We start from the raw sequence: 72089 nt of genomic DNA on the forward strand, positions 1-72089 counted from the left end.
TTAAAAAAATTTGTTTTAGGATTTGACATTGTATGTTCAAACAAATATTATCAACAAATTTGAAATTTGTCAGAGGAAGATTCCATAGTCAACAAAATATTAGGAGGATTATTCTCAGAATTGTCGTTAGAATAGCCAACACACATCAAATACCGAATTGACATTACGATAGCCAACAAATAACAAATAACATAGAGGGGTGCTAGCTGCACTCAGAAAATCCACTCTCTTGTGCACTCTCCGTTATATATGTGAATTACACGTGTTATTTAACTTTTTCAAAAATCAGGTGCTCATTACACAAATAAATATCCATTACTTTTATTTTTATTTACTAAATTGCCATTTTTGTTGATTTTTGCACTAAAAGTAATTTCCACGCACGTGTTTATTGATTTTTATTGCTTCTTTCGTGTTATTCTTTTTTTCCATAGTTCTTAATCTGTGTAATATTTAAGATTTAAAATATCTGATATTTTTTTAATATTTTTATTTTTTAAAAAGGTTAAAATAAAATTTAGATTCGAAATAGAAATGGATAAAACTTTCATAATATTTATCAAAATTTTTATAGAAATTTTGGTAAAATATTCTCATCAAATCTTTAACGATTTAGTTAAAAAATTTATAATTTCTATTGAAATTTTCAAAATATCCATGAAATTTTTTAATTTTTTTTAAAAATTCATAAATATTATTGATATTTAGTAAAAAAAAATTTATTAAATTAACTTCATTAATAATTTTTTTACCTTTTAATTGCTTTTTAGAAATTTAGTGGTATAAGCAAAACTAAACTTTTATTATTATAACATGAAACTCAAGTTGAGAGATATGGAAGCTGAAAAAGAAAATCATCACGACTTAGATCCAATAATAATATTTGAAACTATAATAGAAGATGATGATGAAGAGGGCAATCAAATGTATCATGGATTAGAGATGTTCATTTAGATGATCATGAAGGAAATTATGATCCAAAGATTGCTCAACAAGCTGAAAAATAAAGAATAAATGTTTAAAAAGTGATTGCTAAAGAAGTAAATTCTAGTAGTAGTGATTCATTTCAAAGGCTTATAAGAGAGCCAACTAGAACTACTAGTCCTTCAACTCCATCAGGTGGTACACATTTACGATTTGAGACTTTTAGTAGTCACTCCAGCTTCAGTGGTGATGAAGATAACTTTAATAAATTATCTGAATTAGAAGTTAAAAAAGGTAGTGGCCAAAGGAAATTACCAAGTCTAGAAGTTAGATTAAGTTCATTTATTTATGAACAATATTACACACATGCAATGCAAGATGAAGATCATGAGAGTAGAGATGCAGGTTAAGGGATTCGGTGCCTTTGAAAAAGACTATATACGTAAAGAGAAATCGATAATTGAGATGTCACACCAAGAAGAATATTCAATTTCTATGAATTTTGGATCTACGAGTGTTGGAAGTCATTTTCATAACCCTTATTCAATGGATATTTATGAAATATCATCAAGTAGCAACTCATGGGTACCATATCAAACTTAACCATCAGAGAATAATAGTTATGCACATAGTCAACTAATAATGCAAGATCTATATGGTCGGTATATTAATAATTATATGCAAAATTATCAGAAAAATACATTTTTTCATAACTACTTTTTACATTTCACATCTCAAAATCAAAATGAGTAAAAAATCGATGATTTTCAATCACCCAGAAATTTTATGTGATATTAAGATGACATTTATGAATTACAACGTAATTGTAATAATCGTTTTATATATTTTAATTAATAAATAATTTTATCATGTATGTATTTTTTGATATATTTTTATCAATAATAATTCATCTGTGGCCATTAATGTTTATTATAAATCAATTCAGTAAGAAAAATATAACATTCATTCAATATTTTAGCAAATTTTATAATCAATTTGATAAATGATGAATTAAATAAGATAATTCTAAAGTTTCAATAAAAATTTTCATTTTTTAAAACAAATTTCCATTATTTTTTATAATTTTTTTATCGATATTTGATATTTTCATGTAAATTTTTGTATTTTAAACTCTCGATATTTTCATCGATATCGATTTTTTGAACCTTGGTGATATTTACCATCAATTATTTTTTTTCCCATTAAGTTATTTATTTATTTATTTGCTAAACGAACATTTGCATAATATACCATACACAACTTAATATATTTATTAATATTTGTTTATTTAACTCTAATTAAAAATATATTGAAAAAAAACAAACTTTTAACGATCAATTAAACAGGGTACAATTAAATAAGCACAAAATAGCTATATTACATTTAAGTTGCTGGAATTAAGAATATATGCGATAGCATAAGCTGAAATTGATCAAGGGTAGTAGCCCTTTTTTTTTTTTTCTTTTTTTTTTTAACAACTCAAGCTCTAAACTATTTTTGTCTCTCTTTTTTTTTTTGGGGGGGGGGGGGGGGGCAAGCAATCTCTTCATTACATCAAAAGGTAAGGAGAAAATCATCGGTGCTCCATCTAATTAAAACGAAACTCAACAGTATGTAATTACTAAATTCCATTTGTTCCAAAACTTCCGTTTCAACCATGTAAATGATATATTGAATATTTATGTTATTTTAACAAGACTAGTGTTTTGAGTAGGAATTTCTAAGGAAAACTCACTAATCAAGTTAAAAAGAAAAATAACATCTAATATTATGGTAGACCAGTAGTGAAACTATAATAAAGAAAGTGAAATCGAATAATAACTCAAAATAAAAAAATTGCTATCTGAATATCCACTTAAGTGTCTTTGTTCAATACACAAATAAAACCCTAAGCCTATGAAAGGAGAATAGACCTATTAACTTCTAATAACATGATGAAAACTAAACCTTAACATATATAGTGTGCACAATGAAAATAGAAATGGCACAAAAGATATAAGGTAAACAGGGTATAATCAAATTAGCCAACAAAACAGGATATAACCAATAAGTCAAATCTAAAAAATATGGTAATGTTTCACAGAGGAGGAAGTTCATCCACATGTTGCAGCCCATATGCTTTCCTCCACACATTGTTCCCGAAAAGTTCATTCATGTAAGCAATTTTTTTAAAGTAGAGGCAAAACATTACATTGGCAAAAATAAAATTGATCAATACTTTCATAAGAATTAGAAAGCAAGTATGTCATATTGAATATATATCAAAGCAACTATAAACTTGTAGGTATAAAGAAGTTAAGTCCCCCAATTAAACAGTAAAACCTACGTTTGCAAAGTCATATTTGTGTTTGTATTGAACTAAGGATTGAATCTTCCATATCCAACAAATGGTTCTTTAGAACTGAGATCCATAGCAGCAATATATTAAAAGATAACAAAATATTGTAAATTAGTAATCAAATTTTGAAATTGCAATACATATGTTAAATAAATTAAATTTAGTCTAACCTTTTTTGATTTGTTACCATGTCCTCTTTTTCTCTTTTTTTTGATTCTAGGCTTCATCTTTTCAGGAGCTCCTTTTATTTTTTATACTTGTGGATCTAGTAATGCAATATCATAAGACATATAATCATTATGGTTCTCTTTGTCAACATCATTAATATCATTAAATCCAAATTCAAGTTCCATGGTTTCCTTGAAAGAATAATTTTCCATTGTGCACCTTTCTAAAGCCTCCTTCAATGCATGATATGCAATACTAAAACTTTTTTCAGATAATGATCCTTCCTCACTCAATTTGATTGCTTGACAATACAATTCATCAAAATGTTCTTTTTAAGATTCTAATCCTTAGTCATATGTTTCAATATGTAGTGAGGTGGAATGTTAAAAATTCCAAAAGATTGAAGAACACATATTGTATGCCTGCAAACAAATTCGTAGTATTCAAACATACGACATAAGCACGTGATATCTTGATTTTCAGCATCCTAAATGACAACAAAATCTTCATTTTTTTCAAAAGCTTGAACTCAAAGTTTTATTACCATTGTCTTCTTTGTCATGTATAGAAAAATATGCTGATGCTCCTAATACCTCAACTTGAAATTTCTTGAAAACTTCATGTGTATAAATTGTTGACATTTGTTTTTCGAAAGGTGATGGAGACTTCAATGTTGGTTTCTTATGCCATGTACAAAAATCAGCATAAACTTCTTTTCTTGCTTATCTTGGAAAGCCACCTTATATTGCTCAACAAATTCTTTCAATAAAGTTTTCGTGCTAACGTACTTATCAAAGAAGGAATTTATACTTTTTGATCTTTGGGTTGTGGACATGCCTGCAAACAATGTATCTTTCATGTAAACAGGCACGCAACACTTGCGGTCTTCAAACAAAGATTCAAGTCATTCATTTCCTTCAAGTTTACAAGTCTTAATCATATTCCACCATTTGTTCTCTAAATCCTCAGTAGTCCTTGAATTATAGATACAATTGTTGAATGATCTCATAAAGCTCTCATTTGCCTTTATCATATGTGCAAGCTTTTTAGGAACTTTAGTCAATATGTCCCATAAACAAAAGTGATGCCTTGTATTTGGAAAGACAATTGCAATGGCTGCTTTTATACCTTTATCTTGGTCATTTAAAATAGCAGATGGAGGCTTTCCGCCCATTGCTCTAATCTATGTCTTCATTAGCCTAACAAATGTTGATGTAGTTTCATCTTTAAGCAATGCACGTCCAAATAAAATAGATATTTACTCAAATAAATGGAGCAAGTGGCATTTTATACTTGTTTGTAATATATGTTATGTCAAAAGAAACAACATCTCCAAAAAATTTGTAATCTTCTTTACTTTTTGCATCAACCCAAAAAATATTTTTGAGATGTTGTTCTTCATCCAAGTTAATTGCATAAAAAGAAGTTGGGATTTTCTGCTTGCATATGCACAAAATGCTCAAGCATTGCTTTAGCATCCCCCATTCTAAGTGCTAAGTGCCTTTCTTTGTCCAAATGATTTCTAATGTCTTTTTCCAGAAAGCCAACATTTTCATCCTCCATATTGTTTTGCTATTGCAGCAAAAATTTTACTTGTGCTAACACCAACCGCATGCAAATTGTTAATACTATTCTTGTTGGAAAAGGTAATCTTTCTATGACATGGAAAGTAATGAGCATGGGCAAGATAAAGCTCATGGTTATGTGTTTTGATGAAACTGTGAATATACCATTTTCCTCCTAACTTTTTCTTCACATGCAACATTGATTTACAATCTATCTTTAAGCAAGGGCATTGATTGGCAGCATTTGATTCTCGTTTAAGCCAATATCTTGTACAAATAAATTTTACATCAATGAACTCTCCAAAAGTTTTTGATTGATGACTAGATCTTGTGGCAATACCAAATCCAGTCAATTTAGTGTATTTTAAATAACATGAATATGCCTTTTAATATCAATCAAAGTCTATTCCATCATAAAGTTCTAAAATTTTTCTATCTTCCCCATCTTTAATATTTTCAATCTCTCTCTCATTGCCTTCTTTATTGCATTCATCCAAATTTAGATTTAAATCAATTTCTAAGTCCATGATCACTACCTATAAAACAAGGATGCAATATAAATAAATACAATACAATGTTATTGATAGTACCCTATGTTTTTGTCTTATATTCTTATAATCTAAAAGGCTAAATTTCTAACTATAACATAGAAAGTTTTTCAACATTTTGAAACAATTATATCATAATTCTCAATAATCATTTTGTTATTTATTTAAAATTATGATTGTCACTCTTATTAGACTAAAACATATATATAAAAAGCCCCAATTTTACCATTGCCTATAGATATATCCTTATATGTATATATATTTTTGTTTATAAACACTTTTATAAATATGTTTCTAACAATGATTTCTTATATGATTCGATTAAAGAATAATCCACATATGACATATGTAATAACATAAAAATATATGGATCAACCAACTAAGAAAGTAATTGAAAAAAAACTCATAAAATATGGAAACTTACATGTAAAGACTTTTGAAAAGTTTAACCATTAGAGTTCCATCATAATTCGAAACCCACTGTTGTCTGAGCTTTTTTTAACAGAGAAAGCCGAAGATCTACGTTTTTTTTTTTCTTTTACAGAGAAAGTGAAAAAGTGGAGCTCAATTTTTTAAAATGAAAATTATAAAACCCTAAAATTGTTTCTCGCCAAACAAAAAATATTAAAGAAGGAGAGAGTGACACTTTAGTAATTATTGGTAAAAAAAGGGCAATAGTAATACTTTGATTTTACCAAAAAGTAACGGACATGTGTCACTTATTTGATGAAGAAAGTGAAGTAGAAAGTGCATTTTCGAGTGTAGTTAGCACTCCTCAATAACATATTTTCATTAGTATAGCCAGCCAACAACAAATAACAAATAACTTTTTGTTTTTGGTATTGCCAGCCAACAAATAAGATTGTCAATGAAAGGGAGTGACAGGAAGGAATGTGTTATGATTATTAAACATAATATATATATATATATATAGAAAGAGAGGGTCTACAATAAGGACTGACCGCATGGTTACAGTCTGGACAAAAAATATACTGAAAATGGGAGCCGTTGGATTTTCATATATGGCATGAACGGCCCAGATTCAAGCTTGTTCACGTGTGAAATTTTGCCCAACTTTTCCCTTCCCATTTGCACATTTATCTTCTCTTTTCCTCTTCTCCTCTGCTTCCATACTTCCATCCACCGTTCCAGCGACGTTGAGCCACCACCATCTCCAGCTCGCATGCAAGCCATTCCAGCCCCACTGTTCCAGCCATTCTCCATTGGTTCCACCGGCCAACCCTGCCTTAGATTCCTTGCTGCTTCCACCATTTAGGAATTGGATTAAATCTGAAACTTCTCCCCACCATTCCAACCATTCTCTACTGATTAGTGCATATCCATTTAAGTACAGTAGATTTACATGATATTTATAACTTTTATGTTGATTTTAAATGGTTTGATGGAAGTTTGGTTTTCAATTTGTAGGATGCAAGGAATTATGGGTGGGAAGTGAATGACAAAGTTGACTTCAATTGGAAGAAACTTTTGCAGAAAAAGGTTGGGAAATTTTCTTTGATTAGTTGCTTTTGGTTTAATTTATGTTAAGATATTTAATTTATCTTAAGATATTTAGTAAAATGCACTTCATGGTCTGTATTTTGTTTATAAATTTTATGTCTCTTTGTTAACTACAGACAGATGAAATAGTCTGGTTGAATGGAATATACAAGCGATTATTGGCAAATGCTAGGGTTAAATTATTTTAAGGAGAGGGAAGGACAGTTGGTCCTAATGAAGTTAAGGTCATACAACTAGATGGCACTAAATTGAGCTATTCAGCTAAACACATACTAATTGCAACTGGCAGTAGAGCTCATCGTGTTTCAATTCCTGGCCAGGTAGATTTATAGTATGCTGGAAAATGAATTATTTTAGTTACCATTACAGGTGCTTTTTGTTACAGTTTCATGGATATTGGTTACTTGTGTATTCTTGTTTTGTTAATATTCTTCTGTATTGTAGATAATTTTGAATAATTAGTAATTGACGGTGATTTGCTTTTCTTCATGGTAAATCCATCTTAATATGAATATTTTATTAATATTTTATCACTGAAGCATCTTTCTAATGGTTATTGTCCTAAATTAGATACATCCAATATGACACTTGTGATAGTATTGTCATTCACCTCATTTCTCTTTCTCTTTTCATAGGAATTGGCTATAAACTTTGATGAGGCATTGAGTTTATAGGAATTTCAGTAATACGCTGTGGTGCGTATTGGTGGAAGGTGCCTGGTGGAGTAAAAATCAACAAAGAAATGGCATAGACCATTTTGAAGTGCGAATTGATTGATCCGGAGAAAATCTGCCATGACTGCTACCCAACTTATAGAATTTATTTCAATGAACCATCTGATGCTTAAGCTCATTGTAGCTATTAGCCTTCATACTAGTGATTCCATCAGCAGGGCACAGCAAATAGCTATAACAATCACACATTCCCTTCCTGCTAAATGGAGTTCAGGGATTCCAAGGTACTCGAGTATATCTCCCTGCAGGGGGTAAGCTAGAGGCTACACCTTTTACCATATTGTCAGCCATTGGAATACAATCATAAAATGAATATCATCTGGAGCAGCTTTACATGAAATATAAAAGTATATTTGAGAATATTTCTAGGATCCAATGCAATCAAGTGGTTGAAACTTCTCAGCCAAAACTTATGCTGAGTGAAGCTATCATTTCCCATCTTTCAAATACTTTAATTTTGTCATGAAAGGTATAGAGAGGTCAATCATAATATTACGGGGAGACTCAATACTATTATATACAGTATAGATTTATTATTTTGGAATTATGACATAGTCCTGGTCACAGTAGAAGATGCAATTGACCATTCCTCTACAATCTTCCTAGTTAAATATTTAATTATGACCAAATTCAGCATATCGTATTCATCTTCTAAGAATATATTGTATAGAATCCCAAACCAGACATATAATCAGATTTGGGATGAGAAAAAAGGCATAAAATATGGTACTGATTTCTTTAAGTAGTTCTCTACTTCATAGTTGACATGATAACAATAAAGCTAGCACAACTCTATTAACAATAAAGCCAGCAAACAGATGCCATACCCTTTCAAAAATATTGTTTTCTGCCTAATGAAAAAAAAAATATATACAAAACATAAAACCACCAACAGAGGATAGAGGTAAAATCAAAATGAAACAATCAAAATGAAGAAGTGGAAGGAAGCAATGGCAATTAACTCACACTCCATCAGCTACTCTCTGAAATGGCTCGAAAGGTGGCTGGATCCCGAACGGTGGTTGGAACGATGGGCTGGGAAGGGTGAAAGCAAGCCGGAAGAGGAATGTAGGTTGGGAGGAGAAAAGGAATGTAGGTTGGGAATTTTGGAAATGGTGGTGCGAGTGGTGCGATTTGGAATTTTGGCAAAACGGGTGCGAGCAAGAATGCAACGTAATGCGAGCGAGAAGAGGAGCTTTGGGCAAAATTTCACATATGAGCAAGATTGAATCTGGGTTATTCATGCCAAATGTGAAAATCCAATGGCTCCCATTTTCAACATATTTTTGGTCCAGACTGTAACCATGCGGTCGGTCTTGATTTTAGACTATCCCTATATATAAATATATATTGTTAAACATAATATTTTTATTTTAATATATATATATATATATTCCATAAAAATATTTTTTTAGAGAGATAAAATGAAAATAATTTATAAAAAAAATTTGATAATAAAATATATTACCACTCTTAATTAAAAAAAATAAAAAAATAAATATTTAGATCTATAATATTAAATATAGGATAAGCTTTATTTTATCCTAATATATGGCAACTTTTGGATAAGCTTTATTTTATCCTAATATATGGCAACTATTGGTTAAGGTTTATTTTATTCTATATTATACATTATAATATTATTAAAAAATGGTTTAATTAATTTTTTAATTATTTTTTATAGTTAACTTGTGTCTTTATTTGAATATAACGTTTCCATTATTTTGTATGTTTAATATTATACAAATTTACCTCAAACCTAATAAGTACTAAAATCATTATTATTATTATTATTATTATTATTTTCACGTTCTGAAAGTAATTATTCCAAACACCTAACTTGAAACCATGAATAATATATACATATATATTTAGAATAATTATCAGGTAAAAGTATACAAAAAAATTATATATTGTTCTTTATTAATAACTCTTAAACAAAATTCTACCAGAAAAAGAAACTCTAAACAAAATAAATAAATAAAAAAAGAAAGAAAAGAAAGGAAGAGGTGTAAAATGGTAATTTGGCTTTTAAAAGTCAACAAATGTGAACGAATTTGGGATAAACCTTGAGTTTCTATTGGCCGACGAACTTGATAATTACTCAAAGCCCTCTATTTAATATATATATATATATGTATATATATTTAAAAAAATAATTTTAAAATATAAATAAAAAATATGAAAACAAAATTAACATTTAAAAAAGAAAAATGAAAAATGAAAAATTTCTTGCTCGGACAAGCAACCATCAACGCCCAGGTAGCTTAGCTCTCCCGTTCCGCCAGGTGAGAGAGACCTATAAAAGGGCCCCTTCTCCCCTAACTCCCACCAATACCAACTACTCTCTCTCTCTCTCTCTCTCTCTCTCTCTCTCTATTTTTTCTCTGTCTTCGATTTCATGCAAGGCAGTGCTAGGGTTTAGTGGTTTTTCATCACCATGGCTTTCCAGGCCAAGAAGCTTATCAACGACCCCAACGGTAACCACATTTCTCTCCTCCCTTCCTCTGCTTATTTATTTGTTTATTTTATAATAGAACTCTCGTTGGAGCGCATTTGCCTTCTGAGTGCTCGAGCCCACTTGTTTGGTCGCCGAGAAAACCAAAGTAATTCGAAAATGAAACTTTTGTGAAGAAATTCGATTAAAGAATTTGCATTTTCCGAATTTTTTTTTTCCAATTGTTTGGATTGCTGGTGCTCCATTGAATGCCTCTTGTTTCCCTAATTTTTGTTTAAAATTTTGTTCATTTTTGTGGAAGAAAATTTGGTTTTTCATCGAAAATTTATTTACACTAAGCTGCGCGACTTTATTATTCTGGATATGCCTATTGATTTTTGGCAAATTTTTTTTGACTTTATTATTCTGGATATGCCTATTGGTAGGAAAATGTGGCAATCTTTTGTTGTAGCTCCCATGGATATTTGTTATTCCTAATTAGTGAATAGAAGTTTTTGATGCTCATGCTTTTTATTTCTTCGTTTCCCACATTTTCCTGACACATGTTTATGCTATCATTTTTGCAGATGTGGTGACTGAGTTCATTGAGGGTCTTGTAGAAACATACCCTGGCCTGCAATACTTGGATGGTTTCCCTGAGGTCTTTTTCTTTGTTCGCATACTTTGTGTAAAGCCGTATGTAAGGAATGATATTTACTTGCTGTATTTTCACTTTTGTGGGGCAACAGGTGAAGGTTGTTTTACGTGCTGATGTCACACCTGCAACATACAACAAAGTTGCTATTATATCAGGTTTGGGGCTAGCTATGCTTTGGATTTTCTTTCATTACCTGAATTCCCCAAACTCTGATTCACGAATTTTTAGGTTCGTTACGTGCATAGTTTGAGGTGTTTATCAACATATAGATTATTATATTGACAGACCATCATGTGAGATTGTGAAGTTGTATTCTTGGAAGTAGAGTAATCATGAATATTTCAATATTTCCCTGTTATCTGGATAATGAGTATGCATCTTCATTAGGGTTCTTTACTTTAGTGACTATCTTTTAGAAATAGAGATCCAATAGTTTCTTCAATGAGGCTCTTAATTTTATAGAACATATTTCTAAAGTAGGGATCATATCAAATAAAATTTTAAAGCAAAAAGTAACTGGACTTGCCTTTTAATAATTGATTGTTCATTTTTGTGTTATTAAATTAAAGACAGTTGTGAATGTTTGGTAGAACTAAAATATTCATTATCAAAATATTCAAGGAGAGAGCCAAAAATAGTCTCCATTTGGATGTTTCAAATAGTATGCTAGAGTTTGTTCTTCAATAATCAATTCTCAAAACAAAAGAGTTTCAAGTATACAGTCTACACTCTAGAGAAAGTGTTGGAGATGCTCTAACATAGTTGCTTCTTGTCATGTTGACAATATAATGAAACAGGAGGTGGAAGCGGGCATGAGCCTGCAAATTCTGGATTCGTTGGGGAAGGGATGTTGACAGCAGCTATCTGTGGAGATATTTTTTCTTCCCCACCTGTTGATTCCATTTTAGCTGTATGGTTTTTTGCAGTTTTATTTTTCGTAATAATTAATTAAAAGTGTGATTTATTCTTTATGATTCTGATATAAAGTAATTGGATTTCAGGGTATTCGAGCTGTTACTGGTCCAATGGGATGTCTTCTTATTGTGACGGTATAAATTTTCTTATAGTATTTTTTTTCTCTGTTAAGCTCTGTGTCAGGTTGTATAAATGGCTTAAGTAACTTATATTTTGGAACAAGTACTGCAATCTCTATAAATACAAGAAAGAAAAGATGGGTAAAGAAGAATGGAATATGAATCTTCTTGGAATTCCTTGAGAATGTGATTTGTCTTGGTTTTATGTAAATTTTTTAATAGTGATAAGTCTACTGTGAATTAGTATACAGTTACGAGCTTTAACTTTGTCTCTGGATATTTGGTTTTGCAATCCGGGTGTTGACAGAATTATACTGGAGACTGCTTAAATTTTGGTTTGAGTAAAGAAGAATGGACAATGAAACCTTCTTCGATAATTCCTTGAGAATGTAATTTGTCTTGGTTTTATATAAATTTTTTAACAGTGATAAGTGTACTGTGAATTAGTATTGTCAGCTACGAGCTACAAGCTTTGTCTCTTGATATTTGGTTTTGCAATCTGGGTGTTGACAGAATTATACTGGAGACCGCTTAAATTTTGGTTTGGCTGCTGAGCAAGCAAAATCTGAAGGTTATAAAATTGAGGTATATTTTGTTTGAAGTTATCCTCTGCATTTTGAACTTCTAATTCACAGTTAGATAATAAGTGTTTTGACTTTGCAGACTGTTATTGTTGGAGATGACTGTGCATTGCCACCACGAGGCATAGCTGGTCGCAGGGGTTTGGCAGGGACTATTCTTGTTCATAAGGTTCTCTCTCTCTCTCTCTCTCTCTCACGTACACATGAAAGAGAGTTTAGTGGTTGTATTTGTATCCATGTGACCTCTTCCCCGCCAAAATAAATAAATAAGTTTAAAAGGAAAGAGAAGAAAAGAGAGAGATAAGGAAGTAGTAAGTTGTCTTGTCTCCATTTTCTCTCCTATAGACTTCATGTAGTTTAGTAAATTAGCCTCTTCATCGAGGATTCTTCAGTGAAGTGAAATGAATTGCATCAAGAAAAAAAAAAAAAAAAGGGGAAGGATTTAAGCTATTCATTCAGATCCTAAGTACAATACTTGCTTGAAGTTTCAATAGTAATACGTAGATAGATCCAACAAATTCATTATAATTATTTTTTCCCACTTGTGAAAAAAATAAAATAAAATAGGTTGCTGGAGCTGCTGCTGCTGCTGGCCTCTCTCTTGCTGATGTTGCTGCAGAAGCAAAACAAGCATCTGAAATGGTTGGCACAATGGGTGTTGCATTATCAGTTTGTACACTGCCTGGTCGAGTTACATCAGACCGGTTAGGCCCAGGAAAGATGGAACTTGGTCTTGGAATTGTAAGTTATTTTCAACCGCCTTATCCTTGAAAAAATATAGTCTGTTATATTAGTTTAGTAGTTTTAAACATTTCCACTTTTCAACGACAATAGTTTAAAATTTTCTTTTTTCTTTTTCGAATTCCTGCTTAGATCTCTGTGTAGGTTTAGAATCCTAGAGTAGGATTTTGCTTTCTTACTTTGGATCTATACTTGGAAGGAGTAAGAATACCACCTCGTGGTAGGGTGATCCACTTGTCTACGTCATTAATATTCTTGCTTTCCTAGGATTTTTTTTACCAGATGAGATGATTAGGATGCCTAAAATTGTTCCTTTGTGATTGAATTAAAAATTTTGGTGATACTATTCCATTTTCAATTTATATTCCTGCCTCCTAGGTAGCTCTTATTGTCTAATGCTACAAATAGCATTCTGCAATAATGCTAACTTGCAGCAATTTCAATTTCACTCCACATTGACATACTCAGCTGATTAAAGGTGCAATCTTTTACAGCATGGTGAACCTGGTGCTGCTGTGGCTGACCTTCAACCGGTGGATGTTATAGTTTCTCATGTCTTAAAGCAGATATTGTCCACGGTAAGCCTGAGTGTTGTAAGACCTGCCCCTCATATGAATGGTTGACTTATGGAATATGAAGTTAGTGGTCAATAAAATTTTGTTCCACTGCGGAAGGTGTAGTATTCATATAGTTTTAATCAACAACAATTTCACAGCCAAGTCTCAACTAAGTCTAGTCCACTGGCATGGCTGTTCATAAAAGAGTTCATAAAAGATTTTATATAAGTTTAGTTCACTATGCTTAATGTATTGAATAGTTGATTTATAATTTCTTTCTCATGCACAGATATAATGTATATTTCATTAAATCATTTTACAACCTACTTAAGGTTTCACTGTTCTAATTTTTTATCTGTGCAGGAGACTAACTACGTTCCTATTACACGGGGTAGCAGAGTGGTTCTTATGATCAATGGGTAGGTTTACGAATTTTCTTTCATAGGTTTGATATATCAGTTAGTGTAAGCATTTGAATGCTGTTGGACAACCACATTCTTTAGTTTCCTACATTATCCTGCATTGCTTTTGCAGTTGATGTAAGCAAATGATAATATTGAGATGGTTATATAATGTGAAGACAGACACATTTCAGACCATTGTATTGTCTTGTTGTCTTTTCTCCTTGTCTTAATTTTATACTTTGTGGTTAATAATATTAGTCACTTTTGTAGGTTCAGCCAAATGTTAAAAAGAATTGTGTTTCAATTTTCCTATTTGAAGGCCTTGATTCTATGAACACAAATAAAAGGGCTAAAATGTTGGTAATGTGAATGTTTTCATTTCTTTAACCATGAAAAGTAGCCTTCCCACATCCACACATGAAATCCACTTTGAATTCCAGCTCTCTCTTCATATGTAAAAAAGTTGGTTTTCTGGCTGTCCAAGTTATGCCCAATTTCTAAAGACTGATATTATGAGTTTCTTCACCCTGAAAATTTTGAACTATTGAATGTTTTTCTGATCAATAAAATCATCGTTTTATCTTGTTCATGTGATGTTGTTTTTATGGCGCAGTTGTTAATAGTTAAGAATGTTTCTTTCATGGTTGCAATACTTAAACTTTGTTGGCTTTATTAGCTGACACAGAAGATAGGATTCTTTTTCAATTGTTAAAAAGTCCTTTCTTTATGGAAATATGAACTAAAGATGGTCAGCCTAGGCCCTAAGTTTAACTCCTTTTCCTAGGGCTGTGATTGTTTCTTGTGTCTTCTAACCCTTTCTTTCCCTTTTTGATGGCAGGTTAGGTGGCACTCCTCTGTCAGAATTGATGATTGCATCTGGGAAAGCAGTACCTAAGTTGCAATTGGAACATGGACTTGCTGTTGATAGAGTGTATACAGGATCATTTATGACTTCTCTTGATATGGCAGGTAGGTTTTTTTGCTGACCAGGTTTTAGTTAAGTGAAAAATATAGATGTTCTCAGCATTTTTTCTTGTTCAGGCTTTTCAATTTCGATCATGAAAGCAGATCAAACTGTTCTGCAACGTTTGGATGCTCCAACTAAGGCTCCATATTGGCCTGTTGGTGTTGATGGTTTGTACTACTTTTTGAATATTGCTTCTACCATTTATATTATGTTTACTAATTCCTTCTTTTAATATAATGGGTATTTGAATCATTAAATTTTAATCTATACTGTTTTAGCACAAAACTGTATACCACATCTTCCAGTAATAGCCTACATACTTTATAATTCCAGAGAAAAAAAGTCACTGATCCTATACTGGATCCTTTTTGTTGAGCTCAGTAGCTGCCTTGCAGGTAATCATCCACCTGCCAAAATTCCCGTTCCTGTGCCTCCATCTCGCTCATTGAAGAGTGAAGAGGTATGTTCATCCCTGCAGATGACTGTTATGGATATCAAATGTTAATGATTAGATCATATTCTTATTGGATGTTTGACATGCCTTCATAAAGATCTCAGTGATGAAGTGCATAATATAATGTGAACAAGAGATTTTAATCTGTCTGAGAATGAAGGTTATTAAGGTAAAATTGATACTACATGATATGTTTAATGCTGTTATGTTGTATACCAAATTCTGCATCTCAATGCTGAAGCTTCATAGGTTACAATTGCAATTAATATATGCATGGATTTTTTGTAGTTGGTACCACTTTATAAACAGAACGAAAGAAAAAAGGTAAGACTAAAATTGTATCAAGTACCGAGGGCTATTAAATTACTTGAAGAGATCTCGAAGCACTATGATGTTTTGAAAATAGTGTTCAGGTTGGACATAGGCTTCTACATAGTGGCTTAACATAGTAGCATTGTCCTTGTCCGCATAGTTTGGGTTAGATGAGGAAGACCTTAGTTTCATTAAAAAGTAATACTTTCAAATGTAGGCAGAAGAAGATTTATCAGTATTAACCCCAGAAACAATGCATTCTGTACATTGATTTTACTTTTTAAGTTTATACATCATTAATACTTTTAAATGTAGGCACATTGATTTTACTTTTTAAGTTTATACATGTAAATAAATACTTTTAAATGTAGGCACAAGAAGATTAATCAGTATTAACCCTAGAAACAATGCATTTGGTACATTGATTTTACTTTTTTAAGTTTATACATGTAGTAAATATATAACAAGGGGATTGTAGAAAAGTATGTTACCTTAATAGCAGTTGTTAAATGCCAGGTATTATTGTATATGATTCTGACCTATACAAGCCCTGTGCTAGTTGATCTTTCTTGCATCAAAATTTTTGAGCAGATTTTTATGAATGGTTTTTTATCTCTGGATATTACTTTTGGCCATGCTTCATTGAGCTTGCTAGCTGATTTGCTATACCTTCTTTTGATTAGCCATTAGGTCGGCCACTGCAATTGAATCCACAAGGTCAGATGCTTGAGGTGGCTATTGAAGCAGCTGCAAAGGCAGTTATTGAGATTAAGGATAGTTTGGATGAATGGGATAGCAAAGTAGGTGATGGCGACTGTGGGTCAACGGTGAGTCCTTTGCTGCTGCTTGTAATTTACTGCTGGTTCCCTGTTATATTTTGGCCAGTTTATGTTATTTTTGCTCTGCCACAGATGTATAGAGGTGCAAAAGCAATACTAGATGACATTAAAAAGTAAGTATTCTATTTTAGATTATTTTTGTGCAACAGGGAAACTTCTCTGATGGCATGTCCTGAAACACATTATCTTTTTGCTAGGAAAGGAGGTCGCCATCCTCATGGTTCACCTATTACATTGCAGTTTTTAATTAGTACATTAGCGTTCTATCCTAGTTTTATATATATAATCGGATCATACTTCCTATTAAATACAGTGGATAAGTAGACACTTACAAAAGACAGTTAATGTACTTTTCTGTTTTTAATTTACTTTTCTGTTTTCTTATATTGTGGTCGAACTTTATTCAACATGCCTCTTGGGGTGGGACAGTAATGCTTAAGTTTTAATGCTTTGCAGTGCTCATGATTCCAAATTAAGCTTTTATTCATGGTTTTACCTGAATTACCATGTTCTGTACCCAGTTATCCTCTGAATGATGCTGCTGAAACTGTGAATGAAATTGGATCAAGTATCAAAAGAGTAATGGGAGGAACGAGCGGAATCTTGTATTTTACTTCCCTTCTGTTTTTTGAATAAGCTGTGACCTTAATTTTTTTGATGATTTGTGCTATTCAAATTACTTGAGACATCATTCTTTTTATCTTTTCCTGTAACAGATATAATATATTTTGTAAGGCAGCATATACTCAATTAAAAGCAAGCACCCAGTCAGCTGCCATGTCAAAAAAATGTGAGATAAATATGATGATCCCCTCCTGTAATAATATATAGGTTTTGATTCCTCGGTCTAATCATTCTTTTGCTTCAGGGGCTGAAGCACTTGAAGCTGCCATTGCTGCTGTCAGTAAATATGGGGGCGCTAGTGCTGGTTATCGCACATTGCTAGATGCCCTTATTCCTGCATTAGCAGTTCTGCAGGAGGTGATGAAAAATTGTTGTTTTTCTTTGAATTGATTGTTGATGTGTTCCTGATAGTTAAAAATCTCTTTTTAATACAGAGGTTAAATGCTGGTGATGATCCTACAACTGCTTTTCTCCTCTCATCTGAAGCGGCAGTTGCCGGAGCTGAGTCAACTATAAACATGCAGGCACAGGTTGATATTCTTGCTGATGTGTGCTTTTGCCTGTCATCTTTATAGCCATCATTACAAAATGCATTTCTCTCGTGGTCATGGCATGTTTGCAACTAGCATGAGAAATTGCTTTCGAGCAACTACAGTAATTGCGAGTGGTCACTGTTGTTGTTGTTTTTTTTTTTTTTTTTTTTTTTCCTCCAACTTGTTCAACTCAGAAACCATGTTCACCATTTCTCAAATAACAAGTAATTTATGATAAATGTGATAAAGGGTGAAGTCAGATTATATAAGTGTCATGATTGCATTGTCCACGCTTAGGATCTTTTGGCTTTGCTCAGAGCTGGCTGGGCTACATATTATTTTTTCTTTGATCCTTGTAGTTTATTGAAGACTATGTATTAACAAGAGAAGAAAAACAAAGATGAAAAATGATCCTGCATGCGATTATGATCTTTGTTTAATGCAGATAGCTCTACCTTTATCTGCTTATCTATTGTGTTGGACTAGAATATTTTAGTTATCAAATACCCCGGGAACTAATTGGACGTCTTGTGCAGGCTGGACGTTCATCTTATGTGTCCGGAGAGAAGCTTGCTTCAGTTCCGGATCCAGGTGCAATGGCTGTGGCTTCTTGGTACAGAGCAGCAGCATTGGCTGTTAAGGACAAATACCAGGCTTCTTGAGCTGAACAAATATATGTAGTTTTTCATTGCAATTTTCTGCTCCTTTTTAGCAGCAGATACAAAATGCAAAACCAACTAATTTTTGTTTTTATAATTTTACTCACTAACAAATTTAGGCTTTCCGCATATGCTGGTTTTGCATGGTGCTGAGAAGTTTCACACCGCCTCCTTTTATATACATGTCTTGAACTTTATCTTTCAGAAAAAGAAAAAAAAAAAAAAATTGTAACATTCACATATTGAGAACACATTCAGAATAATGTGAATCAAAATCTTAGCATATATATGATATATGTCTGTACTTGTAAACCGTATTTGCAAGTTTTGGTGTTTGATTCCTGGGGAGGTATAGCTTGTGTTTGTTTAGATAATAGATGCTAAAACTTTTTTTTTTTTTTTTTCAATTATAGATGTTGAAACTTTTATGCCAAAAAAAGTGATTAGAACTTTGGTACCCTTTTCTTAGGTTTATACCTATAAAATCTTTATATTGAGAACACTTTTATATGCATTTCAATATTAACTAAACAATATTTAAGAATATTTTTATTTTTACTTTTGCTTGAAACGAGAAGCAATGTCGTTTTAAACTACTCGGGCGGTAGAATTTAAACGACAAAAGCAATGGAATCCAAGTCGGGGAAATACTTGCGTCCTAATCAGAAGGCCAACGAGGAAGCCTCCATTTGGATTTACACTATTGTCCAAACGTCAACATCCTCTACCGTCTGATTTCGTTCTTTTAACCAAAAAAATAAAAAATAAAAATATCAAGACTCAGACCCTATGAATGCGGGCCACTAGATTATATGTAAAGCCAGGGTTGAGTGGGGCCACGTGTCCGTACAGAAAGGCCAAAGCTATTACTAGTCCACGCAGGCATAGAAGCAGTCGTACAATTTATAAACAAAGACTCATTTTCCAAATGAAGAAGTAATTCGCCAGAAAAAGACAATTAAATAAATCTCAAGAGAAAACCCAATTTCTTTTCTCTCATAAAATCCTACAAATCCTTTCTTGGGTTCGTCTCTCTTTTACGGTCAAAGAAAAAGGTTGAAGAGAAAAAAAACATGGCTGAGCAGTTGACGGAGGAGCAGATCGCTGAGTTCAAGGAAGCTTTTAGCCTCTTTGACAAAGATGGCGATGGTATAATATATATATATATATTATATGTTTTTTACTTTGATTTTCCACTACCGCTTATTGCTTTGTTTTGTTTGAACTATTTTTGTTGTTTTCCTTAATTTTTTATTGTTTTCTTGGTTTATTTTTTGTGGATCATGATTTTTATGGTATTTCTGTTTATGTTCATGTAAAAAAAGATTATTGTTATTGTTATTTTATATATTCTTTGTTTTGCGTTAAGGGGGTTGATGATTATGGATACAGCATGATGGTTAACATAGTTAGATCTTGTACTTTATTTTATAGTTATTATTATTATTTTTCCTGTTTTTGTGGGTTAGTTATTTACCGTATTATTTATTTTAATGTTTTCTTGGTTACAACTTGTGGGTATTTTTGGTATAAGATGGTGGTGGTATTTCTCTTTGTCTTGTATTTTCTTGATTCATTCTATGCTATGCGCTTGAATCTCGTCTTGTTTTTGGTGGGCATTATTGTATACCTTGGATGTATTCCTCTATGCTGTGTAATATTATATTTTTCTTAAAAACCAAACAATGAATCATATTGTGTAAATTAGTTAGATTAAAAATTGATTTGATTTTCTTCGATTTAATAAATATATGATCTTAATACACTTTGTTTTGGATTGCTTCTTGCTGGCAGACTTTACTCATCTTGGCATTATCGCTTTAATTCATGAATAGGATAATTGCTTTGCTTGAAGTTTATGAGTTAAAAAGAATTAGGGGCATTATCACTTTTGATCTGTTGATTTTCTATTGAGACATGATTCATTGACATGTATGATTAATGCATAACTCTTGTTAAAAAAATAATAATAATAATAAATAAATAAAAAATTAATGACTTTTAAGTGTTACAAAAATCTTGTTTCCTCTTTCCGCATAAATGAGCTAATATAATGAAGCATCTTGATGTTTCTTTAGATGTATTATGCTATGACTTCTATTATGAGAGTTGAACTTCATACTATGTCTTTATTGGTAAACAGATTTGCATGGATGTCATATCTGCAAATGTTGATGTGTGGGATACACATACTGTATTGTGATACGTTGTATTCATTATCTGCTGCCTAGTATGCAGATAGAACTTTCATAAATAATAAACTTTGATTGGTTTCCTTGTTTGTGATTATTCAAAATAGGCTGCATTACAACCAAAGAATTGGGGACAGTGATGAGATCACTGGGACAGAATCCAACTGAAGCTGAATTGCAGGACATGATCAATGAAGTTGATGCTGATCAAAATGGCACTATAGATTTTTCTGAGTTTTTGAATTTGATGGCACGAAAAATGAAGGCAAGCTTGATTTCGTATCTATTATTGTTGGGTTCACATTTCGTTGAACACTTTAGAGTTGAATTTTCTTATTCATAGTTCAGTTTGATTTGGTAGTGCTTGCATGGTATGATGTTTGCCCTTTTGCATGCTAAACTCATGCTTGTTTCTCATTTGCTTTCTTTGATTTCTGCAGTCTTGATTTTTGTTTTACAACTTTATATCATTTATTATGTGTGAAAACTTTTCGCATAAATTTATGGTTTCTAGTTGTTGCTTTATTGATCAACAATAAGTTTCTTTCCTATGGAAGTAGTCTGCTAAAAATTTGCTTATCTTCAAGAGCTTTTATCACCGTTTTGATTGGTAATTAATGAATTAATATTGGGAAAAGACTGATCCAGTGTAGCAAAAGAATCATGCAGTTTCAGGACCTTTCTGTGAAGCTAATTGCTGGTCAAAATAGTTATAAAGTTCAAGTGATCTGGTTCATAGGATCTGAGGCAGTGGGCTTGTTTGGAGTGGAATGTTGGCCTGGGGGTGTGAATGCTTCTCAGGGAAAGGGAAAGTAACTGTGAACATTATTACTGGCTAGTTGTTGGATGTTGGAGATTATTTGATGATATTGGAGCTTATTATTCAGTATCCTATTAATTCCTGACATGTTTATAGATTTATTCTTATGTTGTCAATCTCCATAAAGCCATCAAAAGTTTCATGCTAGATGTTAATCACCCTTAAGGAATAGTAAGTCGAAGTCTTTCTAGAACCAGATGAGATGCTAGGGTCTGAAATAATGAATCTAGCTTTTGCTATTCTGAACATAGCTTTATAATTTTCCCATGTTATGGCTAACTGTATAATATACATGGTTGAATGTGCTGATATTGCCTCTTCTTTCACAGGACACTGATTCTGAGGAGGAACTCAGAGAAGCTTTCAAGGTCTTTGATAAGGACCAAAATGGCTTCATTTCTGCCGCGGAGGTAAACATCATCGATTTGTTGTTTAGTTTTTGCATCTGCAATTTTCTTTTTCATTTTGAGATGTAGTGGCTACTGGCCAGTGAGAAACCTAGAGTTTCTTGAGCTGATTTCTAATTTCTTAAGGGAATCTGCTCTCTTACACGTCCTTCTTTGAATGTGTGCAGCTTCGACATGTGATGACAAATCTTGGAGAAAAGCTGACAGATGAAGAAGTGGAGGAGATGATTCGTGAAGCAGATGTGGATGGCGATGGTCAGGTGAACTATGAGGAGTTTGTTAGGATGATGCTGGCGAAGTAATTATGATGTGATTGTGACATGGTAGATGACAGATTTACCTTAATGTAGAATCAGCACAAACAACACCTTCCATTTTAGACTTTTGTTGAACAAGAGTAGGTTTTAATTTTCTGTTTAATATTAGTTTTTCGCTCTATTATGGATTTATAAACTTGTTTGCGTGGTTCTATAGAGCTTTCCCATATGTTCGTGGTTTTTTTTTATTCTTTGCTTCTGTGCCTCCATATATCTATATATGAATATACAGTTTATTATATATGGAAGGATTCTCCTGTGAGGATGCTTTTTACAAGTTAAGGGATTCTAATTTTAGCTTTTGGGTATTTTGGACAGTTGGGATGAATTTAGATGGATAGTGTGCAATTCATGATCTAACGCCTAAAATTAGAATTCCTTCTTTAATTTATATGAGAAGATTCTGTCCTTGGAGGATTTTTAATATGAATTTGTATGAGGAAATATTTTTGTGAATCAAGATGTGAAGAATCATTTTCAAGAGCTCTTGATGTTGAAGCTCCCTGCTGGGCAAGGTTTAGCCACTGTTCGCTTAAATTGGTCCAGTCCAATACTAATTGGGCCTTAAAACACTGATCTTCATATAATTGTTTGGCTTTTCTTATGGTTCACATTTTCTTATCGTAAATGTCAAATACTTTGTTACTTATCCCTTTTACTACAAAATTTGTCCTTGCTGTTCAGTTCCTCTGATTAGACCCCCATCTAACTTTATGCATTAATGAGAAAACAAAAAAAATGGAGATTGCAGCCATTCCCATATTAGTTTTTTTTTTTCAAAAAGTGTCCCATAATCAATTGATTATTGTTTTTCTATTGCAGCTTCCAAAAATTTTCATTTTAACTCTTATTCTAAGTCTTGTTTATGTCTAAGAGATATGAATCTCTTATCTGATCTCCCTTGGCTTTTCACATGGGTATTGTTTCAAAAGTTGATTCGAAACAAGTCTTGTTTGAGATAACTTATACTACTACCTTTTCAAACCTTTAGCTTTTTCAGACACGCCTCATGAGATGTAACATTTTATTGAGTTTGGTTAGAAGCTATTCTGAAAGCCTAAAACTATATAAAAAAAAAAAAAAAACTGTACAAAATACAAATACTCTCAAAACTTGCTTTCGAAAGCTATTCTAGGACTTAAAATTTTTTGGATCATTTTGTTTGTACATGTCTTAAAGAATTCTCTTTCAGGTGTCTCACCTGTAGAGTCCTTGTTGCTTTGCTGATTTTGTATCTCAGGAGAGTGGCCTTGCTGCCAACTCAGAGTGATAGGCTGTTGCCTCCAGCAAAAAACAAATAATAATAATAATAAAAGAAATAAATATAAAATATTTAAAAGCCAAAAATAGCGTTTTAGAATCAATGCCAAATGGGGGAAGCACAAAAGCACTTTGTTCTCCCTATCAAAACTGTTAGCCAAGACTCGATTGCCTTGTATAACACAAAAATTTAGACCGACAGAAAAATGATTCTCAGAAACATATTTTTCCTCCTTTTTTTCTTTTCCTTTTTTTTGGAGCTAATTAAGTATAATTGATAGGATAAGAAGTCTCTATGACATAAAAGTCCAAAAATGAAAGGTACCAATACTGATTCTACAATAAAGCAAATCTGAAACAAACAGCAGGAATCTGTTTTCTATATGTACATCTTCATTTGACTAGCTCCATCTATATCTTCATGAATCATTATCTCATTCATTTCTACGACTGGTAGTTTCCTCCAACATTTCTGATTATACATTTTCAAGATATGAAAGATGACAAAGACATGTAGTATCAGATATGCAATAGATATTTATTAATTCTTTTAAAATATTTAATAAAGTAATAAAATGCATTGAAATCATGATTTTTAATTTTAATAAACAAAATATATTACCTAATTCATTCATTATTTAATTACCAAATGTTATAAAATCGATAACTAATCCCATTTTTGTTGCATCCATGATTTTCCAATAATAATAATTTGGTGATTCCAACTAAACAAATTATATGATAAAACAGTGGATTTATTAAATGCATGTCTTTAAACAGTGTTCTCATTTATACATTAATAGCTATATTTTATATGTATTACAATTTGAAGTACATTTCATGTGCTAGAAAGCCTTAATTAATGATAATTTTTTGTGTCTCAAATTTTTGTTTGACTCCTTTCCATATATGATTTCACAAACAAAAAAATTTTCGATTGATTCTGTGTAGCTATCCTCATGCAAAGATGCTGGCAAAATTAAGGCTGCAGTATTTTTTAAACTTGTCGGCTTAAATGCATTGAATGGAATGTATATGATGCATGTATCATCATCGCTAAATTCTACAATTCTAATTAGTTGCATGAACATTTAGCTCGAATTGACCACAATTTTTTTAATTTTTTTTTAATCTAACTTTTATGATTATTTTTGTTGAATTTTTTTCTCTCTTAATTAGTCAACATAAAACTAGAAAAGAAAAATAATCCAAATTTGAAAGTGTAATCATAGTAGTCGTAGACATAATTAACATTTAATGGGCGAGCACGAGTCCACTATCTCTTTTCATCTTTCCCATTTTATTTTGTTGTTAAATTTAATTATCGTTAAACGTCTAAATTGAGGATACAGAATATAAAATTTTAAAAATCTAAAATTAGCTTAAAAAAAATTTAAAAATTGATACTAATTAGGTGCAGAATAAATGATCATAACTAACAAAAGAGCATGTTATTAATTATGGTCTTCCCTTAATATAATGATAAAAGAGTTTTATTATATGAAATTTATTTAAAATAAATTAATTACCAATATATATCTTTGTATGCTTTTAGATAAGGATTTAGTTTATTTTGTTTGATTGAGAAACGGTCCTGTTCCTTTGATGGCTGCTTTAGCAAACTCTAAATCATTTGTAAGCGTGACGAACCTTTTTCTTTTCGTTATGTGTGCTACATTTATTACAGCTTGTCGTATTCCATAAATGTCTGGATAAATACTGTGTCATTTTATTTCAAGATTTAATTCAGAAAATATTTAAATATATATAATATGAACCTTGGACTTTGATTTTTGATTTTGATTTTTAATAAAAATTGAGCTTCTGTGAGATTAATCAACAAAAAAGTTCTTTTAAGTCAATATACCATTACCAAGCTTATCTCTAAACCTTATCAAGATCATGATGGAACCATATGAAGCCTTTTTAATCTCCTGTTCTATTTGCGATTTGAGTATAATGGAGTGCATTACGAGGCATAAATAAGGTTTATCAAAATTAAATTAATCAAACAATCTTTACAATTTCAGACTTATACAGTAATAAGGCAATCTGCTTTCTTCCATTTGCTTCATCCTTTTAGTTGCAATATGAACCTTGCATTGTATATAAATGATGATGTATGTATTCATTTTTAGATATTATAAGAATAGATGGATTTGAACTTGGAATGACAGGCAAGCCATCCTAATGACAATGAATAAAGGAGATTAGATAAGTTTAATTTTCTAATCAAATTTTATTTTTTTGATAATGTTAATTCTTTAACTCCTTATAGTCAAATTAATTATTCATTTATAATTGTTATTTCCATATTAATAAAAAATATATTATTTATTATTATTGATAAATAATTATTAATAAAACCTACATATTATAAAATTATTTTTAAAATTTTAATATAAAAATAATAAAATTAAGTGTTTCGATCAAAATTTATCAAGTTAAAACTATTTGGGTTAGCATATTATTATCAAATCTACTTTTCAGTTTTATCAGATCAAGACAAGACAATATGATGCCTTTTAACCCGTCTGTTATCTGCAATTTGAGCATAATAAAGTATACACTAAAGCACAAATGAGACTTACCAAAATCAAATGTACAACTTTGTACTCGCAAAGTCATAGGATAACTGAGTTCTTTCTATTTGTTTCATCCACTCGGATGCAATATAAACCTCACATTGCATATGAATGACTATATATTGTATTCATTTTTAGATGGATTTAAATTCAGAATGACGTAGCAATCTGTCCCAGTGACAATGAATGAAGAAGGTTGAATGAGTTTAACTCTCCCTCTCAATTTTTTTGCCCTTTTTTTTGGTAATATTAACTCCCTAAGTCTTGATAGTCAACCCAGTTGTGCACTTATAATTATTACTTCCAGATTGGTAATCATGAAGAGAGAGGACGGATATGATAATATTTATGTTTAAATTTATCTTGCATATAAATATATGAAGAATAGTACATCAAAAATGATTTTTTTATTTACCAAAAAGGAAAATGAAAGATGAATTTTTATTTTTTTTTACTCAATAATACAATATATCAAGGCAGATTATATCTATATATTCTTCCACTTTTTTTTTTCCTCCAACCATATAATTTTTCCTCAAAACTCAAAAGAATTTTTGAAAATGCCTTTTTAACTAATATGCGAATCTATGGAAATCATACTAAAGTCTTAGGGATTTACTTTTGGACGGTTATAAAAGAAAATTTTAATAGAGAGAGAAAAAAAAAAAACATTATCAAGTCTTTGGAAAAAAAAATAAATAAAAAAATAAAAACAGAAGTGCTTTTTGACGATGAAAAATCATATTGAAATCAGCTAAACTGTCGTATATGTGTCGGCAAAACATATATATATGTACAAAAGAAATTGAAGAATAGCTCTTTTGGAAATTCGTAATAAAAATTAAATTCATGCAGGGTATTTGAAAGGGGAATCTCACAGTGCAAGAAATAATGTGGAAATTTGGTGTCTATGTGTGTGTGTGTGTGTGTGTGTTTGTTTATTAGATTTGTTAGTGCTTGTGGAAAGGGAAGTAAATTGGATGAATGGTTGAAGATATTTTTAGAAAGGGCATAACTTTTTTCAAAGCCATTTCATGCGGGAAAAAGTTAATTATGGAATTGTAGATTCCACAAGTGACTTTCGCATCTTTCTATCTTTTCCAATGGAAAATAAATAAATAAATAAAACATTTCTGCTGTCCCTTCTCAAAAAATCACTGATCCTTTTCTTTTCTTTTTAATTTTTTTAATTTTGCTTTCCGATTTAATTAACATATAAATATATGTATCGGTTGAGCTATCCATAGAAAGGACTTTCATAAATAATAAACATATGCAAACTTATGTGATTATGATAAGCCATTTAATTATAATTTATAAGAAAAACGATTTGATGTGTCCATCAATTAGAGTAATATAGAGGCAAATTATTATTTCCTGTCATTATTAATTTCCTTGTTTTTTTTTTTTTTTTCAAATGACATTTTCAAAACACTGCGATTATGCTATTGTTGTTCTATTTCTAGGATGTATTTGTTTTTGGACACATATATGATTAAGGTTAGAATTTTTCGTTTTTCCTTTTTTTTTTTTTGTCATATATATATATATATATATATTTAGCTCCAGACATATCGAATCCAAAATCTGAGCATGATTTACACTAGTAGTCATTGACTATAGGCTTTTCCAGTATAGGATTAAATCACAACAAATGTTGAATGGTGGTTGGTTCAAATTTTGTGGCAAAACACTCTTAAATTTTATTCAATGATCGAGATTTTCATATCCAAGGAAAAAGATGTGTTGTCGTGTATTGAGAATATATTGTACTTTGTCTTTTATAAATATTAAAAACAATTTATTTATTATATTGAAGTGGTAAATTTTAATTATATTATTTTTATATTAAAAATTTAAAAATAAAATTTTAATAGTAATTTTTAAATTATATATAACTTTTTATTGATAATTATTTATTCATAATAATAAATAGTATTTTTAAATATTAAATTATAGAATTATAGATATTCTTGTCCTGTTCTTTAAAAGAATGTATCTTTGCATCAACGGATTCATTTATTGTGAGATCAATTGACCTTTATTTTTTTAAACAGATATCATAGCATCTTTAATAGTTTTTTTTATTAGAGTTTATATGGTATTAATTTATATGGTATTTTTTTATTTAATAAATAATATTTTAAATAATTTTTTTAAATAAATTTTATTTAAAATGTTCAGAAATACTAATATGTAATTTTTTATTTTAAAATTATATCTAATTAAAAAAATTAAAAATTTAAGTTGGAATTTGTTTCTAATAAAAATCAATAAAAATAAATAAAATGCTAACGTAATATGTCTAACAGAACTTTCAGAAATAGACAGCGTTTTTTACAATTTCTATTTTTTTTTTTGTCATATCAGCTTGACAGAACTAATGCACAGAACCATTGAAAAAGATTTGTTTAAAATTTTATCTATTTATTTGATGTGACAAACAATTTTTAAATGAATAGAAAACTATTGAAAATGCCCTTAGTTGGCCTTGAAAGAGGGTTTCTATGTAGTGTAATAAATAATGTCAAATAGTGTTTTGTAATTATCTGTAACAAATTAGCTTTATACAAAATATATTGCATTATCCTTGTATATCTTTCCTAACAGTCTTGTAACTGACTTCTGTTTATATGTATGGCTCTTCCAATCGCTAGAATGAGCTTTTTACATTATTCTTTGTGATCTTTTACAATGTGTATCAATAATATATATATTTTAAAAATTTTGATTAAAAAAAAAAAAGAGTATATATGTATACAACCTAAATCACACATGTTCGTTATTATCCTTATCTGGATCCTCCATGTTCTGCCTCCTCTTGCCAAATTGTAATTTATCGAACATGTATATATAATATATATATATATATATATAAGTTAATTCTATTTTGATACCTACAACTTTTATAGTTCATAATTTATGCTTTTTATTTCTTTAAAAATTAATAACGATATAGGCCTTTAAATTTTTAATTTATTTCATATTAATTTAATCTTTAATTTGACCATGTAAATTAATAACAATTCATTTCATAATCAACATTTTAATTTATTTCCTTACAGATTTTACTACTTTCAGTCTGGATAGAATGTTACCAATTCATTTCGCAAAATTGGAAATTGAATCAATTTGCAACAAAATGAAAAATTGAAAATTTAAATTATTAATTTGAAAATTAAAAATCTAAATCATAAAATTGTATAAGTTAAAAATATCAAAATGCAGTTAATCTATATAGAAATTTCTACTATAATTTGTATCTTCTTCGTTTCCATGCATCAAATTTAAACTTCCATCCGTCTCTTCTTTATTTCATAATTTTTAAATGAATTTTGAGCACTTCCTGCTATTGTTGTTAATTAAGTATATAAACTGGGATTCCTGTTGGAAAAAGCCTAATGGTAATGGAAACGATTCAAAGGTTTCTCAATTGGCTTATATATTTGTTTAAAATAGAATTCCAATTCATTTTTATAGGATACCTCGTTCCCGAGCTCAAGGTTTTAATTTTTTCACAGTAATCCCTTTGTTGACTTCCGCTTTACTAATTTTTACCTTTGCTTTGGTGAAATCTCTATCGTGATTAGCATTTTTAAAATGGGAAAACATGCTTGATAGAGTATAAAACCTAATGGTAATGTCTATACTCCTTATATATATATATATATATATATGAGATCTTGGGTTCTAGCTATCCAACGATAAAACCCAAAATATATATACCATGTCTTGGATTTTAATCATCCAATGATAAAAAAACAAACAAAAAAAGGATAAAAAAGGTATATAAACTGGTTGGATGATATTTAAACAAAAATTATACCATTATTTATGTTATATCTATATGTATGTTTGTGTGTGCGTGTGTTATTATGAATTCCATGATCATATAGTTTGTCATTCAAATGCATGGGGAGCTTATGAATTTGTGAGAGGAGACAACCATTTTGCTAAGGATGCCTTAATTATACTTATTTAGGATAACTTTATTGAGATAATCGTTTTACAAGGACATGATAGATCTCTTTATCATTACTTATCTTGAACAATCAGTTTAAATACTTTTTGCAGAAACTAATCAAACACAAGGAATTAATGAAGAAAAAGACACCATATATTTTCCATGCAATGTACCAATCTAGGTGCAAATAAAACATGAAATATATAAAGATAATCTCTATTAGTTAATGTAATAGATTGTGATCAATCAAATTTATCATATATTCTATAATTAGTCTTGAAGATTAAGCTAGCTGTAATTATTTAATATGTAATTATAAAATGAAAGCAAGGGTGAGTTGAACACACACATATGTAAATAACAAAAGATTTGATCAAATAATCCAAAAAAGAAACAAACAAAATAAAAGAGTTTTTCACTCTAGATTTATGCATCATTAAGGATCTAAAGCTACAAATATTAATTAACAGCAAAAATTTTTAGAAATTGCTTTAAAAAAAAAAAGATAAGGAAATTAATGGCACATTTTTCTGCTGAGTAATTAAGTTGAAATAAATTATACAGATAAAAAATTAACAAAGACCCAAGATTAAACACTTAAATTAGAAGACAATTAAGCAAAAAACAAATAATAAATAGAGGTTGATCTATTGGGTGAGAGAAGAGGCATTGCCAATGGAATTAGCAGAAGAGGAAGAAGAAAGATTCTTGTGATTATGCATCCAAACTTTGAAGACCTGCCTACTTACCCCAACACTTTTGCAGAAGCTCTCAATCTCATCCTCCAGATCTTTCCTCTGCAACTTCCATCCAATCTTCTCTGCAAAAGCAAACATCTTCTCCTTCTGATCCGCCGTGAATTTGGTCCGGATCCTCTTCTTCCCGCTCCGATCACTCTCCGGCGACTCCGCCACCACCGTGCTCATCATCATCATCTCTCCACTCATGGAAGATGGTTGGTTGTGATCTCTTCTTCTTCCTTGGCTAATTGCAGTAGTCGTTGTTGTTGTTGTAGTAGTGCTACTTGGGTGGTTGCCACCGGCGTATGTAACTTTCCGGTGGAAGTTCCGGTGGCAACCGCATGCGGCGCATTGGAGTCCTCCTTCCGATGATGTGTCGTCGAGAGTGAACTCTCCGCAGCCGTCGGTGGCGTAGCTGCCCAGACTGGCTGCATGGTTTCTCAGACACTCTCTGTATACTTCATTTGTGCTCTCACCCTCCATTTTTTTTTTTTTTTTTTTTTTGAGCTTGTTTTTCTGATCTCTAGAGCTCTCTCTCTCTCTTTCTCTTTCTTCTTAATTTTGTGTGTTGAATTTGCTTATCAGAATTAAAGTAGGTTCAGTGACAAAGAGATTGAATGACGATGTTGGTCATTAAGATATGCAATATTTACACTGCATATCTTCTTCCCTAGTGGTTTGTTGGATTTGGATTCATACATTTGTCACTATCAAAATTTTAAAATAAAATAAAAATAAACAGTTACTCATGGGAAAGTAATAATAAAAAGAATAGCATTTACTTATGAGAGAGAGTAAGATATGACAAAAATTAACCTCATATAGTTTGGAAAAAATTCATCTCTGGTTAGTTTTTTTAGAGCTCAAATGCAAGATAAAAATATTCTATCTCCATTTTTTTTATTTATCTCCATTTATGTATACTTAGAATCTCATTTTATTTTAAGAAGCCATTATTATTATTATTCTTTTCACTTGTTTTATTTTTTTTCTTATATATTTTTAAAAATGATCATGCGGTCTCATATCAGAGTTGGACAAATATATATATATATATATATATATAGAGAGAGAGAGAGAGAGAGAGAAAGAAAAAAAAAAAAAAAGAAGCAGAAGATGAGGATCCCTCAAATAATTTCAATGAAAAATTTCCTTTTTTAATTAGTTTGTAAAATTTGAATTCATTACTGATTAATTGTGTAAAAAATTAGAGATCGTCTGTTATGCACCAACTACTTTTTCACACCAATCTTTTTATGATCAAATAGTAATTAAATAATAGGAATCATAAATATTATTGCACGTTATTTTTATTTTTTTAATTAAGCTCATGAAAACATGATAGGACAAGAAAAGGAGATAGATAATGAACCAAAGATCTCTATAAAGCCATACAATATATAATCCATGTGGAAGTAAACAAGTGGTGAAGGACCAAAACAAATTAAAGACCGAGTAGAAGTACATTAACGATAAGCTTTGCTGTACATTAATTTTATTATTGCTATTGGTGGTATTATTATTTTTGTCTATATATAATTTTCTAATTTTTTTCTTTCCTTAGAAAGGAACCCATTTTAATTACCGATTTTCAAATATATTGATAATTTCTAATTATTGATTTTAGAATGAGAGTTTATGATCCAAATATCTATAAAATTGGTAAAATCTCAATATAAATTTAAAATGAAAGATATATGTATGTAAGCAAATAGCAGAGCCACACATTAACTGATTAAACTACATGCATTCCTCACAAGAATAAGCAGTGCCATCTGGTACTAGTTATTTTAAAAAGCATAATTCTTAAAATAAAGAACGTAATGGAGAATTTTATAAAATAGAAAGCTTAATTTTTTTTATCTAAATTTAATAATGTTTTTTTATCGCATTTTTTAATTTTTTATTTCTCAACAAATAAGTAATATTCATTTTTCTCTCTCTTTTTTTTTTTAAATCAATAACTTCCTGTTATATATACATATATGAATCAAATAAACTATATTAATTATGTATAGAAAAAATCCGATGTAATAAATGCATGTTTTAGAAATTTTATATAAAAAATAAATTTTACTTTCTATATGTGAAAAATCAAATTTTACTTTTTATTTTGATTTTTTAATTACAAAAATAAATTGAATTTATGAAAAAACGATTTAATTTTTTTAAAAGAGAGAAAACAAAATTTTTTTAAAAAAAAAAAAAGGGAAAGAAAGAAAGAAAGAAAGAAAGAAAGCTTTGAAGAGCATATTGGAATGCTCTAGCATGTTGGAAATGCTCTAAGGTATCATATGCTTATTTGTAAATTGATGACAAATAAAGAGCAAAAGAGGAAAGACAGCAAGGTTGTCTGGGTTCATGAATGCAAAAGGCACAGCTGATATTAAATAGAATAAAATCAGACATCCTTGTCTTAAAGCGAGGAAGAGACATAATATTAGCAATGGGGATCCCTGACTTTGTAATTTTAAGCAAAATTGAAGGGCTTTGATGTCTTTAAAAAGGATGCAAGTATAGCTTCAGTGGGCCCATGAAGGGTATGGGTTTTAGGCCAATAATTCACGTTGGGAAATGTAGAAATAAAAAAGTCTTCGGGAATTTCATAATCTGTTTAACAAATATTTCTACTTTTTCCATTGCCTAAGAAATGTTATGCCACACTGCTAAACCTTCATTATCTACTATTATTTTATGCTTGCTGAGAAAATGTTCTGCTACATTGCCAGCCTTTATCCACTATTAATCTAGTGAAGATAATCCTGTTTCTTTTTTTTTTTGGAAAATGATTTATTTGCATTTTCTTTTTCTCAAAGAGAAATATTGACCAGAGATTGATTCCATCTGATAAGTTTTGCTATCTCTAAAGTATATATATTTTATTCATATGAAAAACCGTTGAACTTTCCTCGTCTAACTTTTTGAAATATTTCAAAGAGTAAGATTTGAAAAGTGCATTTGAAATTTGAAATTTATAAGAAGTTATATAGAGTTTATTTTATTGTCCTGGCGTTTTAGTTTTTCATCAATTTTTTATAGTTCAACAATATATTTTTAAGTATTTAAATAATTAATAATAAAGATCTTGATCATAAGGTTATAAAGGTAAACAGTTTTAATCTGTTTGTAACATTAATCCTATTTTTATGTTAGGCATCTAATGTTGTAATAAATGTTAAAAGGTTGTTATTTGTTGAATTAAGATTTTAATGTTAAATCATTCATTAAGATACATTTTTAACATTTAACACATTAATATTTTACCATATTGTATTAAAAATATATTTATTTATTTAGGATGCCCTTCCTTGTTTCAAGGCTTTTAACAAATAGTATTGATAAATGATTTAGACTTTTAAACTCAACTAATTTATAGGTTGAGATCTATTTTTAAAAAACACCTTTAACCCTTTGAAATAAATAATAAAAACAACATTAAATATATTCTTAATTTAAATACAATTTCAAAATATTTATTTTGAAATCCATGTTCTGAAAACCATTTGATGCACCCATTATATACTAGTGACGCCAACGGTACCCAACGTCCCAAGGTACCACCAGACAGGAGGTTAAAGAGAGAAACCGGTATACAGTCGCGTGGCGTCCCACCGCACCACTGCAAACAGACGTCCCGGCCATGGAGGGGCGGCCTACCCTCATCCGATGGCAACCACAGGACAACCCCATAAATCACCTACGTGCTACTCACACCCACCTGAGCGCTAATTATATCCATATGTGCACCAATCACATCCATATACACAGAACACCAGTACGTGTATGGTGCATCTAAAAATCATAAAATCAATATTTTTCAAAATCTCAAAATTTCATAAATATCATCGGGTTTATTCCATCCAATTAAACCCTTAATTTTTCACAATTTCTTTATAAATCATCGTCATAATCCATCGCACAATTTCCATCAATTTCAAACCCATCAACTTTCAAACACCATGAATTCTCTTACCTCAACACTTCCATTTTTATAGAAAAACGTATTTTAGAAAAAAAAAAAACCCAAAAAAAAAAAGAAAAAAGAAAAGAAAATCTCCAACCCTAAGAACCCATTGCAATACATAGCTGCATCATCTTTTATTAGATTAATAAAGAGACATAGGCTTCAGGATCATAGGCTATCATATGTTTGCATTTTTCGATTCATTTGATGATCCGCTTGGCAATAGAATGGAGAGTTTTGATCACCATATAAAGATTTGGGTCAGAGAAGAGATTGTCATTCCTGTTGGATTTTACTTTATTTTATTTTTCTGCAATTCGATTTTTCAGAATTTGGAAGCGTTGGATACCTAGCTCAAAATTGTTTTATAAATTTATAGTGTTTGGATATATGTATAGAAGAATTAGAAAAGGTTTTTTTAAAAATAGATCTTCATTTTTAAATTAATTATATTAGTTAAAGGCTCAAATCATTTGTCAACACTATTTATCAAAAACCTTAATACAAGAAACGATTCCCGTTTATTTATTTATCAAGATAAGTTCTTTACACAATTTCAAAAGAATTTTATATAATCATATTCTTTATATATTACCATTTATATATAAAAAAAAATATAAAATAATTTTATATATTTTTGTTAATACCTAAAATACACATAATACACATGATTCTTACAGTTATAAAGCAAAGCCAAAATCATAATCTTTTTTCTTTTTCTTTTTTTCTCACATATCAAACACCTCAATCAGAGACATACCTAATGGATTAAAGCTCCATTCCGACTATTCACTCCATCAAGCTGGAACCCCCACTCCAACATCCAATCTTGCAGCCTTTCTATTCCATCTCATCCACTTCATCCCATATATTTTTGTCATGGTGTATCCTTGATTTCTGCAAATCTTCTCATGTGACAATCTTAAGGCTTTTGTCAAAGTAATTTCTGCAAATCTTCTCATGTGACAATTTTAAGGCTTTTGTCAAAGTAAACTGATTAGACACATCTCAATTAAATGACATACAAATAAATCCCAAGTAATTTTACCAATTTTTCTATTTAAACGTTTGGTATATAGATTATAGATATGCTCGGCCATGGTTAATCAAACATACAAACATGATAAGCCATGCCCTATTGAACATTTGTGAAGCATTTGATTTTATAAAATCGAAAGACTCAAAAGATGTATCCTTAGTAATACTAGATTTCAACATTAGAATATCTTCAAAAATGTTCGGCTACATATTTTACAATATTTTTGAAATATTCAATCGCATATTTATGAATATATTTACATAAAAAATATTTAAATAAATTTAATTATGAAATATTCTTAATATAAAAGAGATATTATATATAATTATTCTCTAATATATATACATATATATTCTCTTTTCTAAGACAAAATAGATTCAGAAGCGATCACTTTCCTATTCTTTTTTTTTTTTTTTGAAAAAGTAAATAAATAAATAAACCCTGAAAGAAATGAGAAATATATTAAATTCTAATTTGCATTTTTTTAAAAAAATTATTTTCTCTTGTCTTAAGTGCTTTTCACTTGAAGTTATTTCCTTTTTCTTATATTTTAACTTTTTTGCTTCAAAACTTTTCTTTGTTGAATAACTTTATATTCTAACAGATAGGGAAAACCAGCCAAACAAAGATTTTATGGTATGAAATAAGAATGATATATATAAATTTAATTAGCGAAGGAATGAAATAAATAAATATATATATATATATATATACACACTATATATTATTAGAAGTAGGATTAAAATACAAAAACACACTACATATTTAAACACAAAATATAAAAAAATAAAAAAAACCTCCTACATGATTTCTTTCTTGATTTTGTCCTCCTAGCTTTCTCTAGTTTCTATTCATCGCTCATATACTTTTTTCTCTTCCTCGCTATCTCTATAATTCTCTCTCTCCACTCTATATGCCTACCTTCTTCTAGCTTCTCTCTCTTAAGTTTTCCAGTACTCACTCATCCCCATTTTAGTCCATTATTTTTCTCTCCCACTATCATTTCTCCACTTTTTTCTTTTTAAAGTTTTTCACTACACTTGCTTTACTTTCTTACACTTTCACCACCCTCTTCCAAAAGTTCTCTCTCCACTTTCTAACTTCAAATCTCTCTACACTTGCTCTACTGCATTCTCTTTCTAATTTCCTCTTTTTCTCTAGCTTCTCTTTCTAGTTGCTCCACATTTGGATTTGTTCCATAGCTACCTACTTTGAAAAATTGGAGAGAGAAAGTAAGCTAAGTGAGAGAGAAAAAAAGCAGCCCATACACACACCATGACAACCCACACAGTTGGAAAAGAAAAGCCCTGGGGAATAATAATCTCCCAAAAGAAGCCTCTCTTCCCACAAACCAAAATATCATTTCCTTTTTATTACGATATTAGTCTCCGTCCAGTTCATCTTACTATACATCTTGTTTGAATTTGCAAATACACAATCATTCTCATCAAATTGACATCTATTACTTCTTTCATAAACATTTTCCAAAGCCTTCTTTTCCCCAATCTCCTTTCTATTCTGTATAATATACTTTTGTAACGTTTTTTATTAACCGGGTTTGAATGATTTGTCTTTAATGGGCCATTATGTGAATTTATGGCATAATATTTTGGTTTTTCTCCTTAACGCAAGAGATTTTTGACCCTAAAAAAAAAAAAAAAAAAAAAAAAAAAAAAAAAAGCCCTTTGAAACAACGTTTTTTTGATATTCTGGAAGAGCCCCATTTTGAAATATAGAGAGAAAGAATTGAGAAAAAGAGTTTGCATTGTTGTGTGTGTGGTAAAGTAAAGATACTAAAAATTCGAAGAAAAAGACTTTGGTGGTGCCCTGTCCAAAGTCTGACAAGCGTCACAAAATCATCTGCATCGGCAAAAATCGTTTTAAGAACACTGTCGTATCATATAAGCTTTGGACAGATCAACCAATTACACACAAACAGGTTCTGAAAATTTGTTTCTTATTATTCTACAATTTTTATTTTTCCTTATTATCCAACAACTTTTTGCACCATATCACCATCCCAAAGTGCACTACACAAAAGACACAGCAAAAACCAAGAGATCAGAACAAATAGAAGTCATACATCACATGAAGTCAATACTTGCATCAAGACCAACATAAACGAAGTGACAATTTCTATTCTATTTTGTACATGATGGAGAACCACCCCACTTGGACTTTGTGTTAAAAAATTAACCAATAAACCAATGAAGTTTCTAGAATGTATGCCTCCTTCTTTCTAAACTGTATGCTAATGGAAATTCTCACAAGTTCTTTTCTATGTGTTGCTATGTTTCATTTAGATTCTTTGTTTATGACAGTGAGTAGAGAAAATAATAATTAATCACAATAAACTCATGCTCATGGACAACCTAAAATAACTGATAATATTATTTAACCCAAAAAAAAAAAAAAAAAAAAGACAAATGATAAAAATGGAAACCTATAAATGTCTTATACACAATACAAAACCATGCACAAGTTAAACTGCATTCTCTTATTGCAGGATCCTCATTTGTGCAAAGTTCAACAAATGCAACATTTACAATAAACATACTCATCAAAGATATTTATATTCAAAGAATAAACAGATTAAATTTTAGACATAAAGGAGCTAGTGAAACACTTAATGCTGCAAAATAAGAGATCCTGAAGAATAAACCTGATTACTCATTACCAAATCTATTAACAACTCCTCCATCTGCGGTCAGTGACAATGGTTTGTGGCTCAGGATGGCAAGAAGTTGATAAATAGTTTTAGTAAATTAGAAATTCTGTTCTATGCATCGCAATTAGATATTAAAAGTCAAAACGAGAATGCAACACATAGCTAATACGGTAATATTACAATGGTAGATTCGATATTCTATCCAACATATAGTTGTTTAGCATAAAGATCCAAAGGAAATAGCACAAAATATATATTAATGTTGTATGTTTCATATGAAAAAGTGGTTGTCGCAAACAGTAACTTACAGATACAACCTTCCATCAACTACAGAAAACATAGTCCACAGGTTGTGGCTGACCATGCGGCCTGTACCATTGTTTGGAGTTTCATGTCTCCCACAAAACTTGCACTAAAAGAGGGGAAAAATAGTAAGTAGACATAGAACATCTGAAAAAGGAAAAAAGGAAAACCTTGCACCAGTAAGCTGAAAATGAAATTATTCAACAGGAAAAAGAAAACCAAAAAATTTCATATAAGTTTTCACATCTCACAGTAAACTCCACACGCACCATGATAAATTACATTCAACCACCTAAAACTCTAAGTTATAACAAAAGATGAAGCCAAGCTACCAAAATTAAAGGGAAAGAGAAACTGTATCAGTCAAATCAATGAAGAGGCTTCATATCAAAAGAAAATAAACAGGCAATGTTGGATCCATACATAAGTCTACAATGTGGTTATTGAAACTTAAATGCTTCTTCCCATATATTTTCCATAGACATAGAACAAGACTGCAAAGGTGGAAAGAATAAGATGAAGAGAGAGTGCCACAGCAGAGGCTTTAACTAAAAGCTAACCGACTCACTTGTAGATATGTATATATAATTATACAAGAAATTCTAACAAAAAGTCTATAGTTGCATCCTTTACTTCTCTATACTCAAATTTTAAGGCTGCCTATAATTGTGAATTTTATATTAACAAAGTTCTAATACAGAATATCCAACGTAAAGCACAAAAACTCAGCAACAACACCTATATAAACACAGTTTCAATTCCCATTCTATTTTGTATAAAGGATAACCTCCCAACTTGGATTTTATGTAAAGAAATTAACCAATAAACAAATGAACTTTCCAGAATGAGGCCTCTAAACTGAATTAGCAAATGAAAGTTCTCATAAGTATGTCCCTTTTCTAACCGTATCTATGTTTCATTTAGATTGTAGTTATGAGTTATAGCAGTAAGTAGTGAAAGTAATAATTAATCACAACAGAATCATGCTCAGGGACAAATTTTTCAGTGCCATGGAATACTCTAAAGTTCAAAAAAACTGATAATTATAATTAAAAAAAAAAAAAGAAAAGAAAAAAAGAAAAAGAAAACCCATAAATGTGATATACAAAACACAAAACCATGCTGAAGTTAAACTTCATTCTATTATTACGGGATCCTCATTTGTGCAAAGTTCAATCAATGCAGCATGTTCAAAAAACACACTCAATCATGAAAATGACATTCAAAGAATGCACAGATTAATTTTTAGACATAAAGGAGCAATTTTTGCACATAGTGCTGCAATATAAGAGATGCAGAAGAATAAACCTGACAGTTCACTAGGAAATCTATTAACAACTCTTTCTCCATCTCCTCCTGTAGCGAATGACGTTGGTACATTGTTGTGGTTGAGGAACTGGTTGATAGATAATCAGAGATCACACACCATCTGGTAGGATGACAAGAAGTTGATAAAAATTTAGTTTAGTAGTAGAAATTCTGAAACTCTGTTATATGCTTCAAGTGGTTGCTGTGAGATATTAAATGTGAAAATAGGTATGCAAGATATAGCTAATAAGATAATAACATGTAGCACATTCGAATAAATATTGATTTTGCTTCATATGAAGAAGTGGTTGTTGAAAACACTAACTTATAGATAGAATCTACCACAGAAAAAATAACCTTTCGGACTGTGACCATGGTTTGAGTTCCATCTCCCCCACAAAACCTGCACTAAGAAAGAAAGGGGAAAAAAGGTAACACATAAAGGACTTATTACCAAAACATATCATTCAGGGAAAAAGGTGAAAAAGAAGGAATAAAATTTGCACCAATAAGCTGGAAACGAAATTATTAATCAACTGGAAAAAGAAAACCCACAAAAATTTGATATATGTTTCCATATGTCAAAGTACACTCCACTGCACACATCCCAAAATGATTAAACTTTACCACCTCAAACTCTGAGTTACAACAAAAGACGAAGTCAAGGTACCAAAAATTAAGGGTGAAGAGCAAGAATCTGAAACTGTATGACAAATCACTGAATGGGTATCATATTAACAGTAAACAAACAGACAATGTTGGATCCTTACATAAGTCTATAATGTGGCTATTGAAACTTTGATGCACAAGAAGAAGAAGATTCAAAGGCCTTAACCAAAAGCTAAACAAGAAATTAAACTAAAGCAGAGAGATTTTATACCAAGATAAGCTTGAGGGCTTTCAGCATAAATGGAGTAGATGATCAACATAAAATTAAAACTAAAATATTCTTGTTGATTTACCTTCCCTCTTCTCAGCAACACATAAATACAATCAAAATAGAGAGCGAGAAAAAGAGTTAGATAGAGATCACATTCTCACAAGAAGAGGAACAGTTTCATTCAAGGCAGCACAATTTTCTTTCTGGCTGCTCTCTTTTCCACATCTTCCAAATTTCAACCACAAATTTAAAAAAAAATAATATATATATATATATATGATATGTCTGTTACTGAACGAAGTCTGTCACTGCAAGGCGAGGTTGGCCAGAGACAATTCACAGCCATTAAATACGCATAATTTGTACGACTGCTATTGAATATGGTTGTTTCTTTCCACGTGGTAAGTGATTTTCCATGACAGTAAGTCAAAAAATGTTGTAAAAGATATATGGTTGCAAATAATTCATGTTATAAATTTTTTTTTTTTTTACAATATTTTTAAATATCCTGTTTATCCTATACTATTGTATATTTGTAAATAGTTGCAAATATAATGTTATTATATTTAAAAATGCTTTTTAAATAAATTTTATAGCATTTAAAAATATTATATTACAATAATAAAAAAATAAATTTATAACACCTACAATGTTACTAAAATTATATTACAGTGACATTTATTTAGATAGTGAAAATTATTGCAAATGTCATAAACATCAATGTAATTAAAAATCATAATCACTATTTAAAATGTCATTAAAAAGACAACCAATGGCATTTTTAAATGTCCTTATAATATTAAAAAATTATTAAATTAATACAATTAATCAATTAATGATATTTGAAAATGTATGACAAGTTATTAAAGATATTATAAAATCTCATTGAAATTTTAAATATTAATTTTTATTAAAAAATTTAAAAATGCCAAAAAATAAGATTAGAATCATTTTTAAATGTTACTAAAAAGTATAATGATAATAATAATAATAATAATTTAAATCACTTTTATGTATTTTTAGTGAAATTAGTTAATAAAAATAATGTCATTATCTATGAGGATTTCAAATTTTATTTTTTAATAATATTTTTATTACTTTTTATGAATTTAATCTCTATCACTATTCTTTTTAAGTGAAAATTATTTCAAATTTAATGTTGAAAATAGCAAAAACAATAATCATAAAAGTATATCCAAAAACAAATAATAAATATCTTAAACTGATCTCTTTACTAGATTGTGATCAACTATTCAAAAGATAAATAAAGATAAATATGATAATTCAAATTATCTACATATAAGAGAGAGCCAAAAAAAAAAAAAAAAGTTTGCATAATCAAGTTTCATTCCTATATCTGCAACAATTACAAAAAAAGTCTTTCAATCTTGATCTAGAAATCCAAATGACAAGACCAATTCCAAAATGATAAGTCCAATTAATGATCCCACACCTGATTGTTCTTGTTCAAAAACCTTCAAGTAACAAACAAAAAAAATCTCTATATCAGATAATCTTTTTTTTTTTTTTTGAAAGAAGTATATCAGATAATCTAAATACATCAAATTAAGCTAATAAAATAACACTAGAAATTAAAACACTATAAAAAAAATTAAAATTAATTAAATTAAAATTTCACCTAAACCTAATTCAAATTAAATACAACCATATGAAACCTAAATTATGAATCAAAAATTATAAAATTAACATAATAAAAATCACATAAATTCTACTTAATTTTTCAAAAAATTAAACTAATAGAAATACAACAAACCTTAAATCCAAGAATAAAATATTTCATATTAAAATCAATAAAAGCAGACTTTTTGCTTTTTTTTTTGTTTTTTTTTTTTTAATTTTGCATGAACTGTTTATATAAGAAGAGAAGGGCATTTTCTCTCACTTTCTCTGTCCTTGCAAAATTTGTTTTTGTTTTGTTTTTTGTTTTTTGTTTTTTTTTGTTTTTTTCAAATCTTCCAAACCTAATAAAAAGGAAAAAAGAAATATCCCTCCAAATCAACCTCTCTTTCAATCAAAATAGATATAAAAAAAAAAAAAGAAGTTTTTCCTTATTTAAATAGAAAAGAATTTTGGGAGAAAAAAAGTAACAATTTTAATTATTTTTAAAAGAAAACTAACAAAAGATAACCTAAGAAAAATGAGATACATATATATATATATATATATATATATATTTACACATATATATCCCTCCAAATCAATCTCCTTTTTAATCCAAAATTATTTTTCGAGTTAATTCATGATCATGATATTTTTACCTTATTCAAATAGAAAAAAATTGACAATTTTAATTTTTAATTTTTAATTTTTTGTGATAACTAACAACTTCAATTGATATTATCTTCTTTTTTACAATATCAAAAGAAAAACTTTATTTAATTTTTTGAGTTAAAGTGCTGGCTTGGGGGGCAGGGGGTTGTTTCAGTTATTTTTTGAGTTAACAAAACCATGGTATGAAATTTTTTCTGTATTTAAATAGAAAAGAATTTTGGAAAAAAAAAAGGAAAAATTTTAATTATTTTTGGAAGAAAACTATCAAAAGATAACCTAACAAAAATGAGATATATATATATATATATATATTGACATATATATATCCCTCCAATTCAATCTCCCTTTTAATCCAAAATTATTTTTTGAGTTAATCCATGATCATGATATTTTTACCTTATTTAAATAGGAAAAAATTTTAGAAAAAAATTAACTGTTTTAATTTTTTTTTTTTTTTGGATGATGAGTAACAACTTCAATTGATATTAGCTTTTTTTTTTTTTTACAATATCAAAAAGAAAAATTTCATTTAAAAATAATAATCCAATGACACTTTAAAATATCACAAAATGGTATCTTAAATGACATTTAATAAATTAGTAACATTCATAGAAATGACATAAATACCATGTAATTAAAGGGTTGATGGACATATTCAAAAAATAAAAAGATAAAGGGTTGATAAACAGGTAGAAAATTTGAAAAAGAAATTTGAATATTTGAAGAGCACAGGAGAAGATATTGAGGTATAAGTAAAATAAGCAGAGTGCTCGTAATAAAAAATATGAATAACATATATATGATTTTATGTTATTTTATTAGTGCTCGAATTATAAACCAAATATATGAACATTTATTTTTTATTATGTACATATTCTTTACATATTTTATTTCCTCGATGATATTACTCCCTCTTAATTTCTTGTTTTATATTAAAACTAATCTAGAAATGATGAATTATTATCGGTTATGAAACTTTAAAATTAGTGTGGACTCATTTACATTTCTTTAGGGTTTATTCACCTTAGTTACTAATTATTTAATTTGTGACATTTTGGATTAAATTGACACTAAAATAGATGTCACTATATTAGGATTTTCTTATATAATAATTCAATTTAATAAGAACTCTAAATGCTATATTAAGTACATTTTATAATATTTAAAAATGTTATTCAAATATATTTATTGCATTTGAAAATGTTACAGATTTCCATAGCATTTGAAAATGCTATTGAAAAGTAAAATTTGATCCAACATATTGTACCAGGTAAAAAATTGATTAAAAATGCTATTGTTTTATATTATTAATTGCAGTTTTTTTAAAATACTGTAATTGTATGCTATAAAATCTCGTACTTGTTGTAATGTATCTATATATACAAGATCAACAATTCTATTATGAAGAACATCATATGGGTAGCATCATCTTGCTATAAAGAGCATCATATAGAAAGCATAAGTAACTTTAGACAAGTTTTATTTGAAGTGGATACCTGAATGCCAATGATGGATGCCTAACATCTCACAATATGTTGTGTGCACAAAATAGTATTTTTTTAATAGCAAAATTAACAAAAGTGATATAGGGAACAATCTCCTTATTTATCTTAGAATACAATAAAAGTGAAATCCATATTAATTAATCCATTTTGGTTTGTAGTCAATCATTTAAAAAAAAAAAATTATTTTTAAATATTAAAAATTTAATATAGAAAAATAAACCTTTGAGAGTAAGCATTAAAATGCTACAAAATTATGTGGTCCAATTTTTAATTTACATATCAGCATGTCTTCAAGAATAAGTTGTTCAATAGTTCACAGGATAATTTTATATATACATTTATATAAAGTTTATTTCTTATGGGAAAATCCTTAGATTTAATTAAATTTAAAATGCTTATGTGATAAATGCTTAGTGCTTGGTTTACAGTTTAGGGTTTGGTTGCATTATTAGTTGATTGAATTTAACTATAAATTTTAAAATAAGGTGTGACAAGTTTTAGCATTTATCATGTAAGAAAAATTTTTTAATTCGGAAATTATTGTATGTATAAACAATTATCTAACTAATTATTAACTTAATTTTATTATTGAATAGTTAAAGGTAGGATCGATAAATCATATATGACAATATTAATTTAAAATATTTTTTATTTTATTTTTTAATACTAAAATTAGGAAAAATGAATCTTTTAATATAAGTCAATTAAATTATCATACTTAAATAACTTTGGATTTTCTTTAAAAAAATAAATTTATGCATTTTTTTTAATCCCCATTTAATTTTGTATCTCATCAATATCTAATACAATAAAGTAAGCTAGGTGGCTTATAATATTAAAACCTACCCCCCTTAAAAAAAAAAAAACATATATATATATATATATATGAAGGATTACATTTTTTTTTTCAATTTTAATTTATTTTCAGACTCTATTATAATACCTTTTAGATTTTAAATTTTGGTCGAAATATTTTAGAGCACAGCATAAAATTATTATTATTATTTTTAAATTGCTAACAATGTTAAATGTTACGAAAAGTGCCTATGAAGTTGCTTTTAGACTCATGGAATTGGATTATGGAAAAATTTCCAAAAAAATGGAGTGTTTGGTAAACTTATAAATGTAGATTCTTCGTTAATCATCTCCCTTCAAAACTTAGAATTTGAAAAATAGCTTATTAAATTCTTATTCTAGCACTACTAAAGTTTTAATATTAAAAGTAGTACCATAACGTTCAACTAACAACAAAATCTTTTTTTGTGAAAGTTTAGAGTTATCTTCTTCTACAACGATTAATTTTTTTTTTTTAATTTATGAATTTATCTATATATGTTTTATGATGAAGAATTCACATATTTAATTTGATTGGATAATAGTTCATCGAATTCTTATACAATCAATTAAATAAATTTTCTATATATATTTTCTTACTTTTTATATAATGCTACTAGTAATTGATGCTTTTTTAATTAGAAGAATGTTGATATTGTAAATTAAATATATTTAAATGAAATATTAAGTTTAATGGAATCTATTGCAGAGTGAACTTTTTTTTTCTTCTTACATTATCTTTTACATAAATTTTTAAATACCCCTTATTATTAAATGTTCGTTAGACTCCAGGCAAATAATTTAAGTTGTTTGGTATATATCAACCAAACAATATAAATATGTTTAATTAATTAAAACTAAAAGTATTTGTATATTAAAAACTGAATTATTTTCTCATTGCCAAACTAAAATATTTAATCTATCCTAACAACATAAAATTTATTCATAAATTTAATTAAATTGTTTTAAATATAATTTTATTTGATGGAAAATATCTAATCAATAAAATATTCAAACCTTAAAAATATATATTAAAATCAAAATTTACAGGAAAATATAATTAATGTTGGAGATTCAAAAGATAGTTAAATCTTCTTTGTTAAATATAATTATATTTAAAATAATTAAATAATGCATATGCATAAATTAATACTTGAAGACAAAAGTATATATACATTATCTACGTGTATAAATTGTTTTATTTACTTAAAAATATGGAAGAAAATTCAGTTAAAAAAATACGTAAATAAGAAGTTAATCAATACAGCATATATTTGTGTAATACTTTATAAATTAAAAAATATGGAAAAAAATAAAGATATTAAATGTATATTAAAATCATTTGCTTTTAATATATAGGACAAAAATATAATTATTAGTAAGATAATAATAGTTTAATATATAAAAAAAATAAAAAATTTAAATAATTAGAATAGCAAAAGGAGAAAAAAAAAGTTTTTTTAATAAAAAATTACATTGTCACAAAAGAAAAAAATTAATTAAACAATATTAATTTCTTCAAAAACTGTGTGTGTATGTTTTATTTTATTTTATTTTTTTTTCAAGTGTATAATACAACAGGGCATCTTCATGCATTTTAAACTTTTTTTTAAATGCATTTTTTTAATAAATAAATGCATTGTTTCTGTACAAGTGACATCAATATGGTAAATGAAAGTTTTTATTAATGCATAGTATGTATATTATTAGCAAATTAACTAACTAGGTATATAAATTTATTAAATTTATATGTTTTCACTATTAAAAAAAAATATTTTTCAAGAATGTATTTAGTTTTTGGTAACTGAACATTTCGATATTGATTGGTTGATATGTATTAAACAGCTTAATCTTTTTACCTGAAATTTAACTAACATCTTAAATACTATTTAGCCATAATCAAACGAACATTTAATAAAAATATACTTTTGAAATTTTGTAATGGAAGAACAAAAAAATAAATCATGTAAACGGAACGACCCTATGTTAAATTGTTGCCTTGTTCAATCTGGGCTCAAAATGGGCTCTTAGGACTACAACAAGCCGAAATTCAACCCAAAATCAATCTATAGCCCTTCTGATCTACATTGTGAATTTTTTTTTTTCCAATATATTGTGAATTTTGATTAAAAAAAAAAACAAAAGTTATTTAAAAATATTTATTCATTTATTTATTTATTATCTAAAACAGTTGTATTTTTTCAAATTTTAGAATTACAGAAGCCAGTTTTTAAGTATTTAGGCATAATAAAGTTAGGAGAAAAGTATGCACATATGTAGGCATAAGTACAAAAGTTGTTGATCATAAAAACTATATTTCATGGATAATATATAAAAACGAGCTAGATGAAGAAAAAACACATAAAAAAAAGTACATAGAGTTATTCTTGTGTTGTGTTTAAGATTGGCATAGAGATAAGGGCCCCATGCCTCCTCCACTAGGGACTGTAAATTCAATGCATTCAAAAAATATTTAATACAGAATGTAACAGGTTTTAAATTGTAGCCCTGTCCAATCTGGGCTCCCAAACGGGCCATTAGGACTGGCATAGAGACTAAGGGCCTTATGCCCCTTCACCTTGTAGGGCTGCAGTCCCTTCACTTAATGCCTCTATTTAAAGGATAATCTCATCACAAGATTGGTTGGCTCACTACTTTTTTATTCACCAAAAAAAAAAAAAAAAAAAAAAAGGTGCACTGCTTTTTTAATATATGTTTTTTTTTTCTTTTTTTCTTTTTTTGATTTTGAGTAATCAAGCTTTTTCCTTTTTGAGGGTTTATATTTTGGTTAATATTCATTGTTTGAGAAGCACCAAATAAAAACAAGACGTTGGTACGTATACTTTTTGAATCAACATGTTGGTATTATTATCTCACTTAAGTTCATCATTTCATTTCAAATATTGTTTTTATATTAAAAAAAAAGTAACTAATAAAAAAAATCACTTGTACAAATTTCACTTGCAAAATTTGATCAATTGCAATTTGAGATAAGATGTAGAGCATTAAAACAACAAACTAATTTACTTAGCTCATTTCATTATACGATTATTCATTGATTAAATATAAAAAATAATAATTATATATGAATGATGATGGTCTAAAATGTCGGCAATTATATAACTTTTTAATTATACTATGTTTTTGCTCACAACTAATGTTTCTATTTTTGGTAAATTTCCATCAATTAACGTTGGTAATTAGGTTTATTATTATTATTATATTCTTTTCAAGTACATGAGGGCTTATGATTGGTCAATCTCTTAATAATTGATAAATTAATAATACTCAAAGATCAAAAGACAAACACACATAATATTAACTAATTAACTATATAAGTTGGTAATATGGATAGACAAGTAATGTTGTATTAGAAATATATTTTCAATATAAGGTAAGAACATGTTGACATGTTAAATGTTAAAATTTTAATTGAGCCAATAGTAATCCTTAATACCTACCACTTTATTAGATGGCCAACATAATGTGAGTTACATTCTCAACAAATTAAAACTATATAGTTACTTTTATATAAGCATAAGCGCACACACACACACACACACACACATATATAATTGTTCTTTTTGAATATGATCTTTCGACTATAATAACCATATGGTGACATAATAAACTTTATAACTGATATATTAATTAGAGGCTAAAATCTAAAATTTGTTAAAAATATGATAATCATCATATATTCATTCTATTATAAACGAAGAATACTTCCTAAAAAATCATTTTTGATAATTCATATATATATAGTTCCAAATCAAGTTCTGTTTACGTTCTAGAAATGAAGGCTATAAATGTGCATAATTGCACGTTGGTTTCCTTTTTATAAAGAGGTGGGCTTTTGCTCTTTTGGATTTGATGCTTTGACTTTTGGACTCTCACAGGCAAACTTCTCTTTTTGGATTTAAAGATAGGTCTTCCCCACTCACATGGTTTGTTTCTTGTGTTATCACTATTCAACTTTGTGAGAGAAATTCTAAGGGCTAAGGATCCCCCCACCAAAAAAAAAAAAAAAGAAGAAGAAGAAGAAAAGATGCCCAAGTTCAGAGAAAGGGTCCCAACATGAAATTTGATGATTAGGGTTTGTTAGGACCAAATTTTTTATTTTTATTTTTTCCATATTAATTATACGTTTTGGGTTTTTTAAAAATAAAAATTGAGGAAACCTAAAAGAAAATGGCTTTATACAAAAACATGGGCCTTTTAGATCCTTCCTTGCAAAGCATATGTCAATTCATGAGAACTTTATTGTTGTAAATAGCACCTTTGTTATCTTTATTCTTTCTAGTGTATGTGACATGTTACCACTTATAACTCTTTTTGGTCACTTTTTGTTTGTTTTACTTTCTATCAAATGCTTCTCAACCCAAGAAAGCATAGGAATTCTCTTCTTCTTCATTAGGGTGATGACACATCGAGCAGGAAATTTGATACCCGGACAGGTGTCTGTATCTCCGCCTTGATTTGTTGATAAATTGATTCACTCCTTGGTAAGCATATACCCATACTTTTTGGGTATTTGTCTTTCATGTGAAATGATCCACTACCATTGTTGAAGGTGATGGGGAAGCACATGGAGACTAAAAGATCATCTTCCCAGAAAAGGGTACACATTACAACCAAAAAGATAAAGAGAAAAGAGATGAAAAGAAGAGAGAAAAGATGGAGGGAAAAAAAGAAAAAAAGAAAAGAAAACTATATATACAAATATATTGAAATACAAAGAAACAGCCCACGCTCCCCTGTCCTACTAGATAATTGTACTATACTTAAAAAACCCTTTTGTTTTTCTTTTTTTTCCCTCGGAAGAAGAACAAAGTAACCTTATCAAAATATATATATATATATATATAAATATATATAACTGTTTTTTGGTGAATTATTTTGGATGATACAAATGATGTGATAAATTATATAGATGATACATTTAATAATTTTAAAATTAAAAATTAAATTTAAAATATGACAATTTAAATTTAGCACTTGTAATGATATATATTTCTATGAAAAGTGAGATAATAAGTTTTAAAAGAGATCAATTATATCTATATATATATATATATGTATGTATGTATGTATGTATGTATGTATGTACATATAAAGAGAGAGGGGTTGGAGATGAGGCATTGGAAATGGAAAAATATTAATCAAGAGGGAACCAAACTAAAAGAAACTAACTTATATTGGGAAACGCTTTGCTTTTTTGCAAGGAAGTGACAAACCTTGCTGGATAAAATTTCACAAGAAAATCCCCACAATGAAAATAATCTGTCTGTTTCTTGTTTGGCACATGTCAATCATGGATTTAGCTTTTTCTTTGCAGCATGTATCACAATTTCAATCCGATCTCCTAAAACCACCGTCTCCTTTGTATTAATTTGCATGTCTAAATGTGTACAACATAATTCTTTGCATTCTTTATGTACAATATAACAAATAAAAGAAACCAAATTAATAAGGACAATAGCTCAAATCATATGTTAGCTGAAATGCTAGCCTTCCCTTTTCAATCCTCCACGAAATTTCTTCAATTTGTTATGTATTTAACAGCTTATAGAAAGTGTATAGACGCAGAGTCAAATAATATTTATACGCACACGCATAAAGCAAATAATTAATTTTTGCTCTGTGAAAGGCCCAAAAGTATTTCACTTTATCCCTTAAAGTTACTTAATTGGAATACCATGTGATAAAAAGCTAGGCATGCTCTATATGGCAGCAATGCTAGTAGCTATTAATTTAAGTTCTTTTTTGGAGGCATATATATATATATATATATATATATTTACTTTGTGAAGAATGCATCATAACTTGGGTGTTAAAGGTGTTAGATAGCATATTATTTGATTTTACAAGCTGGTGCATACCAAAAAATTATAAAACATATATAATTTTGAAATTTTATAATTTCTTAGGTAGTGGTAAACAACTTGGCTTATATTTTATGGTTAATATATATTTCTTTTTGGTGAAAATATTTCATGGTTAGTATATATGATGAATAAAGTAGAAAAGAAATTGTAATACAATATTTGTTTTAGTTTTGAGAAGGGTTATACATATCACTTTAAATAGCTAGCATACAAAGAAAATCTAACTTATATAATTAATGGCTTTCTGCAAGCCTCCTCGTTTTTGTTTTGCATAAATTGCAAGCCTTAAGATTAACTGATCCGAGGCTAGAGTTTTATTCAAGAATAATTAATTATTATTTTCCATATTAAATTGTTATCTTTTCAAGTTTTGGGTCACTTTACAGTACATTTAATGTTAATGCAGCACCAGGTTGTTCAGAGACAGTTTTCAGACTAAAGTAATTGCATTAATTAAGGTTTGAATTCCTTTATTCATTTTTTTGGCTCTAAAAACCTGTATTCTTACGATCTTAATAATCGTTAAGGATAAAGATTAACTTTGCTGAGTATGTCCACGTTGCACCCCCTCCACTTTTCCTTCTTCTTTTTCTTATTATTGATAAATGAGAGAGAAATAAAGCTCAAATTACCAAAATTGTCTGCCTCTTTTTTTCCTTACAAAGTTTATTCATCAAATATTGTCCTTAATAATCTTTTAAGAAAAAGGTGAAGCAAATTAATGTATATACAAGCTCCCCTCCTCAATTCCCATATAAATTAACTTCATAAATTGTCTACTTTTGCCTGAAGAGGTTTCACTTTTCATTTTAAATAATAATAATAATAATAATAAGAAATTAAGAATCGGAAACAAAATCAAAAACACTTTCGCCATTATACTTTAGACAAGAAGTAGAATGCAAAACCCAACATCCCATGCTTTGGTTATTGGTCTCTGCCACAAGGTGGGCTTATACAATGATGAACAAGATGTGTTTGTCCTGAGTAAAAGCTGTTTAAGGAGATTGAGATGTTCGAAACAATATATTCATTATATAGATTATATATACCATGTATCATATCATATATATATATATGTTTGTCTATAGATTAATAGAACAAGTAAGATAAGAACAAAAGAAGGGAAAAGGAGGAGACAAGAGAGAGGGATGCCATCAACATGACAACATTGAGTAGACATATATGGCTTCAATCAGGACATACTTCCAAGAGAAAACAATGATATCATGAGCAATAGTAAATTTTAATAATTAAAGAAAAAAACACTAAGGGAGAAAAAAAAAAGAGAGGGCCCTTTAAGGACAAGACAATTTAAGAATATTATTCTTTCCTAAAGATCTTGTTTCTTATATATTATTAATGTATTTTTGTGTGATCCCTAAGCCTCCATTCCCTCTCCATGCACCTCCCCCTCCATTCATATTATCTCTGCTAGCTCACACATGGCTGTAATCATGTCTAGTCAAAACCCAACGTGTAGATAGATACGTATTTCCCAAATCAAAGTGAACAAATATTGGAATAAAGGTATTTCTACTTTTGGGTAAATAAAACATATATACATTATTTACCTTTGTCTTTTTATTATCTTCATTTAAAAAAAAAAATGTGTATTACCTTTCTAATAGAGTTTGAACATGAATAAAATATATAATAGAATTATGACTCTCAATCGTATATAAATTGGACTGAAGAGTTCTAATTATTATATTATAATAAATTGGAAAGAAAAATTTTAATACCAGATTTATTGAATTTGGGATCAATTTGAAGGTTTTATAAATGGTCATTGTCATTTATGCTGGTCCAATTCTCTTCATTTTTATTTTTATTTTTATATTTTAAATTCATAATTTTTATAGATATAAATGTGAGAAGCTTACCAACTACCAATTGTGCCAGCCTCACTTAACTACTTTAATATATTTATATAAATAATATTTCCTTCATCATTTTATTTATCAATCAATGGCCTTAATATCTTAGTCACTAAAATACGAATTAATTTCCAAGGAATGATGACCAAACAGTCTTACGGTGTTTTAATCATTTAATTAGTTTCTGATTTCATAAGTTTCTAATACAAATTATCCCTTTAAATAATTAGGAATATCAACGACTTGTTTTGTATGATTAATATTCTATATATAAAGGTGTTCATATATATATATATATATATATATATATATATTCTAGAGAAATAAAGAAAAGGCATCATTATGATCCCACATGTACTATTGGTCAATGAACTGCACTTCATGATGTAAAATTAGGTAAAGTTTCAAATTAAGTATATTTTTCATTATCTTATGTTTCATTGATTTCAATTGTAAAACTTTAAATTAAGATTGCTTATGAGTGAAGAACCTAGGAACATCATACAACAATAATTTTGATGAAATATTTGACCAATGAGAATTACTTAATTGCTAAAATGAATCCCTACACAATTAATTACCAGTGTAAGTAGAGTACAAAGTCTTGTAGACAAAATTGTTGCTTAAAAAATTTATTTTGATCTTTAATAGGTAAAGAAAATTACTTAAAAAAAAAAAAAACAAATACATTTATTACTGTCAAACTTGGCTCTAGGAATAGACAACTAATTTTGTAAATTAATTTAAGTAAATTGAATTTGTTTTAATTTTAATTTGATAATGTCCTATTCCTAAAATGAACAACAACCATAATTTCACGCGCCTCCATCAATTTCAACATTTTCATAGAAACTTCTCAAATTCAGCTAATGTGAATGGAGAGAGTGTTTGCTTGTCTTCGAAAAAGGTTTAGTCTCTTATCCCAAGCTAATTCACAAACCAAAAAGCTTTAAAGGACAGAAAGGGATGTAAAACGTCTAAAAACCGTATTTCCCTTTAAAAAAAAGGAAAAAAAAAAAGAAAAGAAAATTATTTGAAGCCTACCAAAAGGGGTTACGCAGACAAAGTAATTATAAAATATTCTGCAAAATCCAAAACTAAAGTGGCAAAAGCTTAGTGATCAGCAATGTTTACCCTTCAAGGCTATCTTGCTGTTACATGTATTTGGTGTAAGAGATTATCAAAATGATGATCAAGAAACGTTAACGAGGAAGAGAAAGGAAAGAGGGGGAGAGATAGTGACTACATCTATAAGGATAAAAATAGGAAAAGGAAAATTTTGAATTCCATCTTTGTTAGGGTATGAGAATCTAACATGTGTACAAAATATATTGGGTCTAATATAGACGTATATGGTCCGTCTGATATGGGACAAAAGAAAAATATAAATTCCCGAAACCTACATAAGATTTTGATTTTGTACTACCAGATTGAGTGGAGGAGACTGTTGGAAGTTGTAAAAATCTCACGCCAAAAGTACATAAGAGGAGGATATTAAGGCTACAAAAAATCAAATCAAGATTGGATTAACCGACCTAACTAGGTTAACATATGTATCGGTAAAATTGAAGTGTCTACTTTTCAAGCATCTTTAAAATAAACTTAATAAGTTATTATACATTTATGGACTTGCTTTTTTCTAACTATAGCTATAGAGATAAACAATAATTTAATAAAATATTAAAATATGATTAAGAAATTTTGTGTTTGATCTTTGATATCTCTATTTTGGATTGAGTTGAATTTTTATTTGCATTGTTTTATCCGTCTAAATCCCAATTTCTTTATTCCATTCTTAATGAACTTACACATAAAGATATTGTTAAATTTTAGATATAAAAGGTGATTTAACCAAATCTATCATTATTTTTCTTTATTTTATTTAATAATCTCCTATCGTCTTGTTCCACTTCATTAATTTCCCTCAAATTTCTTGTTCCTCCGATCAAAAACAGTGTGCATATAAGTCTTGTGTTAAACTCCTAGTCTAGACTCGTCTCTTCTTTGTGATGAGGTAAACGATATTCTTTCACAAACACAACCGTGGATTTCGATTTTCCATAGAATTAAAATTATCGGTACAAGATAATAAAAATGAAAGTGATAGATATGACAAACAAATCCAAGTTATCTATGCAAAATAAAATGAATAGCAATAAGGAAAAAGAAAAAGAAAAAAGCAAGATGTGATTGCTCACATTTACCCAAACGTTTCACAACATAACATAATGTGGTACGTCCAATCTTCTTTAAATTGAACCTTAATAGTATTTTGCTCCCCTTTTATTTTTTTTATTTTTTTGGTTTAACGATAAGCCCCTCCATCAGCCAAAGAAAAAAGAAAAAAGAAAAAAGAAAAAAAGAAAAAACCTTAATAGTGATTATATATATGGATTAACTTTTTATTGGGAAATGGAATTTTGTTGTTTAGTCTTTAATCGTTGCACTTTGTATTTTTGTTGGGTGTTAAATTTCCGTTGGTAATCTATGGAATAAAACTAATGGTTAGTACGAAAATGACAAGGGAAACTTCTGAAAGAAATGAGAAAATGCCAACGAAGTAAGGCTTTTTAATTTTGTTTATTTTTTATATGAAGATTATATTTTCTTTTGCGTGTAACTTGAAGGGGAATCCAACAGAGGAAACCAATAGGAAGATGGGGGGGTCCATAACATGCCCAATATGTGCTCGATTATCGCCCGACCAAGAGAAGCCTGGTCCCACCTCTAAATTGTACGTCCTTATCCATGATGCTGACAGCTGGACACCAATCCAAAAAGGTAGGCCCCAACTCCTAAGGTAGAACAATTTGACGGCTATGGTTATGTGTAATGCATCTGGTGGTTTTGTCTTTATGTTGAGGGATGGGACAAACGCTAGTCCACCATCATGGTCTTCTGTTCCTTTGCACAACCAATCTGGATCTCCATCCACTATGTGCTTCGGGGTTCAAATAGAAAAAAAAAAAAATATATATATATATATATATGTATATATGATTTTCAATTTCATAAGGAAAACGTTTATATATATATATATATACATAGGAAAATGTCCAAATGTCATAATTATGTATTGGGGGTAAAATATTTATAACGACAAATGGATTGTAGTTATATATAATAATACTAATACTAATAATAATAATAAAACAAATGGAAAAGAGGATGGATGTGTGTAAAACCCACAATCTCATAGTAAAAGTGTGAATAGCTTACCACAAATGAAAAATTGTTTGAAAGGATAAAAAAAAAAAAGAAAAAAAAAAAAAGGAAGTTGTCTATTTGGAGTGTGAAAATCACAATTTTTTAAAATATTTATCATACCATATCAAATCGCCGGTAGGAAATGAAAATGACAAAAGTGTCATTAATAGAAAATGATCCATATCAAGTGGATAATGTAACTTTTTTCCAAACAAAAATAAAAAAAGGAAAATGTAACTCCATTTCCTACGTTGTGGGTTTGGGTTTAAATTGTACAAATTTAAAGATGGTCTTAATTTGCTATTTGAAAAAGGTTAATTACAAGCCCTTGAGACAAATGTCGATGAGTTTCCTATGAGCTTCCAATAGATCATAATAGGATTCTTACACATTTGTCTGCATATATGCTGGTATAATTATCATTAGTTTTTTTTCTTCTGCATGAATTTCCTTTGCTGCCAAATTGCTGAAAAAGAGTGGATTGTACAGGCAAATATATTTGTATGATTACCTGACTTTATTCAGGCAATGGTACAAACAACTGCACCATAAATATGATATCCTTATCTTTGAATGCTACTGCATGCTAATCGTACATACGCTCTGCAATTTAATTTCTAAAACCAACAAATTAGACAAATATTAAAAAACTCTTTAATCAATTAATTAAGTGGGTCATAAAACCTAATTTTTTAATTTTAAAAAAATATATATTATATCATATGTATATATTTCGAGAGAGAGAGAGAGAGAGAGAGAGAGAGAGAGAGAGAGAGAGAGAGAGAGAGAGAGAGAGAGAGAGAGAGAGAGAGAGAGATAAATGCATGATGATTTTTTTTTTTTTATATGCATGATGATAATAGCATCTAATCATTATATATCATAGTCCAACAATATATACCAAACAAATAATGACATATTAGTAACAATATATATATAACAGCAATATTATCGTTCAAAAAAAAAAAAAATGAAAGAATAGCAATGAGATCTAGTACACAAATAAGATTGCCATATTCTATATACATATCCATATGTTTACGTTTTATTCAACTTTGGGAAAAAGATTCTTAAAAAAAAAAAAATTGGGAAAAAAATGCTTTATTTGTGCTTGTTTGTAATGAATATGAAAGCAAGTGGCCGAGTCGACTGCCAGTAGTACTCTACATTATCACAAAAGTGAATATAATATTAATTTAGTTATTTATAGTACGTGGAAGTTTTTTTTTTTTTTTTGTTTTTTTTTGGGGCTAAAACTATAGTACGTGGAAGTTTGGTAACGAAGTTATTAATATTTTTTCGGAGAGAGAGAGAGAGAGAGAATATTGATGATGTGATGTTGAATATTCAAACGACCTTGGATTCTCATAAGATAATGGATGCTTAATTAGAGCATCAAAATCATTAATTTCATCATATTTTATGTTAAAAATAAATTGATCCATATACATGTGATTGATGACTAATTCATTAAAGTTAATATATATAAATAATTAGACACTTTATACAATATCGATCAAAGAGCTAAGCTGAAGTTGATGATTATTCTTTCCCTAAAAAAAAATAATAATAAAGAAAGAAGTTGATGATTATAATGTTTAATTAGGCCTTTAACATTAATAGAGACATTTCTTTTTATTCACGTGCTAAGCACTTTCAATTTTCCTTTGCCTCATCTCCTTATGTTTTTTTGTCCTTTCAAACAACTTGAAGAAAAGCTTGTAGCGACATATTAAATACCATGAGTTCATTGCTTATATATACTGCCAATGAAACTTATTTTTGAAAACCCAAAAAAAAAAAAAAAAAAAAAGAGAAAATTTATAGTTGATGTTGTTGGTTCTGTGTAAGCACTATAATAGATACAATGTAACTTATGTAAGTGCTATACTTTTACATATGCATGCTACCAAAGTTCAATTAAAAATGCTGTGGTCCTCACTGCCTAGCCATTATAATTAGATTGACCAAGTTGAATATATATATATATATATATAAAAGAACTATATATCTAATAAAAAAAAAACAATTAGACTTTTTTTTATTTATTAGTTTTTGAATTGTTTGGATAGTGAACGATGATACGGCTAGTAAGATTTGAAATATATATATATAGTGATGATAAAACCATCCAATTATTTTCCTGATATATATACTTTGTATAAAATTTTGATGTACTACAAATATTCCAAACAGAATTGTGATATATGTTTTAGATTTTTCACCATACCAGCGATATATATGTATTAATAATGTATGCGTATGCATATGTATATACGTATGTGTGTGTGTGTGAGTCAAAAGGATTTGAAAAAAAGAAAAAAGAAAAAAAGAAGGGATGTATTATGAAGGCAGTGTGATGCAATGATATAAGCACGAGGGCAGAGAAACTTTAATAGTAAAATAAAAAAGTGAGTTTTTATGATCAGAAGCCACAAGGTGATAAAGCTGATTATAAAGCCACTTCATCATCTCTGTATATAATATACATAATATATATGTGTCATACATATATGTATAGGTTCTATATACTGATCTCATCAATCATCCCCAGGATGTCGGTAATTGATGCTACAATCGCACGTGTGGGATAAATTTGTTGTCTCTCTGTTTGTTTAGACTTTCTTTCATGGAATATTAAGTAATTAATGCATAAAAGCTTTTTCCCATTCAAATAGACCTGCTAATGAACCAGTACAGTACACATAAAAATTAAAAAGTGAATATGTTGTGTAATCTTCACATTTATGCATGGCTACCTATATATGTTTATTTTATTAATTTGGCTACTCCATTTGTTTAACCATAGAGTTAATTATACTTTAATATTTTAATTTATAAGGTTTTGCAATTTAGATTTTAATTTATACAAATAGAAACTTAGCATCTTCAATTTTAAATGTATTATAATTTGGTTCAATTTCTAAACAAATTAATACAATACTGTTTAAAAACTTATAATAGAGTTTATAAGAGAATAAATTAGGATATTAATCAACAAGAAGAAAAGAAACCATGCGCGAACATTACTATTATTAACTTATTTATCCAAATTAAAAATTAGATCATATTTGAAACAAATTGAAAAGTTGAATATCTAAATGTTATTTTTGAAAATTGAAGGTCTAGATCACAAATTTGTAAATTCAAAGGTACTAATTAAATGCAATTAACTCTTGACAATATATATAATTTGTGAGTTAAGTATTTTAAAACAGCTTTCAATCGATTTTTCATAATTTTTTTTTTTTTGCTAAATTGATTTTTCATTATTATATATATATATATGGTTTGGCATTACATTAATTATAAAAGTGGAAAGTAGATGAAGTAAAAAGCGAATCTAAATAAACAAATACTTAATGATCTTTGTTATTATTATTATAGTTTAGATAATTATAAGAAGATATATTATTTATTATTTCATTTATTTGTTAAAAGAAATATAAAAACAAAAAGAATAAAATAAAAAAATAAATCATAAAATTTGGGCCTATTTGTGCTCATGTAGATAGGACCTGGGCTTGAATTTACATTGTACCATTAATCAAGGCGTGATTGGCAATTTGTACACAAGTGGACTATTCTCCTGGTTATCGTTTTCTTCCTTCTCTTTTTCTTTTTTCTTTTTTTTCTTTTTTAATTGTTTTCTCCTTTTCGTTATACAGTAAAATAGATACTCACCCAAAAAAAAAAAAAAAAAAAAAAATCTAAAATTCTTTTTAACATTAATTTAAGATTGAGAACAATTCTTCTTAATATATAGATTTCCATTTAATAAATTAAAAGCAAAAACGACATATTTTGCCACGTCACTTTTTGTTTCAAGAAAAACAGAATTGCGATGACTAAAATGTATATTCGACACACTAATTTATTTATTTTTTGTATTTATTTTTTATATGTTAATGGGATGACACAATAACTTGTTGAGACTTGAGACTAAAATATCACACATTTATGAGCACAACTAGATAATTAACTTTGTGACTAATGCTAAGTGGTAACCAAATATAATGTTTTTAAATTATTGTAAATTTTGATCATACATCAAATTAGAAAATAAACAAAAATAATTGTGATAAAATCTTTTATGCACATGGTTATAATTAATTGATAGGTTAATTAATTAGTATGCTCACTATTTTTAAAATATAATTTTAACATTTAAATTGTATGGTGATGTAGCAAATAAAATAAGGGGAAAAATAAAAACAAAGAATTTGAGAGAAGGATTTATAATAAAATAGTGAAATTAACGGAAATTGGGGGTTTAGAAAGTTGATTTGAAGGTTATAAATAAAACGAATAAAAAAAGGACAAGGGCATCAGGGAATAGTGTGATAAGGGACCCATTAGCTGTGCCTCTCCATCATGAAATTATTAGGCGACAGAGATACCATTATTCACCCAACATTCATACCCTCTCCATATCCGTAAATACATTTCTGACCCTCCTTTACAATTTTATATATTTATATACATACATACACTCCCATGTATTTATGTATTTTTTATACAAAAATTGGTCTAAACTGTTTGACCCATTTTAAATATGATTATTTCCAAGGTTCTTTTGTCTATATTTAAACATTTATATATAATATATTATTTAACAAAAAAACATATAGTGGCCAAAATCTCTTAACTTTCTGCCTACGTACCTATTAATATTATTATTATTAGTATTATTTTAATAGTATTCTTTGATCTCTCCTACCTAACTGCCCCATCTTGTTCTATATTTTTATATAATTTTTATGAGATTCCACATCGGTTGAAAAGGAGAACGAAACATAGCTTATATGCGTATGGATACTTTTTCCTTATCGACGCGTTTTAAACACGTGAGAGCTGGATTGTAAGAAGATTCTTCAAACCCCAAGCGGACAATATCTATGGTCTGGGCCATCACAGATGATATCAGAGCCGGACGGACCCAGATCGGTATGCCAGTGAGGATACTGGGCCCCAAGAGGGGAGGATTGTGAGATGGGAACAATGGATATCTTTCCCTTGTAGATGCCTCTTGGGAGGATTGTGAGATGGGAACAATGTATATCTTTCCCTTCTAGATGCTAGATTCAAATCGGACAATATCTACATGCGGATAGATTTGGTAGAATTAATTTAAATCGAAGCTGTAGTTGTACATTACTTAAATATGCAATATTTACTTGTTTTTGCTCAAATAATAATTCACCTTTTCACGAGAATAAGTATTAATTACATATGAGTAATATTCAATGTACCAATTTGGTGCCTTTGTCAAACAGAAAGAAATTTGCATATCTATACCAATTTAATTATTTGATAGTATTTAATTAATTAATGGTAACTTTCAAAAAAATAAAGTTGATAATATTTAATTTTCAAAAAATTAAATAAGACTAAATGCAAATAAATTTTTTTCTTTGGCCAGAATAGTTGAAGTAAAATAAAGAGTTCTACACATCAGCTAGTATATATCTAACTTGTTAATTAAATAACCAATTATATATGTATGTATTTGGAAAGTTTGGAAGGACAGAATTGGCCATTGGCCATGATATATATATATATATATATATACACATTGATTGTAATGAGATATAATGACAAAAATACTTATAGTATATATATATATATATATATATATAGGTACTTTTTGTTGGACATATCTGAATGCTGTTAAATACAAATATAATGAAACAGAAATAAAGAGACCATGAGGGGAAAGGTAGCCCATACTTTAGGGGGAAAAAACAAACAAATTAATAAAAAGAAAAAAAAAGTATTATCCGCTTTTTTCCTTTCCTCAAAATTTAATTTTGAAATTGCAAAATCAAATTCTTTCCTTTCGCTTCTTTATCTTCCGTATTTAGGATGCAAAAACATGGGTTTAGCTAGTTAGACTAGCTAAAAAATTTTCCTTTCTCCCTTCTTCTATACAACTCAACAAACTAGAGATCCTTCATGACCCCCTTTTTTTTTTTTTTTTACTTAATTATATATTTTCCACTCTCTTTTTGTTAAAAAAAGAAAAATAGTAACTAGACATAGATAAGATTATTATTCTTCAGATAATAACAAGACATATATAATATTCAAAGATTTATCACTAAAATACAAAATCCTCTATCTATCTATATATTTTTGTGTATATATATATAGTTAATATTTCTTCATAATACTCGAATAAATTATGGTGCAGATTTGTATCATATAACATGTTATAGAACGTTATTTTTTTTTCCTTAATATATTGCATGTTGCGAATCTATACTATCTTGATAAGCGACAAACTATATATATATATATATATATGCAAATTTTATGTTTAAACTATCAATTAAGATGTTATCTATACAATTTGTCACATATCATATAATATCGTACATTATAAGCTGAAAGAGGGTTCATAAAAAAATTATTATCTACATATGTGTGTATATTATGAAAATTAAAGTCTATACACAACCTAACATGCCATCATTTCCATTCCTCAATCAAAAGCAGAAAATTATTAATATAAAAAAGCTTTTTTGGTTTTTTTAATAATTGTTCTTCCGGTTGTCTTATATATATAGAATAATAATCTTCTAGTAGCTTGCTATCAAGTTGTGCAAAGCATTTTTCCTTAGAACTGGGCCAACTCTCTCAATAGATAGAAATGAGAGTCTCAAGCCGCTTGACCCCATCTCAACACCATTAATTTGTCCATCTTTAAATAATAGTTAGTCCTTTAGAGAGAGAGAGAGAGAGAGAGAGAGAGAGAGAGAGAGAGAGAGAGAGAGAGAGAATAAAGAAAGAGAAAGAGTGTGAGATGAGAGTGATGGATGTCTGCGGCTTTGTGCATATGATGTACATAGACAATAAATAAAGCAAAACCCAAAGCTGCTTATTAAGTTTAATTTATTAATATTATAATAAACTTGGTGAGAATTTTATATAGTGAAGAAGGAATTGGAGATGATGGGATTCAGATTCTCAAACACATGCAGCTTGCAAAACTGAATGTCCTTTGCAATCATCTTGCCCAAGTGTTCTCGATCCCGAATCTAATCATGCTTTATTATAGTTTAAACTATATATATAACTTATAATCATACATAAATGGTATACATATATATATATATATATATTTAACTATGGTACATAATAGAGCCAAAGTACATTAAGCCAATCAAAGAAGATCAATCTCTTGCTTTTCATTCTCTTTTTATTGGAAAACAAAAGGGTTATAGCTAGCTAGGTTACATACTTGATGGGGTGTGGGATTTTTTTATTAGTATTCCAAAACCAGTACTTGTTAGCTTTCATTTTAATTAATCCAAATATAGATAAGGGGAGAGAGAGAGAGAGCGAGAGAAAGAGATGGTAATGAGGTGGTGAAAATTATGGTAGGGTTATTATAATTTGAGGAAAAAAAAATGGGTCCCATTTTTTTTTGGGCCCGGCAACCACCAAACAGGAGGCCACATTTCTGGTGTCTAACTTCTCCCTTTTCTTAGATTCTTTTGTCGCTGGAAGAGAGAGAGACGATACAATGATGCTCTCATGCATCACATCTTGATCACCTTATCAATGTCCTTCCTCTCAATCTCTCCACTAATTTTATGCATAATATTTTTACCAGAAAATAAAAGCTAACTATTTTTGTGTAAAACAGAAGAAAATGTTTGTCAACTTTATATGTACTTTATGATTATATTAATTGACGTGTTAGTATTGCTAATGCAATAATATTAACAATTTTGTAGGTTGGTAGCGACAATCTAATAAAAAAGCTAATAATTTTTTATATAATAATTCTGAATTCAAATTTTCTTATTTTCATATTAAAATGTCAAATTTATAATCAATAACTTAATATATAAAAATTAATTAATTTAAAATATTTTAAATTAATTGGCGTATAATCATTTTATGCACTACGCGAAAATTGATATCTAGCGACACTTATTTAGCGACGCTACGAAACAAACACGTCTGAAAAAACAAAACCGCGACTCTGAGGTTAATGCGTCAGTAAAAATTCAATAAATATACGACGTACTATATAGATTGTGCGTCGCCTGTTCTCTCCTCCACTTTTTTTTTTTTTTAGTTCTTTTAATTAATCTTAATTTAACAACAAATAACCCATAAAGATATTAGAGCAACATAACTGAGGTTGATTTTTTTTTTCTTTTTTGTTATACGTTTAACAGGCGACCCACAGGCGACCGTGCGTCGCCTGTTCTTTTTTTTTTTTCAATTTTTTTGTTTAAACATTTAAAAAAAAATCAAAATAGGACCATAACAAGAATTGAACCCAGAACCTCTTACACTCTCAAGAAATCACCACACCACTAAGCCAAATCACTTATATGTACTAATACAGCAAAAATTTGCTAATATAGTATTAGGCGACGCATTATTGAATCAATGCGTCGCCAAATACAAGAACAGGCGACGCATTCCTCAACAAATGCGTCGCCTGTTCTTTTTTTTTTTCAATTTTTTTTAAACATTTAAAAAAAAATCAAAATAAAACCATAACAAGAATTAAACCCAGGACCTCTTACACTCTCAAGAAATCACCACACCACTAGGCCAAATCACTTTTATGTATTAATACAGCAAAAATTGGCTAATATAGTGTTAGGCGACGCATTATTCAAACAATGCGTCGCCAAATACAAGAACAGGCGACGCATTCCTCAACAAATGCGTCGCCTGTTCCTTTTTTTTTTCAATTTTTTTGTTTAAACATTTAAAAAAAATAAAATCAAAATTGGACCATAACAAGAATTGAACCCAAGATCTCATACACTCTCAGGAAATCACCACACCACTAGGCCAAATCACTTATATGTACTAATATAGCAAATATTGGCTAATATAGTGTTAGGCGACGCATTATTGAATCAATGCGTCGCCAAATACAAGAACAGGCGACGCATTCCTCAACAAATGCGTCGCCTGTTCTTTTTTTTTTTTTCAATTTTTTTTTAAACATTTTAAAAAAATAAAATCAAAATAGGACGATAATAAAAATTGAACCCAAGACCTCATACACTCTCAGAAAATAACCACACCACTAGGCCAAATCACTTATATGTACTAATACAGCAAAAATTTGCTAATATAGTGTTAGGCGACGCATTATTGAATCAATGCGTCGCCAAATACAAGAACAGGCGACGCATTCCTCAACAAATGCGTCGCCTGTTCTTTTTTTTTTTCAATTTTTTTGTTTAAACATTTTAAAAAAAAATCAAAATAAGACCATAACAAGAATTGAACCCAGGACCTCTTATACTCTCAAGAAATCACCACACCACTAGGCCAAATCACTTTTATGTATTAATACAGCAAAAATTGGCTAATATAGTGTTAGGCGACGCATTATTCAAACAATGCGTCGCCAAATACAAGAACAGGCGACGCATTCCTCAACAAATGCGTCGCCTGTTCCTTTTTTTTTTTTCAATTTTTTTGTTTAAACATTTAAAAAAAATAAAATCAAAATTAGACCATTACAAGAATTGAACCCAGGACCTCATACACTCTCAGGAAATCACCACACCACTAGGCCAAATCACTTATATGTACTAATATAGCAAATATTGGCTAATATAGTGTTAGGCGACGCATTATTGAATCAATGCGTCGCCAAATACAAGAACAGGCGACGCATTCCTCAACAAATGCGTCGCCTGTTCTTTTTTTTTTTCAATTTTTTTGTTTAAACATTTAAAAAAAAAATTAAAATAAGACCATAACAAGAATTGAACCCAGGACCTCTTACACTCTCAAGAAATCACCATACCACTAGGCCAAATCACTTATATGTACTAATACAGCAAAAATTGGCTAATATAGTGTTAGGCGACGCATTATTCAAACAATGCGTCGCCAAATACAAGAACAGGCGACGCATTCCTCAACAAATGCGTCGCCTGTTCTTTTTTTTTTTCAATTTTTTTGTTTAAACATTTTAAAAAAATAAAATCAAAATAAGACCATAACAAGAATTGAACCAGAACCTCATTCACTCTCAGGAAATCACCACACCACTAGGCCAAATCACTTATATGTACTAATACAACAAAAATTGGCTAATAGAGTGTTAGGCGACGCATTATTGAAACAATGCGTCACCAATATGCGTCACCAATTCCTCAACAAATGCGTCGCCTGTTCTTTTTTTTTTTTCAATTTTTTTGTTTAAACATTTAAAAAAAATAAAATCAAAATAGGACCATAACAAGAATTGAACCCAGGACCTCATACACTCTCAGGAAATCACCACACCACTAGGCCAAATCACTTATATGTACTAATACAACAAAAATTGGCTAATAGAGTGTTAGGCGACGCATTATTGAAACAATACGTCGCCAAATACAAGAACAGGCGACGTATTCCTCAACAAATGCGTCGCGTCGCCTGTTCTTTTTTTTTTTTCAATTTTTTTGTTTAAACATTTAAAAAAAATAAAATCAAAATAGGACCATAACAAGAATTGAACCAAGGACCTCATACACTCTCAGGAAATCACCACACCACTAGGCCAAATCACTTATATGTACTAATATAGCAAATATTGGCTAATATAGTGTTAGGCGACGCATTATTGAATCAATGCGTCGCCAAATACAAGAACAGGCGACGCATTCTTCAACAAATGCGTCGCCTGTTCTTTTTTGTTTTCAATTTTTTTGTTTAAACATTTAAAAAAAAAAATCAAAATAAGACCATAACAAGAATTGAACCCAGGACCTCTTACACTCTCAAGAAATCACCACACCACTAGGCCAAATCACTTTTATGTACTAATACAGCAAAAATTGGCTAATATAGTGTTAGGCGACGCATTATTCAAACAATGCGTCGCCAAATACAAGAACAGGCGACGCATTCCTCAACAAATGCGTCGCCTGTTCTTTTTTTTTTTCAATTTTTTTGTTTAAACATTTAAAAAAAATAAAATCAAAATAAGACCATAACAAGAATTGAACCCTGAACCTCATTCACTCTCAGCAAATCACCACACCACTAGGCCAAATCACTTATATGTACTAATACAACAAAAATTGGCTAATAGAGTGTTAGGCGACGCATTATTGAAACAATGCGTCGCCAAATACAAGAACAGGCGACGTATTCCTCAACAAATGCGTCGCCTGTTCTTTTTTTTTTTCAATTTTTTTGTTTAAACATTTAAAAAAAATAAAATCAAAATAGGACCATAACAAGAATTGAACCCAAGACCTCATACACTCTCAAGAAATAATCACACCACTAGGCCAAATCACTTATATGTACTAATACAGCAAAAATTGGCTAATATAGTGTTAGGCGACGCATTATTCAAACAATGCGTCGCCAAATACAAGAACAGGCGACGCATTCCTCAACAAATGCGTCGCCTGTTCCTTTTTTTTTTCAATTTTTTTGTTTAAACATTTAAAAAAAATAAAATCAAAATTGGACCATTACAAGAATTGAACCCAGGACCTCATACACTCTCAGGAAATCACCACACCACTAGGCCAAATCACTTATATGTACTAATATAGCAAATATTGGCTAATATAGTGTTAGGCGACGCATTATTGAATCAATGCGTCGCCAAATACAAGAACAGGCGACGCATTCCTCAACAAATGCGTCGCCTGTTCCTTTTTTTAAAAAAAATTTTTTTTTAAACATTTAAAAAAAATAAAATCAAAATAGGACCATAACAAGAATTGAACCCAAGACCTCCTACACTCTCAAGAAATCACCACACCACAGGCAATCCTTCTTGAAGAGAATACGTTGCCTATTCTCTCAATTAACAAAAACAAAAATTTTGAAAGACATGCAAATTTTATAATGAGTAAAGGTGTACTTGAAAAACATAAAAATAAACAGCAATCTTCGATATTTTGCTTCGCATTTTTAAGAAATATTTTCGGTTTTTATTTGTAGTTGAAAAATAAAAATATTAATCAAAGAAAAAAAATGCAATTGGGAGAAAAGGCGCGTTCTTGCCATTTTTTGAAAATTTTTGGCGCGTTTTTAAATTTTTACGCGCTCCTTTAAATCCATTTTTTCTTTTTTAAAACTACATCAAGTACACCACCTAATCGATATTAGATTTGGAAGCAATCTAAGAGAGACTTGAAGAGTGAGATATTCCAGGTTTCATTTTTCATTTGCCTACGTTGACGTCGGCCGAGAAGCTAGATTTCTCTTTGTCGCCCTCGTGATTTTTTGGTTTTCTTCTTTCTTTATCTCCATCGTTTAGGTGAGTTTCTTTTTTCTTAACATGAGGTGGGTTGTTTTTTTTTTTTTTTTTTTCATTTTAACTGCAGCTTAGGTTCATTGGGTTTTATTAATCTTGCTTTTTTAGAAATTATGTTTGTGATATTGCTTGACATTATTTTGCTAAGTTCAACAAGTATTTTGTGTTGAAGATTAACTTGAATCAAGATGGTCTATTGTTTTAACTTCACCACAACATCGTACGGTTGTTGAAGAAGATGTTCTTGGAGATACAAAGATGGCTCACAATCCATTTGTCATATAGTTGCCAAGTGTCGATGAAAATGATAATGAGGATGAATGTGAGAGTGACTATGTTTGTAATGACTATGAGGGGAGAAATGTGATTCGTCAAATCTTAAGAACAATGGTAATATTTTTTAAATTTTCATTTATACTAAATTACAAATTTAATAATGATTAATATTTTATTTATTTTGCATAAGTGCATGCTAATAACTTTTTTAATGTTTCCATATGCAGTATGAGGATGTAATATCGTCAACAAGAGGTCAACTTCCATCTCAATGAATATGCATTCATGGAAGTTTAATTAATATTAAATTTGTTATGAAAAATACAATAGCTTACAAATTATGTAAAAATATATCAATGAGATGATATTTAATTTATTTGATAATTAATTTGTTATGACAAAATATTTATTTAAAATTTTTGTATTCTATTCATTTTGGATGAAGCTAGTTTTCATTTTTTTGTATTTTAATTATTTTTATATTTTTACTATTTTAATCACTTTTTACAAAATTTAAAAAAATTAAAAAAAAAAAGAAGGGGCGACGCATTAAGAAATAATGCGTCGCTAAAAGTGTCGATCCGTCGTTAAATAGGCGACTCTATTAATGCGTCTCTAAATAGGCAATTCTACTAATGCGTCGCTAAATAGTCAACTCTATTAATGCGTCACTAAATAGGCGACTCTATTAATGCGTCGCTAAATAGTCACTTTATTAATGCGTCGCTAAATAGACGACTCTACTAATGCGTCGCTAAATAGTAAAATGCGTCGCTAAATAGGCGACACTAATAATGCGTCTCTAAATAGTCAATGCGTCGCTAAATAGGCGATTCTATTAATGCGTCGCTAAAAGTAAATATGAGTCGCTAAAAAGTCAAAGATAGGCGACTCTTATAATGCGTCGCTTGTTGTCTTATAGATTTAGCGACAAGACATTAGGCGACACCGTGCGATACGTCGTTATTTATTTTGTGCGACGCATTTATTGCGTCAGTTATCAACGCGATTCTAGTAGTGATGTAGCACATATATACGATGACAGTGCACAACAAGAACTAAAAAAATCAATTAATCATGTGTGCACAAACTGATGAGGATGATATATGTTTTTCTTTGAATGTGAATAAGGATTTGACATATTATTCTAACCTAATCTATGGTGTTAAAGGTTTGGTCAGGTTGTAACTATATTTTCACACTATTATTGAGACAAATAAGCATTGGGATCCATATTTTGTTAAAGAATTAAATAATAATGCCACAAGAATCAAAATTATTTATCCACAAATTTGTCGTATTATTGTTCTGTATGTGACTCGCCAAGGGCAACGTCCTTCGCACGCCAATAATTAGGAGCTTAATTAAGTGTGAATGCTAGAAAATATATACGCACATAATAATTTGAAGAAAAAGTAATGAAAATGATAATTAAGAGAAACATTTTGTTCTAATTTGGTTTTTCAAATGGAAATTAATCTGTACTATAAAGTAGTTTGTGATGTTTTCTACAAGAACATATAATATATATGGAGGTTAGTGCATCTGTTTCTTTCCTTTCTTTCTTTTTTTCTTTATAATTTTTTTATAATATATATATATATATATTTTATATTTTACTTTTAGTTATCATTTCAATTTTACATCACGGGCCAATTTCATGGTGGTTACATGATAAAACCTTTAACCCCTTGAAAAACATAATCATTTTGAAATAATCCTTGCAAAACCAAAACTATGCTCATCTTCTGTAATGAAACCCATTCATAAAACCATCATTTTCCTATAAGAAAATCCTGATAATCATCGATGCGAGCAATCCATTCGAACAGCGACAGCTTAATTAACGTCACGTCGGCTAATGCAAAATAAATAAATAAAAATTAAAGTAGTTTTAGAAAGTGAAACATATATGGTTAAGGCATTATTATATAATTTACAAGTTGGTGTGCAGTTTGAAACCAACAATAATTTCCAACTAATGTCTAGAAAACATGAATAAATGGAAACATCTACGAATGTATGTGAAGGTGGTAGCAAAGATTATTAGCTGGTAATTAAAGTCTCTTAGTTGTCAAACAAACACCTGAGATTAAATCAAACTTTCATCACACATATCAGTAGGGTTCAAGATATTCCTTTTTTGTAGGGTAGGTTTGCTGAATATATATATATATATATATATTTGTTAAACAATTATTTGAAGATATTTTTGCTTTGCATTTGTATTTTTCCCAAAAAAAAGGTTTTCTTATACTGAAAACTAAAAGATAAAAATGTTTCTGGTAACCATTTTCATAGTTTTTTTCTTTTAAAAACTGATTTTTAAAACTTATTTTTTCATTTTTTCATTTTTTTTTTTTTGGGAAACCTGTTGAGATTTGTCTTTATCTTTAGTTTTAGAATTTAAGAAGCGTTTTTTTCCTTATATATAGTTAGCAATACAAAGTTAACAGGTTTTTAGTTAATTTTCCCCCTAAAAAAATCAAAAAATAGTATTTCCTTTTCTAATTTTATTTAGGAAAAAAAATAAATAAATTTTTGAATAAGATTGATTTTACAAATTAAGAATTCCTGAAAAACTCGCACCACCTTCTCAGTGCCGACATCCGTTTTTATAGAATTAATCTTAATTGGTTTGTTTTTAGTGTATCAATAATGAGCAATTAATTTAGTTTGTTTCTTTTGTCTTTTCCTTTTGTTTTCTACTACATATGATGCCAAAATATTTATCAACTATATATGTATATTAATTTGAATTTTACTATATTTATGTAAATAGAATTTCTCAATATATATATATATATATATATATATATTCAAAAAGTTCATGTTCCTATGAGGAGGAAAAAAAACCATTCATTTGATTGAATAAGTGCTGATAAACTTGAATGCATAGATTT

At 29.2% G+C, this 72089-nt stretch overlaps 4 protein-coding genes and 1 long non-coding RNA gene across 30 annotated transcripts; 2 read left to right on the plus strand and 3 right to left on the minus strand.

Annotated features, from left to right (window-relative positions):
* The first annotated feature begins 10015 nt into the window (after window positions 1–10015).
* LOC107419489 (putative 3,4-dihydroxy-2-butanone kinase) lies at window positions 10016–18910 on the plus strand. Its single transcript, XM_016028233.4, has 20 exons — window positions 10016–10278; window positions 10823–10896; window positions 10985–11048; window positions 11691–11803; window positions 11895–11942; window positions 12441–12512; window positions 12591–12677; window positions 13076–13249; window positions 13744–13827; window positions 14170–14225; window positions 15049–15179; window positions 15252–15344; window positions 15573–15637; window positions 16627–16770; window positions 16855–16895; window positions 17304–17387; window positions 17499–17572; window positions 17651–17763; window positions 17841–17936; window positions 18476–18910. The coding sequence occupies exons 1-20, from the start codon at window positions 10239–10241 to the stop codon at window positions 18599–18601; spliced, it is 1779 nt and encodes a 592-aa protein (XP_015883719.2). The 5' UTR covers window positions 10016–10238; the 3' UTR covers window positions 18602–18910.
* A 605-nt stretch (window positions 18911–19515) lies between these two features.
* LOC107419490 (calmodulin) lies at window positions 19516–22575 on the plus strand. The gene is made up of 4 exons (XM_016028234.4): window positions 19516–19747; window positions 20898–21055; window positions 21940–22020; window positions 22185–22575. Exons 1-4 carry the CDS (start codon window positions 19672–19674, stop codon window positions 22317–22319), a joined length of 450 nt encoding a protein of 149 aa, XP_015883720.1. The 5' UTR covers window positions 19516–19671; the 3' UTR covers window positions 22320–22575.
* LOC132800498 (uncharacterized) lies at window positions 20897–22078 on the minus strand. Its single transcript, XR_009635626.1, has 2 exons — window positions 21945–22078; window positions 20897–21060 (listed from the first exon to the last, which is right to left on the minus strand). It is a non-coding gene; the product is annotated as an uncharacterized LOC132800498 (long non-coding RNA).
* An 8074-nt stretch (window positions 22576–30649) lies between the features above and the next one.
* On the minus strand, window positions 30650–31697 carry LOC107419484 (zinc-finger homeodomain protein 9). The gene has a single exon (XM_016028227.4). It carries the CDS (start codon window positions 31364–31366, stop codon window positions 30791–30793), a length of 576 nt encoding a protein of 191 aa, XP_015883713.1. The 5' UTR covers window positions 31367–31697; the 3' UTR covers window positions 30650–30790.
* Window positions 31698–35454: 3757 nt separating this feature from the next.
* On the minus strand, window positions 35455–41342 carry LOC125422525 (uncharacterized). Of its 26 annotated transcripts, none has more exons than XM_060815135.1 (6): window positions 41128–41342; window positions 40721–40803; window positions 40491–40573; window positions 40166–40286; window positions 38863–38966; window positions 35455–35752 (listed from the first exon to the last, which is right to left on the minus strand). In XM_060815135.1, exons 2-6 carry the CDS (start codon window positions 40769–40771, stop codon window positions 35725–35727), a joined length of 387 nt encoding a protein of 128 aa, XP_060671118.1. In that variant the 5' UTR covers window positions 40772–40803; window positions 41128–41342; the 3' UTR covers window positions 35455–35724. The 26 variants fall into 26 exon arrangements, 16 of the variants coding, with proteins under 16 accessions (XP_060671118.1, XP_060671116.1, XP_060671120.1 ...); XM_060815133.1 differs by having other exon boundaries at window positions 35455–37916; window positions 41128–41341; XM_060815137.1 differs by having other exon boundaries at window positions 35455–37916; window positions 40491–40568; window positions 41128–41339.
* Between the last annotated feature and the right edge of the window lie 30747 nt (window positions 41343–72089).

Source organism: Ziziphus jujuba, chromosome 2, assembly GCF_031755915.1.
Source record: "Ziziphus jujuba cultivar Dongzao chromosome 2, ASM3175591v1".
Lineage (NCBI taxonomy): Eukaryota > Viridiplantae > Streptophyta > Magnoliopsida > Rosales > Rhamnaceae > Ziziphus > Ziziphus jujuba.

Excerpts from the sequence above, each read along its gene's own strand:
- LOC107419489 (XM_016028233.4), top strand. The coding sequence starts at position 10,239 with ATGGCTTTCCAGGCCAAGAAGCTTATCAACGACCCCAACG. Across the intron at positions 15,638-16,626 it reads GCTCATTGAAGAGTGAAGAG|CCATTAGGTCGGCCACTGCA; the intron begins GTATGTTCATCC and ends TCTTTTGATTAG. Across the intron at positions 16,771-16,854 it reads ATGGCGACTGTGGGTCAACG|ATGTATAGAGGTGCAAAAGC; the intron begins GTGAGTCCTTTG and ends GCTCTGCCACAG.
- LOC107419490 (XM_016028234.4), top strand. The coding sequence starts at position 19,672 with ATGGCTGAGCAGTTGACGGAGGAGCAGATCGCTGAGTTCAAGGAAGCT. Across the intron at positions 21,056-21,939 it reads TGATGGCACGAAAAATGAAG|GACACTGATTCTGAGGAGGA; the intron begins GCAAGCTTGATT and ends CTTCTTTCACAG. Across the intron at positions 22,021-22,184 it reads GCTTCATTTCTGCCGCGGAG|CTTCGACATGTGATGACAAA; the intron begins GTAAACATCATC and ends GAATGTGTGCAG.
- LOC107419484 (XM_016028227.4), bottom strand. The coding sequence starts at position 31,366 with ATGGAGGGTGAGAGCACAAATGAAGTATACAGAGAGTGTCTGAGAAAC.
- LOC125422525 (XM_060815133.1), bottom strand. The coding sequence starts at position 40,771 with ATGTGTGCAGTGGAGTGTACTTTGACATATGGAAACATATATCAAATT. Across the intron at positions 40,574-40,720 it reads GAAACATATATCAAATTTTT|TGCAGGTTTTGTGGGGGAGA; the intron begins GTGGGTTTTCTT and ends TTTCTTTCTTAG. Across the intron at positions 40,287-40,490 it reads GTGGTAGATTCTATCTATAA|ATGGTGTGTGATCTCTGATT; the intron begins GTTAGTGTTTTC and ends TCATCCTACCAG.